The sequence below is a fragment of the Hibiscus syriacus genome, unplaced genomic scaffold, assembly GCF_006381635.1.
Source record: "Hibiscus syriacus cultivar Baekdansim isolate YM2019G1 unplaced genomic scaffold, ASM638163v2 tig00000218_pilon, whole genome shotgun sequence".
Lineage (NCBI taxonomy): Eukaryota > Viridiplantae > Streptophyta > Magnoliopsida > Malvales > Malvaceae > Hibiscus > Hibiscus syriacus.
In genome coordinates, this window is record NW_024061774.1 from 82,805 (window position 1) to 154,893 (window position 72,089).

The 72,089-nt window shown below is 33.5% G+C and overlaps 3 protein-coding genes across 12 annotated transcripts; 2 read left to right on the top strand and 1 right to left on the bottom strand.

The window, feature by feature from the left end:
- The first annotated feature begins 14,409 nt into the window (after positions 1 to 14,409).
- Positions 14,410 to 28,938, top strand: LOC120151598 (repetitive proline-rich cell wall protein 2-like). 10 transcript variants are annotated; one of them, XM_039164072.1, is made up of 3 exons: positions 14,410 to 15,280; positions 27,977 to 28,438; positions 28,505 to 28,938. In XM_039164072.1, exons 1-3 carry the CDS (start codon positions 14,417 to 14,419, stop codon positions 28,652 to 28,654), a joined length of 1,476 nt encoding a protein of 491 aa, XP_039020003.1. In that variant the 5' UTR covers positions 14,410 to 14,416; the 3' UTR covers positions 28,655 to 28,938. The 10 variants fall into 10 exon arrangements, 8 of the variants coding, with proteins under 8 accessions (XP_039020003.1, XP_039020191.1, XP_039020051.1 ...); XM_039164260.1 differs by having other exon boundaries at positions 27,977 to 28,198; positions 28,361 to 28,938; XM_039164120.1 differs by having other exon boundaries at positions 14,410 to 15,136; positions 15,203 to 15,280; positions 27,977 to 28,938.
- A 30,869-nt stretch (positions 28,939 to 59,807) lies between these two features.
- On the top strand, positions 59,808 to 60,322 carry LOC120148611 (ethylene-responsive transcription factor ERF098-like). Its single transcript, XM_039161710.1, has one exon. The coding sequence runs from the start codon at positions 59,870 to 59,872 to the stop codon at positions 60,320 to 60,322; it is 453 nt and encodes a 150-aa protein (XP_039017641.1). The 5' UTR covers positions 59,808 to 59,869.
- Positions 60,323 to 63,001: 2,679 nt separating this feature from the next.
- Positions 63,002 to 63,452, bottom strand: LOC120148714 (ethylene-responsive transcription factor ERF096-like). Its single transcript, XM_039161776.1, has one exon. The coding sequence runs from the start codon at positions 63,410 to 63,412 to the stop codon at positions 63,002 to 63,004; it is 411 nt and encodes a 136-aa protein (XP_039017707.1). The 5' UTR covers positions 63,413 to 63,452.
- Between the last annotated feature and the right edge of the window lie 8,637 nt (positions 63,453 to 72,089).

Genomic DNA, 72,089 nt, shown 5'->3' on the forward strand with positions numbered 1-72,089 from the left:
CAATTAGCACTAAACATATTTGAGAAAATAACCTCAGTGACCAAAAATGCCTTATAATATATGATTTTAACCAACTTTTTTTGGATTTACCAAAATGACCAACTAAATCGCAATGCGATCGATAATTCACAATGCGATCTCCGGTATCGCAAATCAGTTTCCAGATTCGCAACGCGATTTTGACTATCGCATTGCGATTTTCCAAATTTGCGTTGCGATTTTCCGACTATCGCAATGCGAATATGTAAATCGCAATGCGAATATGTAAATCGCAATACGATTATGACTATCGCAACGCGATTCTGACTATCGCAACGCGATTCTGACTGTCGCAACACTGAATTTCAAATTCGCAACAGGTTTTAGTTTCGCAACACAAATGTTTTGGGTATATAACTACGCAACAGAAACAACTCATAACCTAAATCCCTAAATCGCAACTCATTCCATCTCCATCTATCACTCTCTTCGACGATATCCAATGACATCCTTCCCCATCCGGCAACAGGTTTTAGTTTCGCAGCTCGTTTGTTTAGTAAATTAATTTACAATAATGAAATCATCTAATGTTGATCATGTTTGGATAGATTTGTGTTTTGGAGGGTCATGGGAGAATGTTCATGGTGTTTTACAATATATGCCTTTACCCATGAATCTTCAACTAAAACTGTCATTAAAAAAGTTAACTTATGAAACTCTAATGTTACGTGTTACAAATAAATTGAATTTAGAGCCCTTAAGTGGATTTAGGCTATCTTATTAGAGAAAATGTAAAGTTTATTTGTTAACCCACAATGAAGATGTTGAACGATTCATTGCTTACATTAGTGTTTCGCAAGATGATGTTACATTGTATGTTGTTGAACCTAGAAGTAGTGAAGTTGTGTCAGTAGCGGGTAGTAATCAACTAAGTTTTTCAACCCCAGTTTATGGTGCTCAAAATTTAATGGTTCCACCACAATTTCATCACCAAGAAAATTTTGTTTCACCACAATTCCAATACCAAACATAATCTCAAAACCCACAACCTTTCCCTAATCCAAATCCCAATCAACTTTCAAAACCAAATTTCAGTTTTCGTATTAACCAGTTAGACGATGATGAGCCAACAGAAAAAATTGTGAGTACTAGTCGGTATTCGAAATTTGATCTTGGTCAATACCCGGACTTTGATCTTGGTCAATACTCAGATTTTGATGATGTTTCAGAAGAAGAAACGGACCCTGCGTATAATGATTTTGATATTGGTCAATACCCAAATTTTGATGATGAAACAGCCGCTGCCGAGGAAGATGTTGTTGATGATAATGAGGAGGAAGTTACGACTGTGAATGAACATGTTGAACATCCATTCTGTAATTCATATAACTCTGAAGAAGAAAAAGAAGAAGAAGAAATCCTCGAAGAAAAGTCTCCGAAGAAAATGCCACGGGAGTATAACTGGAATATGCCAGAATTACTTCAGATACCGGAAGAAGAGTTGGTAAAAATAGCAGTTGATTGTTATACAAAAATTATTCGTATCAAGAAAGATGATTGTTTTGATACAAAGGAAGACTTGAAGATAGCTTTGTATACGAAATGTGTCAAAGATGACTATCAACTAAAAGTTAACAAATCAAGCAAAGATCGTTCGAAACAAGGTGTATGATTGACAAAAACTGTACGTGGCGTATGATTGCAAAGAGGATAGAAGATTGCGAAATGTTTCAAGTTAGGACTTTTATTGATAAACATACATGTTCAAGAACCCAAGTTTTTCCTCACCATAGACAGGCAAACAAAAAGGTGTTGGGTGGTTTTCTGGCTGAGTTAATGTTTTTGAATGGCAGGGTATATCGGGGACATGAAATTATGACTGACATGAATGCTCGGTTCAAGATTAGTATCTCATATTCTCAAGCTTGGAGAGCCAAATGTTATGCCTTGGAATTGTTGAGGGGGTCGCCAGAAGCATCGTTTGCCCAACTGTCGGCTTATTGTCACAATTTAAAGCTGAAAAATCCTGGGTCGGTAACTCATATCAAAACAGATAGAGATGGACGCTTTGAGTTGATGTTTATCGCCATTGGTGTTGCGGTTAGTAAATCAATAAAATTTTGTTGACTCATTTTTGTTAGTTACATGCATTTCACATTTAAATGATTATATTTCTTGTGTATATGATTTTGTAGATTCGTTCGTTTATTACTTGCATGCGCCCATTTATTATAGTTGACGGAGCACATTTAAAAGGTCGATACCTTGGAGTAAACTTATTAGCAGTAGCCATGGATGCTAACAATGGGATACTGCCAATAGCTTACGGGGTTAGCAAATCTGAAACCTCTGATTCATGGACATGGTTTACAAGACATCTTAGGGATTGCATAGGTCCTATTAGCAATCTGACAATCATATCTGATAGGGGCAAACTCAATTGACAATGCTATTAGAAGGTGTTTCCCAGATGCTTTTCATGGACTTTGTGGTGTTCATTTATATAGAAATCTAAAATCAAGGTCTGCTGGTATAAAAAATCACAAATGGACATACTGGAAGGCTGTAAAAGCTTATCGGGAAGTGGATTTTAATAAGCATATAAATTGTTTAAGACGTGTTTTACCTCAGTGTGCTCAAACACTAGAAGATGTCGGGTTTGAAAGATGGTCAAGAGTACATCAACTTGGAGCAAGATATGGTTTCATGACGTCTAATAGTGCAAAATCAATCAACGCTCTAAGTCGTCATTCCCAAAAATTACCCATTACTATGTTAATGGAGTTTTTTCAAGCCTCTATTCAACAATGGTACTACAAGAAAAGAAACCATGCAGGTATTATTTCTTTAAATTCGTAACTTATCATATATTTTACTAAGTATTATTTATTTAAATTTACAGGAACATTGGAACATCGTGTTACACCATGGACTGAAAAAAAGATAACGAAACGTGTTGTGAAGTCAACGTCATGGAGAGTTGAACCATGTTCAAACACTTTGTTTGAAGTACTGGATAATAACTTAAATGGGCTTGTCGATCTAAATGCAAAGACGTGTAGTTGTATGAAATAACAAACATCTAGTTATCCGTGTGGGCATGTTATAAAAGTTGTTCTTCATCTAAACCAAGATGATTCAAGCGCATACGCTATGGATTGCTACACTACAGAAGTATATCGACAGACTTATGCCGAGATTATCTACCCTATTCCACATCTTTCTGAGTGGGACATACCAGATGACTTACAAATAGTTTTGCCACCAGCCATGGACAGAAGGCTACCTGGCCGACCAAAAAGTCACGATATTATACCGTCTAAGGGTGAAGAGAAGAAGAGATCGACATGTAGTCGGTGCAAGGAAAGTGGTCATACAAGGTTGGCATGTGGATCACCAGTGCCATCACAATCATCTTTTCCTCTACCAAAATGTGGATCCTCATCAAAATCACAACCGGCTTCACCTTTTGGGACTATTAACTTAGGTGATTTTTAAATGCAAACGTTGTATTATGTGTAAACTTTTAACATTTTCAGTTAGGCATGTATAAGTAACTTAAGTTTGAACATTGCTATGATCTGTTCAGTTGTTATCACTTATTACACATTCATTTGAATATCGCAACGCGAATTTGACTATTATGTGTATTTTATGTGTAAACTTTTAACATTTTCAGTTAGGCATGTATTAGTAACTTGAGTTTGAACATTGCTATGATATGTTTAGTTGTTATCACTTATTACATATTTATTTGAATATCGCAACGCGAATTTGACTATCGCAACGTGAATTTGATTATCGCAACTCAAAAATCGCAACCCGAATTTAACTATCGCAACACGAATATGACTATCGCAACGCGAATTTGACTATCGCAACGCGAATTTGATTATCGCAACGGGTATTTGACTATCGCAACGAGAAAATCGCAACATGAATTTGACTATCGCAACGCGAATTTGATTATTGCAACGGGTATTTGACTATCGCAACGAGAAAATCGCAAAGCGTATTAGACTATCGCAATGCGAATTGACTTTCGCGTTGCTATTTTGGCTTTCGCATTGCGATTTTGAGTTTAGCGTTGCGAAAGTGTATCTCCAACAGGCCTTTTGCCTTCAATATGATGCAAATTGAAATCAACAAATCAACTTTTACATTTCAATCAATTAAACAAGCACAAATAAAAATTATTTACACATCAATATTAAACAAATCAACTTTTACAAATCAATTTTTATAAATCAATTAAACAAGCAAAAAATGATAATAATTCTTATTTTCCTCATCAATTAAACAAATCAGACTTTTAAGAATCAATTAAACAATAAAAAAAGTGTACCCCAGACAGTTGTTTATGCACCCATACATCAATTTCACGCAGCTCACTTCAGGATTAACCTACAGAAACCAAACATTTGCTCAAATAACACTTTCTACACATCTAAAACCAACAAACATCAAATTATTATTGAATTCTAGGTACTTAACAACACTTGCATTTGACTTACAAATTGTTTATAGACACTTTCATAACGCGGATGCAGGTAGGCAGCGTCTCGCATATATCGTTCTAGCCATAAAATGCCGAAACCACAAGCCTACTGCACCTTTATCTCTATCGGTGGGAGGTAGAAACTGTTTACTTCATGTCATCAAACGCTCCAAGAACATGTATACGAGAGGACCACAATCCCCTCTGGCTTCCGGCGTTTGTTGTGGCGCGGTCTCGTCTCTGATAACTGTAACATTGAACTTCTTTGGCTTCTTGTTTCCAGAATAAGTCCAATAATTAATCGCATCCAAGAATTTAGCCAAATGAGAGCTCCATCCCTTAATAATATCTCTCAAATCAGACAATGATATGTAATTTATCATGCTGACATATACTATTATCTTTAGGGATGGGAGATGAAGCTCGACGAGAAGCCAATGAGTACGTTCCAAAACAGGGATAAACACCTGCATCGAAATGTAATAATTCAAATTGCGCACTTATTTATGAACACCTTTAAAAATATTTAAACAAATAAATACTAACCTTATCGACCTCCCACCATGCAGGATAAAGCTTAGCTTGTCCATTAGCCAACACATATGATTCCTGTCGTTGATTCTTCAAGTGAACTACGTGAAAAGACGTCGGCATAATTGTATATCGCGTATTTTTTTTATTTTTCTTCAATTTCCTTACTATTAGAAGACGTGACACCCATGCATCAATATGCTGTTTTACAAAAAAAGACATATATTAGTGAATTACATATATTTAAAAAAAATTAATCAAAATGAAATATAAGAAGAAATATAAGACTTACCCCCCAATCGAAATAGCCATTGTCTTCAACCCCTAATAACACACCCCACCAAGACCGTTCAATCAACAAATGCATATCATCGTTGAGTTTGTATATGTCAGCGTAAAACCCTTGGCTCCGCTCATGTAGATAAAAATCAACTGCGGTCTTAGCCCAAAGGGTATTATCCAAAATTGTTTCCGGTAGTTGTTTCCTCTCCACTTCATCTGCAGGAATGGTACTGGCCGGTAACTTATACGAAAGCCAATAGTCATCCATCATGTCCGGCACGTGAGGGGGTTTCTCAATAATTCGATATATTACGCCGTGTGAATCGGGCTCTAGAATGTTGGGAGGGACCTCTTCAACGTTGACAGTGGCCTCTTGAGCGGTGGGAAGGGACTCTTGAGGGATGATAGGGGCCTCTTGAACGATAGGGGAGGCCTCTTGAACGATGATAGGTGAGTCGGGCTATTTCTTACGGATTCTTCGCACTATTGGGGTGAACGGAGACGTAATGGCACGTGCACGCCGTCTGATGTGTAAACTCTGTCTTACAAGAAAAACCCGACGTAGAGCATCCACCTTAGCAGGCCGCTAAAAATAAATTAATACATAAATCAGTAAATAAATAGATATGATATTAAACAGTGAAAACAAAGACAAATATATTTCAAACTTGCACGGTATTCACCCAAGTAATTATTCTATCATTTTTCACAAAATGCATCAGATAACATTCCAGAAGTAATCACTTATATAAACATTTAAAAGGACAACATATAGGTTTAGTGCAGGTTCAATGACAACATAAAGAGTAGTAGTTTATTCTTGAAACATAAATTTTCAACACTGTCAAGTTAGTATTTGTCTTTGTCTTTTGGTTGAAGTAATGCAATTCATTCAAGTTTCAATTTGCAGAAGAAGAATAGAATCTGAAACTTAAAATCGCAACACGAATGACTATCGCAACGCGAAAATGACTATCGCAATGAGAGAATCGCAATGATTTTCATTTCGCATTACGATTCTTTCGTTGCGATAGTCAAATTCGCGTTGCGATAGTCATTTTCGCGTTGCAAAAGTAAACTATTCTTCTTCTGTAAATTGAAACTTGAATGGATTGCATTACTTCAACCAAAAGACAACCAAAAATAAATACTAACTTCACAGGGTTAAAGAATAAACAGTTTAGCAGTATTGGCAGCAACTGAATAAATTTACTAAGCAATCAAAGTGAAATGGTTAATCTAAGTGAAATGGTTAATCTAAGTGAAATTACGAGTAAATTTATCATCAAGTTAAATATGAAAAATATTAAACTTACCTCGTTACGTAGAGTATGAACCTCATTCTATAACGATGCTACCATCTCACGTAGAGCGGCTACCTCACCACGTAAAGTAGACACCTCAACACGCCATGCACCATTGTCATCGCGTAAAGTACCGACCTCCTCACGCAAGGCATTGACCTCATCACGTAACTCCCCTAACTCATCCCGTGGAGGTGGAGAACAGGGAGATAAACGTCGTGGCATCTTTGCCGGTCGTCTATCATGAGGTGATGGTGGAGAAGAGGCTCGATGATGTGACAGAATAGGTGATGGCTCTCGTTGTGGAGGTGTATAGTCGGGTCGATCAGGTGATGGCTCTGGGTGAGGTGATGGCTCTCGAAGTGGAGGTTGCTCATCATACGTGCCATCAAAAAAACGCTTACTAGCTTGCCACCAATCAGTGGCAAGCTCAGCTTCCGTGGGTGTCAGCCTCTGTAATGGAGTGTTGGCCTCCTAACAATATAAAAGCTCAAACAAAGTTAAACGTGTACTAGTAATAACTTGTTTATAAACATATGGTAGTATTTGTGTTAACTTACATTATTTATTGTCGTATACGGTAGTAAATCTTCCCATTGCTGCAAGGTCTGTTTCCTCTTCCAGGAAATAGCCCTAGGAATATCATTAGAAGTTTTTAATGCATATGTCTGCATGGCGGGAAAGGCCTCAAATATCCAAATCTACAAACAATATAATAACAAACATTAGTAATTGTTAAATAATTAACTATAATTTTAGAAACATTATATAAAAATTCTTACCTTAATGGCCCAAATAAAACCTGACAAAGTGTATTTGGAACCATCGCCACGCAAACTTTTTCGATCATCAAAGGCAGACGAAAACTTATTCCATGTAGCTTTCCATAGATACGAACCCCACGGAAACAGGTTCCATGCATTTAGGTCCTCTACCAATTTAATTAGATCATTAGGAATAGGTTGTCTGGCCTCTCTGCCTAAAAAGCCGGCATGCAAAAGTATTAGAAGGCATACTCGGACAACATCGACGTCATCAATCCGAGTAAAACCATCTTTCTTATTCAATAATCTCGTCAAGTCTTCCACGTGTAAATTCGGCTTCTCCATTGACAGCTTAGGAAAAACCCAAGATAACCATGATAGGCGGGTAATATGTCTAGTGTATCGACCTACATCATCGTGTCCGAAGCGTAGACCGGTGATTAAGCAAAACTCCTTCCGCCCAAAACACGTATACGCCAGTGGAAAATCAAACCATATCTCTTCATCACGACGTTGTATAGTCTCTGGTATATCGCTAGTCATGGTTTGAAGAAACAGATGGGTCAACATAGCATCTCCACCCGGATGTTGTACTTTCAGCCATGGCCCGAAGCAAGTATCCTCAAATCTTTTTCTTTGTGCAGGTGAAAGCTTCGACGCAATTGTTTTGGCCAGGCTTACTTTATTTCTTAAGGTCAATTGAGCCGAATAAAAGTTCTACAAAAACAATAAACATACCAAGTTAGATATACCAAAAACTACACTGTGAAGATATATCAAGAACAATAAACATAAAGAGTAGTAGTTTATTCTTCAAACTTAAATTTGCAACACTGTGAATTTAGTATTTGTCTTTTTTTTTTGTTGAAGTAATGCAATTCATTCAAGTTTCAATTTGCAGAAGAAGAATAGTTTTTGAAACTTAAAATCGCAACACGAAAATGAAAATCGCAACACAAAAATGACTATCACAACGTGAATTTGACTATCGCAACGCGAATTTGACTATCTCAACGCGAATTTGACTAATGCAACGCGAGAATCGCAACGCGAAACTAAAATCGCATTGCGATTCTGTCGTTGCGATTTTCATTTCGCGTTGCGATTCTCGGTTTCAAATACTAAAATTGAAACTTGAATGGATTGCATTACTTCAACCAAAAGACAAAACAAAGACAAATACTAAATTCACAAGGTTTAAAGACTAAACAGTTTAGCATTATTGGCAGCAATCGAATGAATTTAATAAGCAATCTAAATGAAATGGTTAATCTATTATTGAAATTACCAGTAAACTTATCATCAATTTCAATATGAAAAACCTAATAATAATGCAAAAATTTCAAAATAAAAATAATTAAAAAAACTAACCATCGGTGGTTGATTTGGTTGATTTTCCATTTCTGACCGTGAATGATTGTGAGGGTGGCTCTAAGAGATGGAGATAGATGGATTTCGCCGGAGATGGGGACTGTTTTCGTCGGAGATGGGGACGGATGTCGCCTTAGAGAGTGAGAGATGGAGATGAGACTGAGTTGTGAGTTAGAGTTTTAGGTTATGAGTTGCGATTACAGGATATACTGTGGACGGTTCAGTGTTCCGATATATTAATATTCGTGTTTGGAATTTGAAAAAAAAAATACGCGTTGCGATAATAATGGCGCTTTGAAAATCGTATTGCGATAGTCAGCATCGCGTTGTGATAGTCATAATCGCATTGCGATTTACATATTCGCATTGCGATAGTCGGAAAATCGTAACGCGAATTTGGAAAATCGCAATGCGATAGTCAGAATCGTGTTGCGAATCTGGAAACTGATTTGCGATACCGAAGATTGCGTTACGAATTATTGATCGCATTGCGATTTAGTTGGTCATTTTGGCAAATCCAAAAAAAATTGATTAAAATTGTATATTATAAGGCATTTTTGGTTACTGAGATTATTTTCTCTTTTTAATTTGATAACACTTTTCTGTAGTCTTATTTATAATAATATTTTTTTTGTTTTTAATTTAAATGATGTCTACATGAAGTAACATTATATTCTTATTATAAATTAAAATATTTTTACTGAAATTTATTATCAACTTTATTATTTTATATTTACATAACTCATATGTTAAATTTATGTAATAATTTTTAACAATTTAATTTAATTATTTAATAATTATTTGTTCTTTTCTATTTTAAAAAAGTATATATCAAATATATTTTTATTATTTTTATTTATGAATTCAAGTTTTTATTTATATTAACCAAAGATAGCTTTCTAATTTTGAGAAAATGGAAAATGAAAACTATTTTATGAAAACAAAAACAAAAAAATATTTTTTAGAATCAAATGTACCCTGATTTTTTAAAAGTATTTTTATTATAAAATTATTGAAACATCTTATTTATTCTTCAATTAATTATACTTTCAAACGTATATTTTTAAATAAATATAACTTTTAAATGAGTAACAACAAATATTTAAATTAACGGTTTATAATTTTTTTTCACAATATTTTCAATAGCATTTAAAAAAAATACTTTTCAATAACCATGAAGAATTAAGTCTAAAAAAACTTTAAAATTTCTTGTTATGAATTGTGCTTGGATCCCTTTTAAATACATTAAAATTTACTACTATGTCTACACATATTTTTAAATCTTTATTAAAATAATAAAATTGATATATGGAAAATCAAGGGAATTTTAGAGAAAACTATACATTTAGTCATCCAAATTTTCATGTGATTTTGTTACCTAATTTTACGTTTTAATTTTATTTTGGTCATTAAAAAATTAATGGTGATACTAACATGTCACTATAAGGTAATTTCACATTATTATTAAAAAAAGTAAAAGAATATCACAACAACAATTCAATTAATTTTTTATATTGAATAATCAAAATAAAACTAAAATATAACGTTAGATATAATTTTTAAAAATAGTTAAATAATCAAAATATAACTGTACTAATAACTTAACAACTAACTATATAGTTTACCGTAAATTTTAACCACAGCATTGACCCTAAATTGTTATCACAAAAGCAAAAGGAAGGCTTCAATTGAAAGGAAAAGTTTTGGCTAGAGTTATGGAAATTTGAAATACTATATCCATTGGAGTATTATTATGATGAAGTTGAGATGCACCCATCAATCTCCATCTCAATGTTGTGTCTTCTCTCAACCACACCATTTTGTTGAGAGGCATGAGGGCACGTAACCCTGTGTTGCACCCATGCAATTGCAAGCTGGGCACCTAGCACGCAAAATTCACCACCCGTCTGTTTGCAACGCTAACAAATTACATTGAAATTGATTTTTAACCATAACATAAAACATGTTAAATGCTTGAGTAACGTCATATTTATTTTTCAACTAGTAATTGCAACAGTTTCTGTTGTACAGATCATCAAATGAAACATAGTACTACCAACCGACTTAATTGGTGCAGGTCCCCATACATCTAACTCAACTAGCTCAAACATATGATTGTAAACTGAAGTAGACCTAGAAAATGGTAAGCAACAACTATTTCCAAATTTACATGTAGCATATGTAGTATATACATTCTTATTAACATGTGTTTTTAGAATGTTATGCACGGTGTTTGATGCAAGATACCCCAGGCACAGCTGTCACAACCAGTAGTTGTTGACACCATTGATGTTTTGATTATCAAGAGATGATAACGATGTAGTGACATGATGTATTGAACTGTGATGAACAATAGAAGGTTCAATGAGTAAAACCCATCCACCATTTTACCTTCCAATTGAACATTCCCAGTGGTTTCATCATTCCCAAAACATTTAGTTGAATGAAACTCAAGATAAACATTATGTCATGAGTAAACCTAGACACAGAAAATAAATTAGACATATAAAATAAATTTTGAGTAATATGAGGAACACAAAGCACATGATCAAGATCCAAATTATGAGCAGCAGGAATAACTTTTCTTATATACGAGATATCAAGAGTAAAAGCTTCACCCAGAATCACCTTACCATTACTTGTATAATGTTGACCCTTTGGAGCAGTACTGTTCATAAGTCACATGATGTGTGGCTTCTGAGTAAGGAAACCAACGATTCAAGAGCAAGAGAACACCTTTTAGCAATAAAGGAATTGACATGGGCAGTATAATGAGTATTATCCCCAACAAAGACCTTTGTCCTCGTAGAAGAACTAACAAATGGATTATAACATGGGTCAGTAAACTTAGGAGTGAATTTACACACATTGGCTTCTATATCACTATTGTTTTTAGATCAAGACGCTCCCACCCCTTTGAAGTCCTGATCAAACCTATGCCAACACTTATCAACCAAGTGGCCTAATTTACCACAGAGCTGGCACTTATGACGAGGTCGACCTTTGTACTCACCGTTGCCCTGATTATTACCTTAATTGTTACCACTTTGATTTTCATCACCTCTAGCTTTATTGTTTCCATATCCTCATCCGCGGTCATGCCTTTTCATGTTGGTGCCGACAAGTAACCTAGTCGAATCCTTAACATGAGATTCTGCATCAATAAGAACAGACGTTATAGTGTCAAATGTATATGGTTCATGTCTCACAGTAATAACTGCGACAATGGTTTAAACTTAAACAACACTCTATTGACAAGAGTAACAATCTATTCTACCTCTGACACCAGAGTCCCACTTGTTGATAAAAGATCACAGATCTCCTTGATTTGAGTAACAAACTCACGAATCGATATATCTCTTTTTTAAGAGACCTTAACCTATAATGCAAACTCATTATTTTTGTAGTGGTAAGTTTAGAATACAGTTTAAGAATTGTGCTCCATATCTGAGCCGTAGTCTCTGCTCCAACCAACTGAGGCAAGATCGAAGGGCTGATGGTCAATAAAAACCATGATTCTAGGGAGTTATCTTGCTTCATGTATTGACTATATGCAAGATTAACCACCAGTTCATCACATTCATCAACAATCATTTGTGAAAGAACAAACACAGATCCATCTAAGAAATGCTCCAGTTCATAATCACGAACCATGAACAACACTTGCTGCTTCCCTAGAAGGAAATTAGAGTCATCAAGGCGAATCTTAACATATTTGTTACCAAACATTGATTCAGATTTTCTTGTAACTACCGAACCATTTGCACTGTCACTACCCACCATGATTGAGCCAAGAACCACAGAGATCGAAGCAAAGATAAAGAGAACGCATCATACGAACTTCCCACAGTCACCTGGACCATCAGCGAATGATACCATTTTGAAGAACCCAGATAGAAGCAAGTTGAAAAAAAAAACAGAAGGCAGATGAAGAATGAAAGGTAAAAGAGTAAGAGAGAAGGTAAAGAGAATACACTGCACAGAACGATCACACAAAGGATTAATAGCATAAAAAATCTCAATGACGCTAATCAATACAGTGAATAAATCCATTAAATTAGCTGTCCATTATTCTCATATGTAATGGAGTTATTTCCATATGTAATAGGAGTAAAAGGAGATAGGATAGTAGGTTGTCCCAACGTTGAGAGTAATTACTTTTGAATTATGAAATGACTTCCGTGGGATTTAATCTCACGACCCCAAGATTAAAAAATTTGTACTCTATTAACTGAGCTGGGTGATTAGAAGAATTTTATGGGCAACAAGATACATGATTTGACCCCTTACTCTTCTTCAATTTATATAGCCCATATATTCCTCTGAGTCAATACTACAAGTTTGACCCATCATGAAGCAATGGGCCAGAACCTTTAACAAGAAACTGTTATCAAAATAGAATGCACAACTTGCAATCCCTTGAACAGCTGAACCGAGTCAATTGCTCAACTTCTTAATAGCTACCGGAATCCATATGAATCATACTGGTTCATCGAACTATTGACCAGTGTTCAGGGCTCTTTTTTCTTCAGAATTAGTTCTACCAAATCTGCCATGAAAAGAAGACAGTATTTTCTTGAAGACAAGATTCATATGGATCAAATTCTATCCTTTCTCAATGGAACAAAGGATTAAATCTACGAAAAAAAACGCATAGTACAAGTAACTTCAGTACAATTTGAACTTCCCAATTGCAATCAAAGTTTTGAAATACTTTATGGTGCCATTAAAATACAGTAAATAGGATTAATTACTATTACAATGAAAAGGAAATAAATAATACCATTTCAAGTAATTGTTCACCAAACAGTTTAGCTACTCTTCAATACAAAGTAATTTTCTATCAATTCAACCATTGAATTACCTTGAATAGTGTCGAGTCTTCAGCTTTGGCTTTTATTCAAGGATAACGAGAAGCGTTGTGTGTCTGGAGCTCACTTCCGAAAACTAACAGCTATCTCTTAATTAAGATCTATATCCTTCAGATACAGGAGTATCGTAACCTCCAAAATAATTATAACATATAAACAAGACCTCTACAAACTCATATGATCTAACCTAAAAACATCAAAAATGGTTTAAACCCAAAACATCTTAAAATGAACCAAATCAAATGTGTGCATGTTGCCACAGGATTGCCAAAACTTCCACCAATAGGGAAGATGAATTTTAAAATAAGATTAGATTAATAATTGATACACTAATAATGTATAATTTTATATATTTTCAGTGAGATAAATAATGTTATAATATATATTATCATGAAATTTTAAAATTGTTTTCAAAATTTAAGTTTAATAATGTGTCATCATACTATTAAGTGATATATAAAATTTATACATCAACATAATGGCTGTAAATTTTAAACCCATTTACTTAAGTTTATTAAAAACCAGGGGCAAACGGAGTCTTGTAGAAAGAAGCAAATACAGCTGCTAAAATCACACTCGTATAATCTTTCTATAACGATGGAGAAGGCCATATGTCGATAGTCCAAATTTTTAACTAAGTGGGTGCCTAAATAGACCCTATAACGTTTATGAATGAATAAAAACTGACAATCAAGCATGTCCACTTGGAAAATTATTGAAACAAATGAAACTTCGACACAGACTAATAACGCTCGTTTTCCACTATAAAAAGACCAATCTTGCTAGTGCTGCAACATCGGAAGAGAGAGTTGAAAGATGGGTTTTACAAACTTGGTAGTATTGCTCCTGGGAGTGGTGGCTCTCACCGTTCCCTCCCTTGGTACGTACGAGTCACCCAATTATGGGAAACCACCGGCTCCGGTTCACAAACCGCCAGAGGTTAAGCCAACACCAATTTACAACCCACCAAAGAAGGAAAAGCCCGAGCCTAAGCCATACAAGCCTCCTGTCTATGAACCTCCAAAGAAACCTCCGGTGTATGAACCTAAGCCACCAGTTCATGAACCTCCGAAGAAACCTCCGGTCTATGAACCTAAGCCACCAGTTCATGAACCTCCGAAGAGACCTCCAATGTATGAACCTAAGCCACCAGTTCATGAACCTCCAAAGAAACCTCCAGTGTATGAACCTAAGCCACCAGTTCATGAACCTCCGAAGAAACCTCCAGTTTATGAACCTAAGCCGCCAGTTCATGAACCTCCAAAGAAACCTCCAGTGTATGAACCTAAGCCACCAGTTCATGAACCTCCGAAGAAACCTCCAGTCTATGAACCTAAGCCGCCAGTTCATGAATATCCGAAGAGACCTCCAGTGTATGAACCTAAGCCACCAGTTCATGAACCTCCAAAGAGACCTCCAATGTATGAACCTAAGCCACCAGTTCATGAACCTCCAAAGAAACCTCCGGTGTATGAACCTAAGCCACCAGTTCATGAACCTCCGAAGAAACCTCCAGTGTATGAACCTAAGCCACCAGTTCATGAACATCCGAAGAGACCTCTAGTATATGAACCTAAGCCACCAGTTCATGAACCTCTAAAGAAACCTCCAGTGTATGAACCTAAACCACCAGTTCATGAACCTCCAAAGAAACCTCCAGTCTATGAACCTAAGCCACCAGTTCATGAACCTCCAAAGAAACCTCCAGTGTATGAACCTAAACCACCAATTCATGAACCTCCTAAGAACTAAGCCACTATATTGATTGGTAGATAAGTATTCAACACCTAAATAAGAGCAATTTTCAGCTCATGTTCTATTTTCTTTTGAGCTATTGTTATGATGTAATATTTTCTTTGTAGTTCAGTCTTCTTGTTGTTCAATGCTGTACTTTTTTTGGTCATGCAGAATCAGCCTTTTCTTAGTTCCCATTACGTACGTGTAGTAGAAAGGTGGCAAATTATACAGAGGCCAAGATAGCTACAATAAATCGAGGCAACGATTAGACTGTTACAATGTCCAATCTTTGTACAACCCAACTTGTTTCATGCAATCATGAATATAAAATAAATCTATAAAGTGGTTTCATGATAACAATTAGATCGTTATAATGTCCAATCTTTGCGCAACCCAACTTATTTCATGCAATAATGAATATAAAATAAATCTTTCAAGTGGTTTCATGATAATAGAGAATATTATTTTTATTAGAAATTTTAAGTTCAATTAAATATGTATGCAGAATGTATACATTATCAATCATATAAAAAGAAAATTCTAAATAGATAATGCCATATAATCATTTAAAAAAAATGAACTACTAAGAAAAACTATGGGATTTTTTTGTGAAATTACAGAATTATACAAGCACCTATTAAAGTATTCTAAAAAGAAAATAGTCCATGATTTCTAGAACATGCTTGTAAAATTACAGAATTATACAAGCACCAATTAAAGGTATTCTAAAAAGAAAATAGTCCACGATTTCTAGAACATGAATAACGTTATTTATACAAAAAAAATATGATAATATTGATTATTGAAATGTGTTGCGTGCTTTAAAGAAAATGATAGCTTTCAAGTTTGATATTGAAGCAAAGGACCAATGAGAATTTAAGTTCAATTTCAAATACGCCTTCATTTGGAATGCGGCCATTTGTTTCTGAATATGGTGAAACTTAAGAGAGCATTCAATACTATAAACGCATGGTTCCTAGAATAATCTAAAACAAGCATTTAAAATTATTAATTAAAGTGATTTCGACGATTAAAGGAAATATTATTTTCTCTTGACATCATGAGTTCGAATAATTATATCTGTATAGTACATTCAATACCGATGATTATAATTTTTTTTGAACAGATAATTACTATATATATGGGGATGTGAATTAGAGCATGTGTAAGGATGTTACTCCTGCACGTATCCTTGTCAAGAATTTTCATTTTTATTCCCGTTTCGCGATTCACTGCAGATATAAAATCTAAAACCATTCACGTTCAACAATTAGCAAGATTAAAATAATTTCCGTCTCATCGTCCATATCAATCACGAGATCCACTTAATCTTTGTTGTATCTATTTCTCGATCCACATCATATAATATATTTATAAGAATAAGTTAAAAGGTATAACCTATTTCTAATGAAAAATATAAATATTTATCCTTGACAAAAATACTGCTTTCCCTTCTGCTAAAGGCAATCTTTATTGGGAAACCAAAAAGTTAGGAGATGATCCAAACAATAGCACTTACCGCGATAGAACCAGAATAAGCATCAAATATAGGACAAACCCCCCCCCCCCCACCCCAAATAGGGGTTTAAAAAATTGACCCGACCTGTAAAATTGACTGAAATCGACTCGAGTTAAAATTGTTTTTGACCTGCGCTGTGACGATCCAAAACCGACTTGAGTTGGAACTGATGTTTACCTGAACCCGAGTTGGACCTGGAAATTATGGATCTGAACCCGACCTGAGAACGATCTGAACCCGAATAGAACCGAAAATATGATACCCGAACCCGAACTGCATCCGACTGATATGACCTGGGTAAACAATGGTATTACTCGACCTGTTTTCAACCTGACCTTTATGCACATGACCTGTAATTGACTCAACTTGTAAATGATTTGACATGTTAAAGTGATCTGATATTATCCTGACTTATATGTAATAATTTACAATTAATATATTATGTTTTAAATTTATAATAAACTTATGATAATTAAATTTAGTTTTTATATTAATTACAATTCTTTATATTTTTATAATTCTTATTATAATTTGTATATTATAATCTGATTTTTATATTAATTCAATTCTTTATTCTTTATAATTCTTATATTATAAATTTTATTTATAATCACTAAATTAAATTTAAATATTGACTTATTGACATTATTTTATTAAATTATATAAATTGAGTTAAAATATTCATAAATATAATTTACTTTTAATGTGAAAATTGATTAATAATTTAAATATAACTTAATTTAAAATTTTAAAATAAAAAGATATTAGTTGAAATGATAAACTTATTAAAGATTTGAAACTTGGATAACATTACAAATACTAAAATAAAAAATTATAAATGAAGTTAATTTTATTACACTTGCAAACATTAAAACTACAACAAAATCAACTAAACAAAATAAATTTATGTTGGAATAAATGCTCTAAGATCTTATAGTTAAGGTTTTACAAGGTTAAAAGTAACTATACTACCAGAAATATCATCGTCAAGCATTTATACCTAAATGATGTCAACATTATTAATTATGGGTAAATTTCTAACTTTAAAAGCCAAAATGTCACCAACATAATTCCACATGAGTAACTATTTAGATAAGAATTTAAAAGGTTCAAAAATTGAATTAAATCAGACCAACAACAATAATTTACAAGCCATTAGTGAGTAATAGACATTTTAGTTCTAAAACTGTTTTTATACTTTTTTTTCCTGCGTATTTGATATCAGCCTTAATAGTCATATAAAACACACCACAACAATAAGAGCCTCGTTAAAAAACCACACTAAACCTAAGTGAAATAAAAAGAGTGCACGTACAGTTGGGTAAATCCACTCCTATAGATAAGCACTAAAAATAATCTTCCACTCATAATAACAGCCACACACCCATGGAGACCATAATTAAGCCGAAACGAAGGGCTAAAGCTGCAGAACGCATCCCAAACATATCCAAAAACAAAGCCTCCAAGTGAAGTAGAGGAATCAAGAAGTATTTAAACAGGGATCATCCCCAACATTGGCTAAAGAGACGCAAACCACAGAAGCTAAAGAGGACATCCCACAGAAGCTTGGACATCCCTGGCACCATCAATCTTACCGAGCTCCAGTCCACTCTAGTGCAAGCGACATACCCAAAGCAATTCACAAGCAACAGAAAGCACAAAACATATATGCTATTCAAACAAAGCATATAGCCAAACCAAAACTTCAGTAGAAAGCACAAAACATATACGCTATTCAAACATAAATAGAAAAATAATACACCTTTAACCAATAAGAACAACAAAGACATATAAACTGCAGTAAAATACCTGGCTTGAACCAGTAGGAACCCAGCTGCTTGAATTGTTAGGGTTATGAGGCAAGACTCCAGGGTTAAACCTCTGAGAATGAATACTAAGCTGCTTATAAAGGGCCATCTTATTCCTTGGAGGAGCTCTTGGCCCTCCTTTCTCTGTATCATTAACATGAAGCCTAGGGAACATAGGCCCCATGATCTTGTCATCATCTTTACGTCTCTTCATTACTATTTTTTGAATCAAAATTTAAACCCAAAAAATTCACAAAATTCATTTTTGCACAAAACTCACGCAGATATCACAAAACTAAAACCTGCCTCTAAAAATCAAGTTTCAACAAACCCATAAAGCAAACTGTAGGTTTAGACTGAAGAAAAAAAAGGCATATTTCCACAAAAATAAGGGCTTCGACACTTAAACCACACTCAAAATTAGTGTTCTATTATATATACCCTATCACTATTTGAATCCGAATTAATATTAATTTACCTGTTTCGAACATGATTCCAAAAATTAAAGGTAAACCAGACCCCAACCCGACAAGATTTATCATAATTCTATTTTTCACATAATCAGAGAAAAATGCTGCAGATCAGTCCATGGTGCAGGGGGAAACGAAGGAGCAAAAATGAAGCTACTAAGAACCAATATTTGTAACAAAATAAAAGAAAGCCATTCAAATTCTTCAAATATAAGAAAATTCATTCCAAGTTAATAACTTAAAATGTTTCAATATTCGTCAGATTCTTAATTAAACCTTTATAATCTCCAACCCTTTAATTCTAAGATGTTATAATTATTAACATAATCTATATCTTTCCGTAACAATCATTCCACAACAAAAAGTGAAAATTCTAATCTACATAAGCAGATCAAATAACCCAATTCAAAAGATCGATTAGTTATGTATAAAAAGACTGAATCAATAAAATAAAATAAAAAAGAGAAATAATACATGATAGAACATAATCAGATAACTGAAAATGGGGAAAATCAAAGTGGTAAGATTTTCTCTACCCAGAAACGGAGCTCGTCAAAGAAGAAACCATCGAAGACGTAAAGTGAAAGTTGAAGCAGAGAGGGCAAAGAGGGCTTGTAGAAATCCACTTAATTGAACCTAAAATAGCATAAAGTGTTAGGTAAATTTTAGGGAACATAAGAAGAGGAGAAACTTCTGTGGAATTTGGGGGAAGCGAAGTGGAATGAAACGGGAAGGAAAGTAGGTTTAAATACTTCATACAAAAAAGGCTTCAATGGCGAAAGCAGTAGGGCAGCTTTTTCTCCCCTTTTTGCACCATGCAAGACCTGAAATTCAAGTAATTTATAGTGTAAGGAACCACATAGATAAACAATAACAAAGATTACAACAAAATGAGATCTCCAATTTCAGATCGTATAAATACAGTTTAAGACAAGTTCAATGAAGCTTATTAGCAATTTAGCAGACCCCACGCCTCTTCTGAAAATAGTAATAACACCTAGCAGTAAACTGAAAGTGTGATAGTGAATAGAGTGATAGCATTAAACTAAAGTACAAAAGAAAACATGTATTTTACAATGTTTACCACTTTGTTGGTCGTCTATCATGAGGTGATGGTGGAGAAGAGGCTCGATGATGTGATAGAATAGGTGATGGCTCTCGTTGTGGAGGTGTATAGTCAGGTCGATCAGGTGATGGCTCTGGGTGAGGTGATGGCTCTCGAAGTGGAGGTTTCTCATCATGCGTGCCATCAAAAAACGCTTACTAGCTTGCCACCAATCAGTGGCAAGCTCAGCTTCCGTGGGTGTCAGCCTCTGTAATGGAGTGTTGGCCTCCTAACAATATAAAAACTCAAACAAAGTTAAACGTATACTAGTAATAACTTGTTTATAAACATATGGTAGTATTTGTGTTAACTTACATTATTTATTGTCGTATACGGTAGTAAATCTTCCCATTGCTGCAAGGTCCGTTTCCTCTTCCAGGAAATAGCCCTAGGAATATCATTAGAAGTTTTTAATGCATATGTTTGCATGGCGGGAAAGGCCTCAAATATCCAAATCTACAAACAATATAATAACAAACATTAGTAATTGTTAAATAATTAATTATAATTTTGGAAACATTATATAAAAATTCTTACCTTAAAGGCCCAAATAAAGCCTGACAAAGTGTATTTGGAACCATCGCCACGCAAACTTTTTCGATCATCAAAGGCAGACGACAACTTATTCCATGTAGCTTTCCATAGATACGAACCCCACGGAAACAGGTTCCATGCATTTAGGTCCTCTACCAATTTAATTAGATCATTAGGAATAGGTTGTCTGGCCTCTCTGCCTAAAAAGCCGGCATGAAAAAGTATTAGAAGGCATACTCGGACAACATCGACGTCATCCATCCGAGTAAAACATCTTTCTTATTCATAATCTCGTCAAGTCTTCCACGTGTAAATTCGGCTTCTCCATTGACAGCTCAGGAAAAACCCGGGATAACCATGATAGGCGGGTAATATGTCTAGTGTACCGACATACATCATCGTGTCCGAAGCGTAGACCGGTGATTAAGCAAAACTCCTCCCGCCCAAAACACGTATACGCTGGTGGAAAATCAAACCATATATCTTCATCACGACGTTGTATAGTCTCTGGTAGATCGTTAGTCATGGTTTGAAGAAACAGATGGGTCAACATAGCATCTCCACCCGGATGTTGTACTTTCAGCCATGGCTCGAAGCAAGTATCCTCAAATATTTTTCTTTGTGCAGGTGAAAGCTTCGACGCAATTATTTTGGCCAGGCTTACTTTATTTCTTAAGGTCAATTGAGCCGAATAAAAGTTCTACAAAAACAATAAACATACCAAGTTAGATATACCAAAAACTACACTGTAAAGATATACCACGAACAATAAACATAAAGAGTAGTAGTTTATTCTTCAAACTTAAATTTGCAACACTGTGAATTTAGTATTTGTCTTTGTTTTTTTTGTTGAAGTAATGCAATTTATTCAAGTTTCAATTTGCAGAAGAAGAATAGTTTCTGAAACTTAAAATCGCAACACGAAAATGAAAATCGCAACACGAAAATGACTATCGCAACGCGAATTTGACTATCGCAACGCGAATTTGACTATCGCAACACGAATTTGACTATTGCAACGCGAGAATCGCAACGCGAAACTAAAATCACATTACGATTCTGTTGTTGCGATTTTCATTTCGCGTTGCGATTCTCGGTTTCAAATACTAAAATTGAAACTTGAATTGATTGCATTACTTCAACCAAAAGACAAAACAAAGACAAATACTAAATTCACAAGGTTTAAAGACTAAACAATTTAGTAGTATTGGCAGCAATCGAATGAATTTAATAAGCAATCTAAATGAAATGGTTAATCTATTATTGAAATTACCAATAGACTTATCATCAATTCCAATATGAAAAACCTAATAATAAAGCAAAAATTTTAAATTAAAAATAATTAAAAAAACTAACCCTCGGTGGTTGATTTGGTTGATTTTTCATTTCTGACCGTGAATGATTGTGAGGGTGGCTCTGAGAGATGGAGATAAACGGATTTCGCCGGAGATGGGGACTGATTTCGTCGGAGATGGGGACGGATGTCGCCTTAGAGAGTGAGAGTTGGAGATGGGATTGAGTTGTGATTTAGGGTTTTAGGTTATGAGTTGCGATTACGGGATATACTGTGGAAGGTTCAGTGTTCTGATATATTAATATTCGTGTTTGGAATTTGAAAAAAAATATACGTTGTGATAATAATGGCGCTTTGAAAATCGCATTGCGATAGTCATAATCGCATTGCGATTTACATATTCGCATTGCGATAGTCGGAATCGCAATGCGATAGTCAGAATCGTGTTGCAAATATGGAAACTAATTTGCGATACCGGAGATCGCGTTGCGAATTATCGATCGCATTGCGATTTAGTTGGTCATTTGGGCAAATCCAAAAAAAGTTGGTTAAAATCGTATATTATAAGGCATTTTTGGTCACTGAGATTATTTTCTCTTTTTATTTTGATAACACTTTTATGTAGTCTTACTTATAATAATATTTTTTTTTATTTTTTGTTTTTAATTTAAATGATGTCCACATGCAGTAACATTATATTCTTATTATAAATTAAAATATTTTTACTGAAATTTATTATCAACTTTATTATTTTATATTTACATAACTCATATGTTAAATTTATGTAATAATTTTTAACAATTTAATTTAATTATTTAATAATTATTTGTTCTTTTCTATTTTAAACAAGTATATATCAAATATATTTTTATTATTTTTATTTATGAATTCAAGTTTTCATTTATATTAACCAAAGATAGCTTTCTAATTTTCAGAAAATGGAAAATGAAAACTATTTTATGAAAACAAAACAAAAAATATTTTTAGAATCAAATGTACCCTGATTTTTTAAAAGTATTTTTATTATAAAATTATTGAAACATCTTATTTATTCTTCAATTAATTATACTTTCAAACGTATATTTTTAAATAAATATAACTTTTAAATGAGTAACAACAAATATTTAAATTAACGGTTTATAATTTTTTCACAATATTTTCAATAGCATTTAAAAAAAATACTTTTCAATAACCATGAAGAATTAAGTCTAAAAAAACTTTAAAATTTCTTGTTATGAATTGTGCTTGGATCCCTTTTAAATACATTAAAATTTACTACTATGTCTACACATATTTTTAAATCTTTATTAAAATAATAAAATTGATATATGGAAAATCAAGGGAATTTTAGAGAAAACTATACATTTAGTCATCCAAATTTTCATGTGATTTTGTTACCTAATTTTACGTTTTAATTTTATTTTGGTCATTAAAAAAATAATGGTGATACTAACGTGTCACTATAAGGTAATTTCACATTATTATTAAAAAAAGTAAAAGAATATCACAACAACAATTCAGTTAATTTTTTATAGTGAATAATCAAAATAAAACTAAAATATAACGTTAGATATAATTTTTAAAAATTGTTAAATAATCAAAATATAACTGTACTAATAACTTAGCAACTAACTATATAGTTTACCGTAAATTTTAACGACAGCATTGACCCTAAATTGTTATCACAAAAGCAAAAGGAAGGCTTCAATTGAAAAGAAAAGTTTTGGCTAGAGTTATGGAAATTTGAAATACTATATCCATTGGAGTATTATTATGATGAAGTTGAGATGCACCCATCAATCTCCATCTCAATGTTGTGTCTTCTCTCAACCACACCATTTTGTTGAGAGGCATGAGGGCACGTAACCCTGTGTTGCACCCATGCAATTGCAAGCTGGGCACCTAGCACGCAAAATTCACCACCCGTCTGTTTGCAACGCTAACAAATTACATTGAAATTGATTTTTAACCATAACATAAAACATGTTAAATGCTTGAGTAACGTCATATTTATTTTTCAACTAGTAATTCCAACAGTTTCTGTTGTACAGATCATCAAATGAAACATAGTACTTCCAACCGAATTAATTGGTGCAGGTCCCCATACATCTAACTCAACTAGCTCAAACATATGATTGTAAACTGAAGTAGACCTAGAAAATGGTAAGCAACAACTATTTCCAAATTTACATGTACCATATATAGTATATACATTCTTATTAACATGTGTTTTTAGAATGTTATGCACAGTGTTTGATGCAAGATACCCCAGGCACAGCTGTCCAACCAGTAGTTTTGACACCATTGATGTTTTGATTATCAAGAGATGATAACGATGTAGTGACATGATGTATTGAACTGTGATGAACAATAGAAGGTTCAATGAGTAAAACCCATCCACCATTTTACCTTCCAATTGAACATTCCCAGTGGTTTCATCATTCCCAAAACATTTAGTTGAATGAAACTCAAGATAAACATTATGTCATGAGTAAACCTAGACACAGAAAAAAATTAGACATATAAATAAATTTTGAGTAATATGAGGAACACAAAGCACATGATCAAGATCCAAATTATGAGCAGCAGGAAAACTTTTCTTATATACGAGATATCAAGAGTAAAAGCTTCACCCAGAATCACCTTACCATTACTTGTATAATGTTGACCCTTTGGAGCAGTACTGTTCATAAGTCACATGATGTGTGGCTTCTGAGTAAGGAAACCAACGATTCAAGAGCAAGAGAACACCTTTTAGCAATAAAGGAATTGACATGGGCAGTATAATGAGTATTATCCCCAACAAAGACCTTTGTCCTCGTAGAAGAACTAACAAATGGATTATAACATGGGTCAGTAAACTTAGGAGTGAATTTACACGCATTGGCTTCTATATCACTATTGTTTTTAGATCAAGACGCTCCCACCCCTTTGAAGTCCTGATCAAACGTATGCCAACACTTATCAACCAAGTGGCCTAATTTACCACAGAGCTGGCACTTATGACGAGGTCGACCTTTGTACTCACCGTTGCCCTGATTATTACCTTAATTGTTACCACTTTGATTTTCATCACCTCTAGCTTTATTGTTTCCATATCCTCATCCGCGGTCATGCCTTTTCATGTTGGTGCTGACAAGTAACCTAGTCGAATCCTTGACATGAGATTCTGCATCAATAAGAACAGACGTTATAGTGTCAAATGTATATGGTTCATGTCTCACAGTAATAACTGCGACAATGGTTTAAACTTAAACAACACTCTATTGACAAGAGTAACAATCTATTCTACCTCTGACACCAGAGTCCCACTTGTTGATAAAAGATCACAGATCTCCTTGATTTGAGTAACAAACTCACGAATCGATATATCTCTTTTTTAAGAGACCTTAACCTATAATGCAAACTCATTATTTTTGTAGTGGTAAGTTTAGAATACAGTTTAAGAATTGTGCTCCATATCTGAGCCGTAGTCTCTGCTCCAACCAACTGAGGCAAGATCGAAGGGCTGATGGTCAATAAAAACCATGATTCTAGGGAGTTATCTTGCTTCATGTATTGACTATATGCAAGATTAACCACCAGTTCATCACATTCATCAACAATCATTTGTGAAAGAACAAACACAGATCCATCTAAGAAATGCTCCAGTTCATAATCACGAACCATGAACAACACTTGCTGCTTCCCTAGAAGGAAATTAGAGTCATCAAGGCGAATCTTAACATATTTGTTACCAAACATTGATTCAGATTTTCTTGTAACTACCGAACCATTTGCAATGTCACTACCCACCATGATTGAGCCAAGAACCACAGAGATCGAAGCAAAGATAAAGAGAACGCATCATACGAACTTCCCACAGTCACCTGGACCATCAGCGAATGATACCATTTTGAAGAACCCAGATAGAAGCAAGTTGAAAAAAAAACAGAAGGCAGATGAAGAATGAAAGGTAAAAGAGTAAGAGAGAAGGTAAAGAGAATACACTGCACAGAACGATCACACAAAGGATTAATAGCATAAAAAATCTCAATGACGCTAATCAATACAGTGAATAAATCCATTAAATTAGCTGTCCATTATTCTCATATGTAATGGAGTTATTTCCATATGTAATAGGAGTAAAAGGAGATAGGATAGTAGGTTGTCCCAACGTTGAGAGTAATTACTTTTGAATTATGAAATGACTTCCGTGGGACTTAATCTCACGACCCCAAGATTAAAAAACTTGTACTCTATTAACTGAGCTGGGTGATTAGAAGAATTTTATGGGCAACAAGATACATGATTTGACCCCTTACTCTTCTTCAATTTATATAGCCCATATTCCTCTGAGTCAATACTACAAGTTTGACCCATCATGAAGCAATGGGCCGGAACCTTTAACAAGAAACTGTTATCAAAATAGAATGCACAACTTGCAATCCCTTGAACAGCTGAACCGAGTCAATTGCTCAACTTCTTAATAGCTACCGGAATCCATATGAATCATACTGGTTCATCGAACTATTGACCAGTGTTCAGGGCTCTTTTTTCTTCAGAATTAGTTCTACCAAATCTGCCATGAAAAGAAGACAGTATTTTCTTGAAGACAAGATTCATATGGATCAAATTCTATCCTTTCTCAATGGAACAAAGGATTAAATCTACGAAAAAAAACGCATAGTACAAGTAACTTCAGTACAATTTGAACTTCCCAATTGCAATCAAAGTTTTGAAATACTTTATGGTGCCATTAAAATACAGTAAATAGGATTAATTACTATTACAATGAAAAGGAAATAAATAATATCATTTCAAGTAATTGTTCACCAAACAGTTTAGCTACTCTTCAATACAAAGTAATTTTCTATCAATTCAACCATTGAATTACCTTGAATAGTATCGAGTCTTCAGCTTTGGCTTTTATTCAAGGATAACGAGAAGTGTCGTGTGTCTGGAGCTCACTTCCGAAAACTAACAGCTATCTCTTAATTAAGATCTATATCCTTCAGATACAGGAGTATCGTAACCTCCAAAATAATTATAACATATAAACAAGACCTCTACAAACTCATATGATCTAACCTAAAAACATCAAAAATGGTTTAAACCCAAAACATCTTAAAATGAACCAAATCAAATGTGTGCATGTTGCCACAGGATTGCCAAAACTTCCACCAATAGGGAAGATGAATTTTAAAATAAGATTAGATTAATAATTGATACACTAATAATGTATAATTTTATATATTTTCAGTGAGATAAATAATGTTATAATATATATTATCATGAAATTTTAAAATTGTTTTCAAAATTTAAGTTTAATAATGTGTCATCATACTATTAAGTGATATATAAAATTTATACATCAACATAATGGCTGTAAATTTTAAACCCATTTACTTAAGTTTATTAAAAACCAGGGGCAAACGGAGTCTTGTAGAAAGAAGCAAATACAGCTGCTAAAATCACACTCGTATAATCTTTCTATAACGATGGAGAAGGCCATATGTCGATAGTCCAAATTTTTAACTAAGTGGGTGCCTAAATAGACCCTATAACGTTTATGAATGAATAAAAACTGACAATCAAGCATGTCCACTTGGAAAATTATTGAAACAAATGAAACTTCGACACAGACTAATAACGCTCGTTTTCCACTATAAAAAGACCAATCTTGCTAGTGCTGCAACATCGGAAGAGAGAGTTGAAAGATGGGTTTTACAAACTTGGTAGTATTGCTCCTGGGAGTGGTGGCTCTCACCGTTCCCTCCCTTGGTACGTACGAGTCACCCAATTATGGGAAACCACCGGCTCCGGTTCACAAACCGCCAGAGGTTAAGCCAACACCAATTTACAACCCACCAAAGAAGGAAAAGCCCGAGCCTAAGCCATACAAGCCTCCTGTCTATGAACCTCCAAAGAAACCTCCGGTGTATGAACCTAAGCCACCAGTTCATGAACCTCCGAAGAAACCTCCGGTCTATGAACCTAAGCCACCAGTTCATGAACCTCCGAAGAGACCTCCAATGTATGAACCTAAGCCACCAGTTCATGAACCTCCGAAGAAACCTCCAGTCTATGAACCTAAGCCGCCAGTTCATGAACCTCCAAAGAAACCTCCAGTGTATGAACCTAAGCCACCAGTTCATGAACCTCCGAAGAAACCTCCAGTCTATGAACCTAAGCCGCCAGTTCATGAATATCCGAAGAGACCTCCAGTGTATGAACCTAAGCCACCAGTTCATGAACCTCCAAAGAGACCTCCAATGTATGAACCTAAGCCACCAGTTCATGAACCTCCAAAGAAACCTCCGGTGTATGAACCTAAGCCACCAGTTCATGAACCTCCGAAGAAACCTCCAGTGTATGAACCTAAGCCACCAGTTCATGAACATCCGAAGAGACCTCTAGTATATGAACCTAAGCCACCAGTTCATGAACCTCTAAAGAAACCTCCAGTGTATGAACCTAAACCACCAGTTCATGAACCTCCAAAGAAACCTCCAGTCTATGAACCTAAGCCACCAGTTCATGAACCTCCAAAGAAACCTCCAGTGTATGAACCTAAACCACCAATTCATGAACCTCCTAAGAACTAAGCCACTATATTGATTGGTAGATAAGTATTCAACACCTAAATAAGAGCAATTTTCAGCTCATGTTCTATTTTCTTTTGAGCTATTGTTATGATGTAATATTTTCTTTGTAGTTCAGTCTTCTTGTTGTTCAATGAGTATCTGTACTTTTTTTGGTCATGCAGAATCAGCCTTTTCTTAGTTCCCATTACGTACGTGTAGTAGAAAGGTGGCAAATTATACAGAGGCCAAGATAGCTACAATAAATCGAGGCAACGATTAGACTGTTACAATGTCCAATCTTTGTACAACCCAACTTGTTTCATGCAATCATGAATATAAAATTAATCTATAAAGTGGTTTCATGATAACAATTAGATCGTTATAATGTCCAATCTTTGCGCAACCCAACTTATTTCATGCAATAATGAATATAAAATAAATCTTTCAAGTGGTTTCATGATAATAGAGAATATTATTTTTATTAGAAATTTTAAGTTCAATTAAATATGTATGCAGAATGTATACATTATCAATCATATAAAAAGAAAATTCTAAATAGATAATGCCATATAATCATTTAAAAAAAATGAACTACTAAGAAAAACGATGGGAATTTTTTGTAAAATTACAGAATTATACAAGCACCTATTAACGTATTCTAAAAAGAAAATAGTCCATGATTTCTAGAACATGCTTGTAAAATTACAGAATTATACAAGCACCAATTAAAGGTATTCTAAAAAGAAAATAGTCCACGATTTCTAGAACATGAATAACGTTATTTATACAAAAAAAATATGATAATATTGATTATTGAAATGTGTTGCGTGCTTTAAAGAAAATGATAGCTTTCAAGTTTGATATTGAAGCAAAGGACCAATGAGAATTTAAGTTCAATTTCAAATACGCCTTCATTTGGAATGCGGCCATTTGTTTCTGAATATGGTGAAACTTAAGAGAGCATTCAATACTATAAACGCATGGTTCCTAGAATAATCTAAAACAAGCATTTAAAATTATTAATTAAAGTGATTTCGACGATTAAAGGAAATATTATTTTCTCTTGACATCATGAGTTCGAATAATTATATCTGCATAGTACATTCAATACCGATGATTATAATTTTTTTTGAACAGATAATTACTATATATATGGGGATGTGAATTAGAGCATGTGTAAGGATGTTACTCCTGCACGTATCCTTGTCAAGAATTTTCATTTTTATTCCCGTTTCGCGATTCACTGCAGATATAAAATCTAAAACCATTCACGTTCAACAATTAGCAAGATTAAAATCATTTCCGTCTCATCGTCCATATCAATCACGAGATCCACTTAATCTTTGTTGTATCTATTTCTCGATCCACATCATATAATATATTTATAAGAATAAGTTAAAAGGTATAACCTATTTCTAATGAAAAATATAAAATATTTATCCTTGACAAAAATACTGCTTTCCCTTCTGCTAAAGGCAATCTTTATTGGGAAACCAAAAAGTTAGGAAGATGATCCAAACAATAGCACTTACCGCGATAGAACCATGAATAAGCATCAAATATAGGACAAACCCCCCCCCCCCCCCGACCCCACCCCAAATAGGGTGTAAAAAATTGACCCGACCTGTAAAATTGACTGAAATCGACTCGAGTTAAAATTGTTTTTGACCTGCGCTGTGACGATCCGAAACCGACTTGAGTTGGAACTGATGTTTACCTGAACCCGAGTTGGACCTGGAAATTATGGATCTGAACCCGACCTGCATCCGACCTGAGAACGACCTGAACCCGAATAGAACCGAAAATATGATACCCGAACCCGAACTGCATCCGACTGATATGAACCCGAACCCGAGATTGACCTGGTAAATAACTGGTATTACCCGACCTGTTTTCAACCTGACCTGTTATGCACATGACCTGTAATTGACTCAACTTGTAAATGATTTGATATGTTAAAGTGATCTGATATTATCCTGACTTATATGTAATAATTTACAATTAATATAATTATGTTATTTTAAATTTATAATAAACTTATGATAAATAAATTTAGTTTTTATATTAATTACAATTCTTTATATTTTTTATAATTCTTATATTATAATTTGTATATTATAAATATGATTTTTATATTAATTCAAATTCTTTATATTCTTTATAATTCTTATATTATAAATTTTATTTATAATCACTAAATTAAATTTAAATATTGACTTATTGAACATTATTTTATTAAATTATATAAATTGAGTTAAAATATTCATAAATATAATTTACTTTTAATGTGAAAATTGATTAATAATTTAAATATAACTTAATTTAAAATTTTAAAATAAAAAGATATTAGTTGAAATGATAAACTTATTAAAGATTTGAAACTTGGATAACATTACAAATACTAAAATAAAAAATTATAAATGAAGTTAATTTTATTACACTTGCAAACATTAAAACTACAATAAAATCAACTAAACAAAATAAATTTATGTTGGAATAAATGCTCTAAGATCTTATAGTTAAGGTTTTACAAGGTTAAAAGTAACTATACTACCAGAAATATCATCGTCAAACATTTATACCTAAATGATGTCAACATTATTAATTATGGGTAAATTTCTAACTTTAAAAGCCAAAATGTCACCAACATAATTCCACATGAGTAACTATTTAGATAAGAATTTAAAAGGTTCAAAAATTGAATTAAATCAGACCAACAACAATAATTTACAAGCCATTAGTAAGTAATAGACATTTTAGTTCTAAAACTGTTTTTATACTTTTTTTTCCTGCGTATTTGATATCAGCCTTAATAGTCATATAAAACACACCACAACAATAAGAGCCTCGTTAAAAAACCACACTAAACCTAAGTGAAATAAAAAGAGTGCACGTACAGTTGGTAAATCCACTCCTATAGATAAGCACTAAAAATAATCTTCCACTCATAATAACAGCCACACACCCATGGAGACCATAATTAAGCCGAAACGAAGGGCTAAAGCTGCAGAACGCATCCCAAAACATATCCAAAAACAAAGCCTCCAAGTGAAGTAGAGGAATCAAGAAGTATTTAAACAGGGATCATCCCCAACATTGGCTAAAGAGACGCAAACCACAGAAGCTTGGACATCCCTGGCACCATCAATCTTACCGAGCTCCAGTCCACTCTAGTGCAAGCGACATAACCAAAGCAATTCACAAGCAAACAGAAAGCACAAAACATATATGCTATTCAAACAAAGCATATAGCCAAACCAAAACTTCAGTAGAAAGCACAAAACATATACGCTATTCAAACATAAATAGAAAAATAATACACCTTTAACCAAATAAGAACAACAAAGACATATAAACTGCAGTAAAATACCTGGCTTGAACCAGTAGGAACCCAGCTGCTTGAATTGTTAGGGTTATGAGGCAAGACTCCAGGGTTAAACCTCTGAGAATGAATACTAAGCTGCTTATAAAGGGCCATCTTATTCCTTGGAGGAGCTCTTGGCCCTCCTTTCTTTGTATCATTAACATGAAGCCTAGGGAACATAGGCCCCATGATCTTGTCATCATCTTTACGTCTCTTCATTACTATTTTTTTGAATCAAAATTTAAACCCAAAAAATTCACAAAATTCACTTTTGCACAAAACTCACGCAGATATCACAAAACTAAAACCTGCCTCTAAAAAATCAAGTTTCAACAAACCCATAAAGCAAAACTGTAGGTTTAGACTGAAGAAAAAAAGGCATATTTCCACAAAAATAAGGGCTTCGACACTTAAACCACACTCAAAATTAGTGTTCTATTATATATACTCTATCACTATTTGAATCCGAATTAATATTAATTTACCTGTTTCGAACATGATTCCAAAAATTAAAGGTAAACCAGACCCCAACCCGACAAGATTTATCATAATTCTATTTTTCACATAATCAGAGAAAAATGCTGCAGATCAGTCCATGGTGCAGGGGGAAACGAAGGAGCAAAAATGAAGCTACTAAGAACCAATATTTGTAACAAAATAAAAGAAAGCCATTCAAATTCTTCAAATATAAGAAAATTCATTCCAAGTTAATAACTTAAAATGTTTCAATATTCGTCAGATTCTTAATTAAACCTTTATAATCTCCAACCCTTTAATTCTAAGATGTTATAATTATTAACATAATATATATCTTTCCGTAACAATCATTCCACAACAAAAAGTGAAAATTCTAATCTACATAAGCAGATCAAATAACCCAATTCAAAAGATCGATTAGTTATGTATAAAAAGACTGAATCAATAAAATAAAATAAAAAAGAGAAATAATACATGATAGAACATAATCAGATAACTGAAAATGGGGAAAATCAAAGTGGTAAGATTTTCTCTACCCAGAAACGGAGCTCGTCAAAGAAGAAACCAGCGAAGACGTAAAGTGAAAGTTGAAGCAGAGAGGCAAAGAGGGCTTGTAGAAATCCACTTAATTGAACCTAAAATAGCATAAAGTGTTAGGTAAATTTTAGGGAACATAAGAAGAGGAGAAAATTCTGTGGAATTTGGGGGAAGCGAAGTGGAATGAAACGGGAAGGAAAGTAGGTTTAAATATTTTCATACAAAAAAGGCTTCAATGGCGAAAGCAGTAGAGCAGCTTTTTCTCCCCTTTTTGCACCATGCAAGACCTGAAATTCAAGTAATTTATAGTGTAAGGAACCACATAGATAAACAATAACAAAGATTACAACAAAATGAGATCTCCAATTTCAGATCGTATAAATACAGTTTAAGACAAGTTCAATGAAGCTTATTAGCAATTTAGCAGACCCCACGCCTCTTCTGAAAATAGTAATAACACCTAGCAGTAAACTGAAAGTGTGATAGTGAATAGAGTGATAGCATTAAACTAAAGTACAAAAGAAAACATGTATTTTACAATGTTTACCACTTTGAACTCCATCAGTCCGTCGAAAGGTTGATAAGCGGCAATCCTGCTAATGCTCATCTCTTTCCCGTTTCTCAATATGGCTTGCTCCGCATTGTCTGCTAGCCAGCGCTTAACCAAATCCAAAGACAACTGAAAAATAGATATATTAAAAAAGAACCATAAAGCATTTTAAAAATTAAAAGAAGGAAAAAAAGAGCGAGGGAGAAAACCCGCTTGTTTTTGGCGCCACAGTTGTAGCCTTGTGGCTTAAGCGAGGGAGAAAATCCGCGTGTTTTTTAATTTTATTTGATATTGTAATGTTGTCCCTTAGTTTTAAATTTATTCAATTTAGTTTAAATTTAATGATTTAATATATTAATTTAAGCTTCATATTTCAACTTTTTTCAATTTAATCCAAATTTAATGTTATAATTTATTAATTTAAGCTTCATATTTAAAATTTGTTTAATTTGATCCTTATATATTTTTCAATTCTTTCAATTAATATATATGTTTATATTAATAAATTAATATATAGTTTATATATACTATATAGTTTATATATACTAATGAACTATATAATATATAGTTTGTATCTACCATATACTATATAGGTTATACATACTAATGAACTATATAATATATAGTTTATATATACTAATGAACTATATAATATATAGGTTATATATACTAATGAACTATATAGTATATAGTTTATATATACTAATGAACTATATATAATGTATAGTTTATATATACCATATAGTCTATATATATTATATAGTTTATATATACTAATAAATTATATAATGTATAGTTTAGGGTTTAGAATTTTTATATATAGTTCATATGTAAATTATACTATATATATAGTATAGTTTATATATATATAAATATATATATATAGGTATATGTATACTATATAGTATATAGTATAACTATTATATATATATATATATATATATATATATATAGGTCATATGTAAACTATATAGTTTATATATAGTTCATATGTAAACTATAGTTCATATGTAAATATAGTTTATGTAAACTATAGTTAGTATATAAACTATATAGTTTATATGTAAACTATATTTCATATATAAATATAAACCTTAGTATATATATATATATTGTAACACCCCAACCCGTACCCGACCCAAATGCGAGTCCGAGGTGTCACATTGACTTTTTAAACTTTGACTCTTTTGAAAAACAGAGAAATTTAAAACTTTGTTTAAAGCAAAATACGTTAATTTACATAAAAATGACCACAAAATACAAACTCCATCAGAGTACTCGTAATTAACGACTTATTACATGCCAACACTCTATACACACCAAAATACATACTTTATCGATTACTTCTGATCTTCTAGTAATAATATTGTCCTGGCCACTTCTATGCTTGCTCTTTTCGTTTCTTGGTACCTACGTGTAAATCACTTACACGCTAAGTCTTAGACTTAGTGAGGCAATAAATAAACATTTAACAACCAATTCATGAGTATGCATTCTTATCATTTGATCATGACATTTCAACATGCATGTATCTATTACACGATAACATATATAAGTATGTCATGCACATGTAAAACTTACCTTCGTGTGCCACTTTCACTTTAATTTATCTTTCAATTATATTGCCCATGTATATTATTGAGAATAGAGGTATGCGAGTACACTGAGGTTGTGCACACATATGCTGTCACCACAGCTCGTATAAATGTCCCGAAGGACCTATCATCCCGAAGGATGTCATCTGTGTCCCGAAGGACCTGTCATCCTGAAGGATGTAATCTGTGTCCCGTAGGACCTATCATATGTCTTATAGGACATATGTAACCCTCGACTTTTGGCATGCCAACTATACCTATAACTCTCGTATCATATACTATGGGCATTTATTATGAATATGTTTCTCATCACTTGTTCTTTCTCTTCTATCACATACCACATGTATGTGTAACCATGTATTTCATATCATATCACATGTATCACGTATTACATATTCATATGTCATTTCATATCATATCACATGTATCACGTATTACATATTCATATGTCATTTCATATCATATCACATGTATCAAGTATTGCATATTCATATATCATTTCATATAGTCACATAGCTTATCTCATTTCACATTGGTCATGTCTCATAACATATATCACATATGCATATTATGTAACATATATAATAACCTATACTCATTTCATGTATTCATGCACATATAAGAATCACCAATCAAATAACATTTTTGGAGTCACTTCTTACCATAGTAACTCCATCACTGACTCATCGCAAGCCAATGTTCGTTCAATAATATAAGTACAATTAAAATTGCACTCACCTTAGCCTTATTTGATTTGAATCAATTCTAATCCTTTGATTATTCCAGAACTTGTTTAGGCTCAATATCTACATAAATATAACATTTCAAAACAATTATCAGAAGCCTAAACCTTAACCTTGATGTTAACAACTTAAACCGGTTTAATGAATCAAATTCTATTTTTTTCATTTAGGGGGGAATCGATACCCCCCAGGGGGGGATCTGTTCCCCCTGCACATACTGGAATTTTCGTCCAAGAGGGGGAATCGATTCCCTTCATAGGGTATCGGTTCCCTCTACCCAGAAATTGTATTTTAACCCCGAAAATCATCAATTCTTCACTTAATTCTTCTATTTTAAACCCCTATCATGTCATTAAACTCAACTACCATTACTTAAACCAACTTATATCCATGAAAATCATCTATAACTTAAAAATCCTATCCTTCATATGTAATTCAAGAATCATACTCAAATTTTAATATGTTCTAAATACAATTCTAACACTTCATATTCCTTAATTAGCATGATGACAAGTCAAATTTAACTTCAAATTCAACTTATCAACTCTTTTCCATGATTTCATATAAAAACTCATTTTCTTAAATCTCTTATAACTTCTTCATCTTTTGATTATAAGACAACTGAAGCTTTCCTTAAGCTTATTTATCATCTAATGATCCAAACCTAACCTTTAATTTAACAAATAATCAACAAATCAGAAAACTCTTACCTTATGCTCTGCACGTTGGAGAAGAAGAAGGTAAAAAGAAGAAGAGTTTTCTAAATACTCTCCCCCAACGTTTATCTCTTCATAAAGAGATAAAAAAATATCTTTCATGATAAATGACCATTTTGCCCCTTAATTCCTTTGATAATTACTAATAACTTTCAGAAAATATTTCTAAACAAATCATTGAACTATTCAATCATCTTACTTTAATCACCAAATTCTGAAACTTTACAATTTAATCACTAACCCGTATTTTGGGATGTTACATATATATTTATATATAGTTCATATGTAAACTATAGTTCGTATATATAGTATATAAATATAAATATAAACCCTAAACCATATATACTATATATATAACTATATAATTTATATAATATATATAATGTATACATAAATGTGTATAATTTAATACTTTTTTGTATAAATTTTAACATCACAATTTAAAATTATTTCGATTTAATCCCTCATCAATGTGTGTTGTTTAATTTATTTAATTTTTTATTTGTAATTTCATATTTATTCAATTTAGTCCTCCAAATTTTATTTGTATATGAAATTGATCCATACTTATTACTTAATTATATTTTTTAATTGGCCAATAACTTTTTAAATGAGTATAATTTAGTATTTTTTGTATTAATTTCAACCTCACAATTTAAAATTATTTCGTTTTGATCCCTCATCAACGAATGTTGTTTAATTTATTTAAATTTTTATTTGTAATTTTATATTTGTTCAATTTAATTCTTAAATTTGTATTTTTCATAAATTTGAACCATGATTATTTATATTCTTAGTAATTTACTCTAAATCATATACAATTACAAATTACAATTCAACATTCGCGAAAGACGAAAATAATTAATCCAAAAATAAAAATTAACCCGATTTGAACTCAATCCGTATCTGATAGAGATCCGACCTGAATTTTACCTGCCAATGATGTGACCTGATCTGAACGAGATCCGCATGAAGTCCATCCGAACCTGAATTAACCTGCTTTTTAACTGCTTCGGACCTGAATTGTTTTGACCTGAACTGGTAACGATCCGAACTGAAAATGACCTGACCTGAACCCGATTTGGATCTGGTGTCAAATCAACCTGAAAATAACCTGAACTGATTTGACCTGACCTAAACCCGATCTAGATCTGATGTTAAATTTACCTGACTTGACATGTATCTGATTTTACCCGACCTGCCAGGATCCGACTGAAACCTGAACGTTTACCCGATTTTACAACCCTACCCCCAAACAAAGAAACAACCACATCCAACTAAATAACTCATGTTTCACCAAAAACAGAAGCACAGTATAATCTTTTGTTCTCAACTATATATTTTCTTTCCTTACTACCTCCATACAAATTAATCGTACGGATGAACTTTTTATTCTTGCTTTTGTATTGGTATGAGTATGATTCAGTACTAATGTATTTTGAGGTTCCATTTTAACTTTAATCATATTTTTAAATATTTTTAAATATTTAAAGTGTATTTTTAAGTTAGTAATAAATATTATACACATGTAAATGGGTTAGAATCCACTTCAACTTACAAATAAAATGAATTCTACAATATTTTATCTTTTTACAATTGATATTTGAACAATACAATTGTTGGATTGCAACAAAATAAAGGATCAAAATAGAGAAAAATATTATAAATTAATGTAAAAATCATATAAATGGAAACTGAAAAACTTTTAATTTTGTATCAATTGTATATAATGTTCATTTCCCAAACTGATATGGTAAGCTTTCATTGTGTGGGCATTACTTACAAGCTTAACATTTCAATAAACTACATCAACCATATCAGCTACAATCAAAGTTGTGAAACTAGACTCGGTTTTCCATGTCCTTTATTTACGGAATTTAATTATTCATATCCATTGACTTTAGTCTTGCCTTACTTTCCACATTCATCAAGAACCAAACTAGGTAATGACTTTTTTAAATTTTAAAAATGATTAATTTATAAAATTATAGAAGATAAAAATAGTTTCTTAATAAAAAATATAAAGATAATATTTAGGAAAAAGAGTACATGACACCTCTATACTTGTCCAAAGAACAAATGTGCTATGACATTTTTTGCACTCAATATGACTCTCGAACTTATAAAAAAACCCAACGTGGCCCTTTGACCAACAATTTATGTCGTTAACTGTTTAATGTTGGGTAGTGACACTCTGATCGCCCTCATTGAACTTCCTTTCAATACCCCTCGAATGGAAAGGACGACTTACACCTCTTAAATTCACTGACATTCTTGAAGCCTACGCTCTCCGCTATTTCTAAATCTAACTTGCTCGTTATTCCGGTGGTCGATACATCCCCTGTAATGATCCTCGTTCTTCACTATCCGCATATATGCTCAAATGAAGGACGTATACCGCTTAGAATGGTTACCTCTGTTGTAAACCCGCTTCCACAAGTGTTTCTAGGTATGTTTAGGCATTTAGGCCCCTCATTGACTCATTCTTACTATTTCGGATCATTCTTAGCTCTTACGGGCCTTAACCGGGTCAAAACTGACCATCCAAAGGGAGTAGTATCGATACTCTACTTGTAGTATTGATACCCTAGGGTCAAGTATTGATACCCTTATGAGTAGCAATACCAAAAATATATTCTGTTGGAAAAAAGGGGGGCCTCGGTATCGATATTGTCCCCCTGAGTATCAATATTGCAGGGATAATATCAATACTCTCCCTGGCAGTATCGATACTCCTAGCTTAAATCCCTAATTGTTGCCCCAATTCATCCAGTATCGATACTATTCATCTCAATATCGATACTTGAACCCTTAAATGGTTATTTTAGGCTTGGAAAATTGTCCAAAATCATCATAAAGATCATAATTTGGTTCCTAACCATGTGCTAAAGCTTTAGGGAGTTAACTAAGGTCTTAAAGTAGTATAAAAATGTCTTCTAAGCCTCTAAAACGTGATTTGATATTGAGATCAAATATAAACCCTAAAATGCTTAAATACTCAAATCTTATCCAAAAATCAAATAAGCCCTTAAACTTTTGAAAAAAAATCAATTTGGCCCTTGAATTTGAAAATATAAACCAAATTAGCCCATCAGCCACATCATCTGCCTCGTCACCAGCCATTGTGGATCGCTACATCAGCACCGTGAAGTAGTACATCAGCATTATAATAGTCAATGACGGAAACCGTTGATCAAAGGGTTACATTGAGTTCTTTTTATAAGTTCGAAGGCCACATTGAATGCAAAAAAGTTGTCTAGGGCCACATTGATTTTTTTTTGGAGAAGTATAGGGGTCTCATGTACCTTTTTCCTAATATTTAAAATATATGACAATTTAATTTTTAAAGAAACGGGACAGTCCATCCCTAAACCAAATCACTTATCTTTCAATCTATTTTAGCCACCTCTGTAACTACCGAAATATTATTGTATTAATAAGTTTTTTATTTAAATTTATTTATAAAACATAAAACATAAAATATTAATATAAAAGGATTTTGGATAAACTACGTATTCTTTCATCCAACTACTTTGCGGTTCCGTTTTGATAACTTAATTAATTTTAAATCATATCTAATATTAGATTTTGGTCACCCATCGTTAAAAAAATTTGTTATCACGTCAATTATTTTTTCCAATGATGACGTAGTATTTACTTATGTTGACACGTCAATATAGATTAGGAACCAAAATACAACATTAGATACAAATAAAAAAAAACATAGTTAAAAATCAAAATTAATTGGATAACTATATACGTAATTTACCTAAAAAATTAATATTTTTTCCTTTAATCTTTATTGGGAAACCGAAAAGTTAGGAAGATATACCAGTTCAAACACTAGCAATGGTGTGTTGCAGATAATACAATAGGACCTTAAATAAACATCCAATAAAGGACCCCCAAGAAAGTAGCATCACATCCACCCAAATAGACTCATATTTCATAAAAGAACATCAACAGAAGAACAATAGAAGCTTCTGTTGTCAACTGTTATTCGAGGCTTCGCCAACTATAGGAATTTCGTCCAAACTCTACTTTTTCCGTGTTTATGCTTCGTTTGTTCTGTAGCATTGATTTGAATTTGACTTCTTAGGGTTGTTTAATTTTCAGCATTCCTATAATTAGCTAGTCTTTTTTCCTAATACATTTGGTTAAATAACTCTTTTTTTTTGGGGGGGGGGTATGCTGTGGAAAATGTTAATAAGGAATAATTCATTACATTTCTCTGTAAGTTATCATGCACTCATTTCCTTCGTCCTTAAATGCAATTGGTTATCTTAATTACAGCAGGTTTATGTTAAACCTACTCTTTTATTATCTTAATTACAGTAGGACTTAACGGTTAAGTGACCTAATAGAGTGAAATTTGAAAGTTTAGTGATGGAATTTGTTTTTTTTTTTTAAATTAACTAAAACAGAAATAAAGATAAAATTAAGTCACCAAAATATAGTTTACCCAGAATGCATTGCAGCAATAGATATATATATATATATATATATATGCCCGATGCTTATACTGAGACCCGAGTTAAATAAGTTATTATCTTAATTACAGTAAATCCCAACTCCCAACTCCCAACTCCCAAGTGGAGAGCGAGTTTGTCCCACTCCGTCAATCCAAGATATAACATGAAAAATGAAGTCGAACTTTCCTAGAGTTTTCAAACCAAACATTTTCAAACACAATTAATCGTCTCTCAAATGAAAAAAAAATGGACTATCCATCTAGCTTAGCAAGCTCCGCAATCACTTCCCGCTAATAACTTTCAATTTGAAATCCCAACTTCTTACTAAGTGCCCGCAGACGCTCTGCTTCCTTAAGAAATAACTTTTTGCGATTCTTAAGATCCAAATCAGAAAGAGAAATATTTTCCACCTCACAAGAATCAACTTGATCCCTAGAAATTTTTTTCTTTAAAGCTGTCCTTTTTCTTCCTTTCGGCTGCTGATAAAAATTTGTTCTGAATATCTAACATAGATCTATATTTCTTTTTAGGAATCGAACGAAATATTTTCCTTCCGACAATAATCGAATCATTCTTAACAGATCCAACTTTCACCTGTGCCTTATTAAACCCATATTACTAACATCCTCTAAAGCTTGACTGTTGCAAAGACTTGCTACCAACTCACCTTCCACTTGATCAGCAACCAACCCAATCAAATTAAATTGATTATTAGCCTCCTCTGCGCCATCCATGCTCGACAAATTCTGCCTCGAACTTTCCCCATGCTCAGCTACAGCTTCTACACCCTCACCCCCATAATAGCATCTACAATAAGGGCCCTACATACTTCAGCCTTTTCACCCATACAACTAACACCAACAAAACCACTTGCCTTCATAACAGAGTTAATGCAATCTGCATCCGTTTCACTTATACGCAAGTTTCCCAGCAAACTCTCCTCGGGCGCTCTGCAAATTGAGTTTCTCGAGCCGACTTTTTCATCAACCACAGCCATGGACCAGCAAGCGGCTTCTCTCTAAGATGATTCAGTTCCATCAACGGTGGAGAAACGTCTTCGTCTGCACATTTCAAGGATTTAACTCTATTAGGAGATGACACCGTGACTAAAGCATCATGAACAAACGGAGAATCTACTTCAATACCCTCCACCTGCTGTGGCTCCTCCCAGACTGAAATTGGATTGTAACAAGGTTCGAACTCAGACACTCTGACTGTGAACAGCCACTCCCCCACTTTTAGCTCAACATTTTCTTCCACTTGGGCTTGGTGATTAGTAATAATCTGCAATAACGCTCTGTCAAACGAACCAGGATTTAATGTACTCTCCTCAATAGAAATAAGCTCTCCCCACTTCTCTGCAATGCTTTGGAATGTCATTTGCCTCCAAGCGAACGGAGGTCAGGAATCCCTTTACAAGAGAGCCATGCACGACGGCTACGACATTGGTAATTTTCAGACCAGACTTCCACCTTCTCGAAACAAGTTTCAAGAGTAGAATTCTGGTGTTTGAAAACATTATCTCTGCTCGAATTGTCTTAAAAAATTAGTAATATCGCTAATCCACTTAATCTCATTATTCTCAGGTCTGAAATAACTTCCTTTTGCAGCCAAACTGCCAGCTCCTTCCTCTTCATGAATTTACTACACCAACCGACTAGGCAGCCTTTAAGCAACTGGAGCTTGGCCTCGTCAGTGGTTCCTATAGTGGGAAATTCCAAACCCACCATCTCGCCCTTGAGCACGGTTGGATGCGCATTATCAGATTTTTTTCTCCAAAAAGCATCCCGACGTTGAAACCTTGCCATGAAGACCCGGATTTTATTGCCTTGAATACTAACGCCGTCAAGAAAGTCGATCCAATCTTTGATCCCTCTTGTCAAGAAATCTGTGAGTTTGTTAGCCTTGATCAAACGTGACCATATAGAGAGGGCTATAGGACACTGTCGAAACAGGTGATCAATGGACTCCTCTGATACACCACAGCACCCACACCTGTTTTCATTGCACATGTGCCTTCTCACTCATTCAGCATTAGTTAATAGACTTTCACGGACCGACAACCAGAGAAAACTCTTAACCCTTTGCAAACCTCGATAATTAGCAATCGTCTTCCATACCCCGTGTGGATTCTCCACTGAACGCTCCATGCGAGTCTCGTAAGCTGTTCTTACTGTGAATCTACGGCCAGCCCGCCATTTCCATCACGGAAAATCAGCTTTCGCCGAATATGTTGGAGGCAGCATAGCATGAAGCCAAAGCAGAACCATATTAGGCAGCACGTGATTTAGTTCCTCTCAATCCCATTGGCCATTCTCACTGACCATAGACGCTACCCTCACTTGAGGACAAGAGGGACCCAACGATCAGCCACGTAATTCCTCAGGGGTCCTAAATCTCCGAGCCATGTGTCATTCCAGAAATCTGTCCGATGGCCATCCCCGACATTCCAAACCAAGCTCTACATCACCTCCTTCCACACCATTGAAACACCCTTCCAAACGTGGGAACAGTTGCTTCGATTTAGTGAGGTTGGAATATCACCAATCTACCTATATTTCGCTCGCAAAATCTGAGCCCAAAGTTGCTCTTTATTGTGAATGAGATTATAAGCGATTTTCATCAGAAACGTGGCATTCTGGTGCTCTAATTTCTTAAAGCCAAAACCACCTTCATCCACTCGTTTACAAACATCATTCCACTTCACTAAGTTGATGCCTCTCTTTGTATTCGTGTGTCCCCAAATAAAGGAGCGGATTAGCTTCTCAATCTCCTCGCAAGTTTCCTTAGGAAGTGGCATAGATTGCATCGTATAATAAGGGATCGTCCACAAAACCGCTTTGCAAGTGTGATCCGACCCGCGAGCAACAAAGATTTTGTCTTCTACCCAGTAAGTTTATCACGAACTCTCGAAACCGCGTATTCATATGAGGCCTTTATCACCCGAGAATGGAGTTGGGGTACGCAAAGATACTTCCCCAAGTCATGAACTTCATGGAATCCAAATCTCGAACTAATAGTCTGTCGAACAGAAGCATTCACATACTGACCTTGTGCCTCAAACATCGGTAAAATTCCTCCAAAATGTTTCTAATAACTTGGCATTGATCAACAGATGCCTCTACAAATAATACCAAATCATCCACAAATAATAAGTGGGACAAAGTCGGTCCATTACGACTCAATTGCCCATGTCTCCACTCTCCTCTATCTACGCTTCTACTAATTGCTTGAGCGAGCCTCTCCATACACAACACAAACAGATACAGAGAAAGAGGATCGTCTTGACAGACTCCTCTAGAAGGCTTGAAGGCTTGAGTAATTTCCCTATTCCATATTACTTGTGACGATACTGAAGATACACAACGCATAATGAGGTGTCGGAGGTCACTAGGGATCTGGAGGTCCTGGAGAGTATCATCAATGAAAGACCATTCAAGGCGATCATAAGCCTCTTCGAGATCTATTTTGATCATCATCAATCCGACTTTGCCCTTTTTGACTCGTATAGAGTGCATCACCTCCTGTGCAATTATAATATTGTTCGTTATTGATCTGCCCGAAACGAAACTCGTTTGATTCCCTAAGACCCATTGAACAAGCAACAACTTCACACAGTTCACTATAACTTTTGTAATAAGCTTATAGAGCACCGAACAAAGGATGATAGGTCGGAACTGACTAAGGGATTCAGGGGCTTTAACCTTGGGGTTCAGCACCAGCAGAGTTCTATTTAGAGCTTCATCAAAATCACCCCCGCAAAAATATTCTTCACCAGTCTACATACACTCGGCCCAAGCCCCATATCAGAATTCCACTCATGCGTCAAGAACTCTTTGAACTGTGGGTGATCATGCCAGGAGGCAATAAAATGGAACGGTCTGCTCTGTCCCTACCCTTACAATGCTCATTACTCTCCTGGAAAGCTAACGGGCAATGATCAGATCCAATTCTGTCCAGATGAAACACAAAAGAAGCCGAAAATATATTAGCCAACATGTGTTCATGAGACATCTATCAAGCCGTTTATAGAGGCTACCCCATCTCCAAGTGAAATCCAAACCCCTATAATCAGCTTCCAAAAGGCCCATATCGAAAATGAACTCACAAAAAAGCTTATTGATGCCAGAGCCAAGTCTCATGATGCCTTTTCGTTTTCCGATTTCACAATAGAATTGAAATCCCCGCCAAGGATCTAAGCATTGGAACCGAGATTAAGCTCAGAGAGACACCCCAAAGGTGTTTTCTCATAGTGACTTGGGGACTCGCATACACAGCTGTAAGGAAACACCACCTAATATCATCCTCTGAATTGTACCGGCAATGAATAAACTGGTTAGAGATACTCAGGATCTCTAAATTCACCTCATCATTCCATAAGAGCCAAATACCACCACTAAAACCCTTGGCCTCCACTCGAAAAGAATTTGAGAACCCCAGTCTACGCACCACTTTATCCGTAATGTGGTTGCTTATTCGAGTTTCAAATAACGCATCAACTTTAGGTCGAACATATTGACAATACTCCTTGAAAAGCCGTTTAAAGCTAAGGCTACCCGTCCCCTGACAATTCCAAAATATAAGATCAACCATAAAAAAGAACAAAAAAGGTAGAGCCTTACCGGGGGTAAATTCGGATCAGCATTCTCGCTACTAATCACCGTCCCTTCTTCATCCCGAACTTCTGGTTCTATTTGGCTTGTAAAATATAAGGTAGAACCTCTTGGTTGGTGATCAATTTATTAGAAATTTCATTTTGGTTGGTGGTTAACTTATTGAAAAATTTATTTTTGGTATGTGACCAACTTTGCACATGAGAATTTCATCTTTTTTCATAAAATATTAGGTTATTTATAAGTTTAGTCCTTAAAACTCAACTATAAATAGACCTAAGTATTTCATTAGAAATCATCTCAAAAACAAGTTCTCTCTTCCTCTTGTTTTCTTCATTCTCTCACTTTGGGAATTCTAAAGAATTACATTTGCTGTAATATTTGTTGACAGTGAAGTTATTATCCGGTGTGGTTCCCGAGGAGTAGACGATATTCTTGTCGAACCTCGTAAATTTGGTGTGTTCTCTCCTTTATTATTTTTATTCGGTTTTTCCATTGTGTTTCAATATTCAATAGTTTGACGGGTTTATCCGTTGTGCAACCTTTGGTGGTTTTGATCTTGACATTTTAGGTCAATTTTGAAACTACGTTCGTGTATGAAATAACCTAGTTTCCCCAACAATTGGCATCAGAACTTCGGTTGAGGTTATCCTGGTGGTCCTGTTGCTGAAAAGATATAGTTCATGTTATTGAATATTGTTCGTTAGAATTAAAATGCCAAAATACAGATCAGTTGAGACATCAAGCTCTTTATCTGGACCGATGAGGAGGATGATGTCAAATGCAAATTTCTCGGTGGAGTTGTTCGATGGATCCAATCATTTTGGCATGTGGCAAGGCGAGGTGTTAGACGTTTTATTCCAACAAAGTCTAGACATCGCCATTGAGGAAGAAAAGCCCGAATATATGGAGGAGAAATAATGAGGAACAATCAATCATTTGGCGTGCAGCACAATTTGATCTTATCTTTCCAGGGAGCAGAAGTATGGCTACAAGAACGAGACTTCTGCAAGTAAGATGTGGAAAACATTGGAGGAAAAATTCCTAAAGAAAAACTCTCAGGAATCGTCTTCACATGAAGAAAAGATTGTTCAGATTTGATTATCAACCAGGCACCAGTATGAATGAACACATCACTACGTTCAATGAGCTAGTGGCAGACTTATTGGACATGGATGAAACCTTCAAAGATGAAGATTTGGCTTTGATGTTTTTTTCATCTCTTCCAAATGAATTTGAGCACCTTGAGACAACGTTACTTCATGGTAAGGATAATGTTACCCTTAAAGATGAAACTATTGCTTTGTATAGTTATGAGCTCAGAAAGAAAACCAAGAAGGAGGGCAAGTACAAATAAGCGGAGGCCATGGTGGCAATTGGTCGCTAAAAAAGTCAAAAGCCAAAGTGGAGAGGGAGATCAAAGTCAAAGTCCAGACTGGGAAAAGATGAATGCGTCTTTTGTCATGAGAAAGGTCATTGGAAGAAAGATTGTCCGAAGCTGAAGAAGAAAGGAAAAGTTGCTCCAGATGCATGTGCTGCAGAGCATGATGCAAATGACTCTAACATATCATTGGTTGCTTCATCAACAACATTTCATTCAGATGAGTGGATATTAGATTCAGTTGTACCTATCATATGTCCCTTAATCGGGAGTGGTTCTTCGATTTAGTAGAACTAAATACATGAGTTGTTTATATGGGCAATGACAATGCCTATAAAACTGTTGGGATATGTTCAATTAGATTGAAGAATCAAGATGGATCAACCAGAGTTCTAACTGATCTCCGGTACGTGCCCAATTTGAAGAAAAATCTCATCTCTTTGGGAGCCTTCAAATCCAAAGGCTCAATAGTCACTATGAAAGATGGAGTTTTAAAAGTCACATATGGCTCACTTGTGATGATGAAGGACATCTGGAAAAATAATTTTTATTACAACCAAGATAGTACAATCATTGTTTGAACTTGATTAACATTATGAAAGTTTGAGCACCTTCAAGTATATGGCGTTTATGAGCGCAATTTGAGGCACACCATAAAATTTGGGGAGTTGAAGAAGTTGAGTAAGCTTGGTAATTTCAAGCCAAGGTGGAGATTTGTTATATTTGACTTGTAAATTGTCAAATTTGGCAAGTTGGAAAATTCATCTTGGTTGGTGGCCAACTTATTGGAAATTTCATATTGGTTGGTGGCCAACTTATTAGAAAATTCATCTTTGATAGGTGGCTAATTTTGCACATTGGAATTTCATCTTTGGTCCCTAAAATATTAAGTTATTTATAAGTTTAGTCCTTAAAACTCAACTATAAATAGGCTAAGTATTTCATTAGAAATCATCCCAAAAACAAGTTCTCTCTTTCTCTTGTTTATCATCCGGTGTGGTACCCGAAGAGTAGACGATATTCTCGTCGAATCTCGTAAATTTGGTGTGTTCTCTCATTTATTGTTTTTTATTCGGTTTTTCCATTGTGTTTCAATATTCAATAGTTTGACGGGTTTATCCGCTGTGCAACCTTTGGTGATTTTGATCTTGACATTTTAGGTCAATTTTAAAACTATGTTCGTGTGGGAAATAACTTGGTTTCCCCCAACACCTCTATTACTGGGTGCGTTCGGATGCCCTTTGCTATTGTCTTTCACACTATTCGACGTTTCGTCCAACACATTTAGAGGAACCCCTGGTAATGAAATCATCGGCTGGCTTCCAATACCTGCCTTATCCTGGGCCACCTGGATACAATATGAGATAGTTGTGTTTTTTGGCAATTGGATCTCTTTGTTTCTTCTAATTTAAAGGGCCTTTAAAGTATCAAACACGCTCTTTTGCTTCCCTTTTCCTGATACATTTACACCTGAATTATTCCTTTTGTTCTCTTCTGATATCATCACAACCGAATGATTCCCCTTTGCATTAACTTTACATTACGACACCATTGTTGGCTCCTGCCTCTCCAAAATACTCATCACATTTATCTGTTGGATCGCCTACCTCCTTTTCGAAACCAGTCGCTTCTTCATGGGATCAGCTGATTTTATTGTGCTAGAACTCATGGCCAGTCCCTGATCAACTAACTTTCCTACAACACTATTGTTCACCATTCCTTGTCTAAGGGCCATGATCCCATCATTTACTTCACTTAGAAGAGTTAATTGAGACCCCTTTGATACATCATTATTGGTTTGCTCATTCGAGCTCCCACTATTTCTTGATCGGCAACATCTCTTTTCTACAACCATCCACGGACCAAAGACAGAAGCTTATTCCTCAACCACCTGCGGGATATTGTCATTGGCTGGCTTTTTTTCAACTTGGCTCTCCACATTAGATACCGAATTCCACAATTATCTTTCCAATGGCCATAAATCCCGCACTTAAATCATATTTATTGGAGCCCTTCTGTAACACCCCAACCCGTACCCGACCCGGATACGAGTCTGAGGTGTCACATTGACTTTTCAAACTTTGACTCTTGATAAAATTCAAAGAATTTTTAAAACATTTCATTAAAGTAAAAGAGGTTTAGTTACATAAATTGACCACAATAACCAAAATCAATCAGAGCATATTTAATTCAACCAATTAGTACATGCCAACTATACTCAAAATAACCAAAAACATTTAAATCCTCTATTTTCTGATCTAAAATTTTGTAAGGGAGGTGCTGACCTGTCTTACTCTTCTTCTCTTCTCTTCTTGCTTCTGTACCCTACGTGTGAAACAATCACACGCTAAGTCGAAGACTTAGTGAGGCATAGAAAAACTTATAATGCACTTTATAATATATATCAATACATGCATGTTCTGTTCTATCATGTTATACCAAATTACATGCTTTCTTCGTATCATATAAAATCATATCAGATTAATTACAGTAAATACATACATACACATAACTCATCATTAACAGTTTATCATGTAATCACCTACTTTTATGCTTAACCTTTTCAATCAAACACTATACACACACAACATCATATCATTTCTATAACATTTATCATACCACTAACATATATTTGTTTATATCTCTTGATTAGCCCATGTACATATGTGAGAACTATAGATATGTGAGTTTATGGAGGTTGTGCACTAATGCTGTCACCACAGCTCATATAAATGTACCGAAGTGCCACATAGAATTGCACCGTAGTGCCGCGTAGAATTGCACCGTAGTGCCATATAATAATGTCCATAAGGACCACATATCATTCCTTAAGAATCATATACATATACTAGGGATCAAGTATGTGTCTCACCAGACTTCACACATGTTCCAAAGAATACATATATGTCCCGAAGAACCACATATCATTCCTTAAGAATCATATACATATGCCAATGATCAAGTATGTGTCTCACCAGACTTCACACATGTTCCAAAGAATACATATATGTCCCGAAGGACCACATAGACCCTCGACTCTTGGCATGCCAACTATACCCCTAGCTCTCATGACACATAACATGGGCATTGTCATTTATATCATTTCATATTCACACATGCATATTAATTATCTTTTATCACATGTCTGATCTCTTATAATCATGTAATCACATAGCTCATGTCATTTCTTGTAAAATCACATATATCATGTAATATATATAACTTATACACTTTCTCATATGTTCACATGGTTCACATCACATGAATCATATCTTTTCATATAGTTTATGCTTTATTCTCTTATATTCCCATACATGTAATACATATCAAGCATGGTTACACAACTCTTTTCGATATAACTTGCATGTACCTATATTCTTTTTCATATACTCACATAGTCATATAGTATAATATTTCATATAACCTCATGAAACAACTCACATGGATACATACTCAAATACTCATAGTTACATATCACTTAAATTATTCATATTTACCTAATCCATGGTCATATAGCTTTTATCACCAAGTCACTTATCTAATATCTTATTCTCATATGTTCATATTTATCATATAACACATAAGTTTTATTGCATATTTATATCTCATTCCTACATCACTAATTCATAATATAATTTACATCATATCATCTACCTTATTCTGTATTTCTTAGTATACACTTACATTACCTAACCTACATTATACTTATAAACCTGAATATATTACTTCTATTATTTCTTTTATGTACAATTTAATCTATTTACTTAACTCAATTCCGTACAACTCCTATAATCATTTCATATCACTCCATAGCTTCTATTATACAACTAATGTATCATAATTTTATTTAAGCATATGAATCTTTCTCCTCTATCTTATCTTATATGCTCATAGTATCACTGAAGTTCAAGTCTCCTGGTTAATATATATTATTTATGTAACTTTTGCTTACTTAGTTCATATCATTTCTCATAAACTCACTTTTACCATGTTCTCATGTTATTACTTAAATTATCTCATAACATGTATTCACGTAGTAATATTTCATTTATATATCAAAGATCTTATCACATAACTTATCTTTTATATTCATATAATTTATTATCATATCATATGGTTTATATCATCATAACATATCACACATTCACATCAACCATATAATACATATATACAATACATGTCAACACGTATGAATCATACACATATATACTTCTATTTATGAATTCATGCATTTTACTATGGAAATAGACTTGTCGCAAGTCTTATTTCCATTTAACATCATATAATACTAATATGCACTCACCTGGCCTCACTAGTCCATTCCAATCTCTTATCTTCCCTTTTTATCGATCTTACTTGTCAATGATTCTGGAACTCGTTTAGGCTTTGAATCTACATAATTATACATTTTAAGATAATTATTAGATACCCACACCTTGTAATTTGATACTAGCAACTTAAACGAACTTATTAAACCAATATTTACAATTTTCCTTTAGGGGGAATCGGTTCCCTACTAAGGGGGTATCGATTCCCTCATGACATTTTGGAAATTTTTGTTCGTTTGAAGGGGTATCGGTTCCCCTTGAATGAGTACCGATTCCCCTTGCCCAGAAATCATATTTTTAGCTCGAAAATCACTTCATTTTCAGCTCAACACTTCATATATCATCCCCTTTTTCATTCTTAACTCTAGTACACATACTTAAACCAATCTATATTCATTTATTTCATCTTAAACCTCAAAATCCTATCTTCCATATGTAATTCAAGAATCATACCAAATTTTCTATATGTTCTAAATCCAATTCTATCACTCCAAATGTCTTAATTTAACCATTGACAAGTCAAATTTAACTTCCAATTTAAGAAATGAACTTTATTCTAAGATTTCATTTGTAAACTCTAAATCTTTAATCTCTCCTAACTCCACCATCCTTTGCTTTTAAGATGATTTAAGCTTTCCTTAAGCTTAGTTATCATCTAATAATTAAAACCCAACCTTAAAATCAACAATTCAATTATAAACAAAGAAACTTACCTTTGGCTCTTGGCTTCCACGTGAAGAAGAAGAAGAAAGGAGAAGAGAACTCTGGAGAATTCTCTCCATTTCCACGTGCATTTATAATCCCATTTTTAATTCATTTCTTGGTCAATTGACCCTTTTTCCCTTTATTTCCTTTAATAATTACTAAATAACCTTCATCATATATATCCAATAATCATTGAACTATTTCATTCTTATACTTTAGTCACCAAATTCTGAAACTTTACAATTTGGTCACTAACCCGGTATTACGGATGTTACACCTTCATACTCTAGTTTCTGCCATAATCCATAGATCTTAAGACACGGAATAAGCAGTTTGTTTAAGTTCACCATTACTGCCAACCTCGCAAAACGCCCCCGTTCTCCTGAATACGTATTGTAATCGATTTTAATCACTTCTCCAATGGCATCCACAATATGTCAGAACAACACCTTAGAATAACATCGATAAGGAATACCTAGTAGACGAACCCAAACAATGACGTTAGATGGGTGATCCTCATTCGTAGGAAAGGTTCGGCTCCAAGGTTACACCTTTAAATAACTACCATATGATCCGTTGGTGAGCACATGCATATAGTCATCTTCATTCTCAAATTTAATCAAGTAGTATTCATTGTCTAGATCCACAATCTGGAAACGTCCCTGAGCTTTCCATAACGCAGTAACTCTATTGACCAAAGTCTTATAGCCGATCGAACGCCCAAGCAACCAAACGATAACCGAACGTCTTATGCTTTGATCAATTTTTTCATGTACTTTCTCAGTAAATTATATCGAATGATAAGGTCCACTAGTGTCAATCACACATTCATCCGCCAAAACCACCACATCATCCATGGCATGTAGTGACACCATCTCAGGTTTCCAATATCCTGCACCCGTTACATCGATTGCATACGACTGCTTTTCCATGCCGAGGCTAGTTTGTACATCCGTACCATCCCCCTCCACCATCATCTCAACATTAGCATTATCATCTGAAACCATCTGAGTATCCATATCGACTGAGCCATATGCCATACATTTCCTCCTTATCTCCTTTATTTTTCACCTTTTTCATATCTTGTTGTTCCTCCTTCAACGAGGGGGATCTCGATCTCTCTAATGCCGAAAAAGCCCTCAACTCTAATCCAGCAAAACCACCTGCATCTCTCCTTTCTAACGGTAATGATTTCGGTAGAAAACCCTCTGATGACTGACAGTTAACGGTGGGATACGAGTGTGAACTAGGTTTCACCATATTAGGGTTTCTTAATTTTTTTCTTTTACTGACGCGTGTATTAAAAAAGAAGAGATCATAGACATATGAAGTGACAATACAAGTGCAATCGTTATAAGTGTCAACTTCGTGTTTTGAACAACTTCAACTATAGAGAAAAAAGGAAATATGATGAATGTTAAATTGTTAAAACAACTATAGGTAACTCACTTAAACGGGCATAGATGCAGACTTTTATATTAGGGGTGAACTTAAACTTAAGGATGACGAACTAAAATTCTAATGAGGCGAAAATAGATTTTTCATAGAAAATAAATAAAAAATCTAAAATATATATAAAAAAAATTAAATTTTCAGGAGAATACTGCCCGACCTGAGTCCACCCATACACTTAAGTGCTACCTAAGTTTGAGCTTGTTAGCAGAGTTGTTAGGTCATTATAACACAAATTGTATAGTGGGCTATATACTGCTTGCTGATGCAGAAAAATATAAGATGTTATACTGGGCTTGGAATGGGCTAGTCAATATTTATTTACCTAATAATATAAAATGTTATAATTATTCAATATATTAAAATTTTAAAAAATAAAAAGTGTTTAAAATAACATTTATTGTTTATTATTTTTAAGAGATGTTAGTCGAGAGTGTGAGAAAACTTAAATATTAATTCTTATTAAGGTGTTAACAAATACTTAAACAATCGAATTAATTCATATTTTATATTATTTTTATTTGCTAAATATATATTTCTAACATAATTTTTGTAGGTATAGTACACAAATAGTTTCTCGAGGTGTTGATTTGTTGAGTCTTCTTATTGTTAAAAACTATAAAAGTCCCTCAATTATAGGTATTATTTTGTTGAATCTCTCAACTATTTAAAGTTACAAAATATATACATATTCTAAACTCGTCTTTTTTCGTTAAGAAAATTGACAAACATCTGAGCTAGACTTTAATATTTTGACTGAGATATGATAAAATCATATTTTAATTATATCTAATGACAATGCCGTTATTTTCAAGCATTGGCTCAACAACATAATATTTCAAGTATTAGCTCGACGACATAATGTAAACAGAGAGTTAATCCACAAAATACACCTAAAAAATGATTATATGATTAAATTTTATTATATCTTAATCAACAAGTAAGCATTCAACTCATATAATTGTAAATTTTTTAATCAAAAATGATGTGTTTGAGATATATGAATAGTCGAATGATCGTGATGTAACTTTAATAATCAATGGACTCAACCAAAATAACGTCCTATAATCAAGGGATCATTTTATAATTTTATAATTTTTAATAGTTGAAGACTCAATAAAATAACAACCTATAATGCCGAGACCATTTGTGTATTTTACCTGATTTTGTATTATAGGTCTTTTATTGTCGGTTATTCAATCTAAATTTTTGAAGCAAAATTTTTAACATTAATAGTCCAAACTTTTTATAATTTTAGGCTTAAATGCCCCGTTTGACTCTGAACTATATTATTTGTATCGAGTTGTCCTCTAAAATATTTTTTGAGATATTTTTCCCTTTCAATCATAAATTGTTACCCTATTTAACCCAAATCATTTATACCGTTAAAAAAATTCACTGATCAATTAAAACACGCCACATAACCCCTTAATATTTTTTTTATCTGAATAAATAAAAATCTATTAAATAAAATAAAACTTATAGTATACCAAAAATGTCCTTCCCCTTCCCTCCCCCTCCCCCTCCCCCTCCCCCTCCCCCTCCCCCCACCTCCACCGTAACCCCACAACACCTCCATTTTTGCTTTCTTTCATTTTGCTTCATCTCTCTCCAGCAAATCACCGAGAAACAGAGCACCAAACCCTCCCTTTCCCTAACAGATATTTCCATTCCTCTATTTTACGATGTTTTTTTCTTTGATAAGCTCAAAAGCTTCGTGCTTTGAAAAACCTTTTATCGGATGTTTCGAATAAAATAAATATGCCATTGTTTTTCTTTGGTGGTGAAAAGAAAAGGTTTTCTTTTACTATTGTTGCTTTTGGGTTTTCACTTTGTTTTATTTGCAGATGCCTGAGAAAGGAGGGAGCTTTGTTCCAGTTCATCAATGACGGTTTGGGTTGTTAACAACTTTGGTTCTCGTCGGCATGGTGGTGGTTTGGAGCATAGATGGCTGCACCATCAAGGATTTCATCAAGTCATGGCAGTTTAAACAAGATCACATCACATTGAAAGTGAAGTCCTTTGTTAATATCAATCAAACTCACCAAAACCCGTCACATTTCCTTCGGAATTTCCCCTTAAACCTCACTTTAAACACTACTGATCTCCCCCTTTTTAATGTTAATTCAACGAAATCCGATGATTTTTCGGTTCTGAACTGGGTTTCGGCTTAGCTTGAGACCAACTTCACTGCAAATCTGTTGAGCAGATGGTTGGCTAAAGGAGGAGAGCCTTGTAAGGACTCTGAAACCGTGGGGATCAAGATCCTTGGTTTGGATCAAGAAAAAATGGTGGAATTATCCGCTGGTGAAATCCATGATTTTGTGTTTGAATTTGTTGATGAGTCCGGGAATGCTCGTTGTTTAGGTGGGGATTACGTCGAATTTGATCTTTCGGGTGATTCGTGGAAATAAAAAATGGAGGTTGTTGGGGGAAGGACATTTTTTTTTGTATACTATAAATTTTATTTTATTTAATATATTTTTATTTATTCAAATAAAAAATAAATATTAAAAGGTGATATGACGTGTTTTAATTGGTCAGTGAAATTTTTTTAACGGTATTAGAGATAAATAAAGTAATAATTTTTAGTTGATTGGACAAAATATCTTAAAAAATATTTTAAGAGAAAATTCGATATAAGTGATATAGTTTAAGAGATATGAGATATTTAATCCATAATTTTATTTTGATCCAATACCAATACATTGGTCATATATCAAATATTTCTCGCTTATTAGTCGTAACATACCCTACTTGATTTGATATGGCTGAGACTATATTCTAATTATTGCTTTTTGAAGATTATATATTTTAATTGTTAATTGAAAGAAAAAGGGAACAATTTTGAAGATAGAGAATTATAGAAATATCTAAAGGGAATTACTTAGGGATGAGCATGGGTCAGGTTGGGTCGGGTTTTTGGTCCACCCGACCCGACCCGAGAAGAAGAGGACCTCCACCTGTGACCCGACCCGACCCGAGAAAATTAGTTTTTCATCTGACCTGACCCGATAGATAGTTTAAAAAATCTGACTCGACCCGACCCGAAATAAAAAAAAATTATTTTTATTCAATAAAAACAGTGACTAAATTGAAGAAAAAAAATATATAGAGGGGTATTATTGTAATTATTATTAAATATATAAGATAAAATTATATATTTTTCTCGGGTCGGGTCGGGTCAGATTTTTTTTCATCCTAAATCCGAACCCGACCCGACCCGAACACCACATAAAAAAACCTTACCCGAACCCAAAAGTTTTTTTTAAAAAATCTAACCCGATCGAGTTGAATCGAGTCGAAACCCGTTGAGTTCGGGTTAGATGCCGATCCCTAGAATTACTATACAGCCAAAACATAATGCTAGGGGGACTAATTATTGCTACATGTGGCCACCTTTTATGACGAGAATAGTGTAGAGACTAGAGAGGCAATTTTGCTTTTTCAGTGAGACCCAACGCTTCGGTCGTGGTAGTCGGGAAGAAATCAATGGTGTTTCCATTCTTATGTTTTTTATATAATATATCAATATTCAATTTATTAATCGGTTAATCTAAATCGGTAACAATAAAAGTGAGGATGACTCTTTCAGTCTAATTTAATTCATTCATAAACATCAAGATTCAAACACTTAACATTACTAAAAAAATTTAATATCTCGTATCAGTAGTTAATTGTTGCTTCTATCCTTATTAATTCAACATGAACATGATACTTATCAAAATGGTTAATTGAACCTGTTGAGGCTAACAAATTAAAAGGAAATTTGATCTTTAAAGCTTACACTGCATTCGGTAAATTAAAACAAAAAAAGTTGTCATCAATTGAATTATAAAGTAACATATATTGATATGAATCATAATTATCAAATTAACGTTTGTCAAAGAAAGTACCAAATTTGATCTCTTATTATGGAAGGAATACACATTTCTTTTCAATCTCATAAGAGTTTGAGCTTGTGATGTTTTTTGTAAAATATTTAACAACGGTTATAAAATTTCAATTTAAATCTAATTTATTAACAAAATTATGCACTTATTCAATTTATTTTTTTTCAAAAAAAGTAATATGAAATTGGACTTGTATTCTTAGAAAAAGAGTCATTTTTGACACATGAAAAGGAAATTCTTAAATGCTCCAAAAAGAGTTAAACCCCGTGTTAGTTTCATGATTTGGATACAAAATATATTGAAATTCAAAAACTCAAACCTAATCAAGTTAAATTAAGGTAAAGTATACAATGGTCCTCTTACTATAGGGAAGCAACTTTATCAACTTCATTGATTATTAAAAGTTACAAAATGGTCCTCTGACTATAGGGAAGCAACTTTATCAAGTTCTTCAATTATTAAAAGTTACCAAATGATCTCCCGATTATTCATAATGTTCCAAAATAAAATTTAATCCTAGAATCCCAAATCACTAACATATCTTAGTCATCATGTTGACGTCCAACTTAAACAACCGCCAATTTTTTAACAGAAATTAATGAGTTCGGAACATAATGAATAGTAGGGTGACCATTTTATAACTTTTAATAGTCAAGAGACTTAAATAAAGCAACATTCTATAGTCAAATGACCATTTTTTTAACTTTTAATAGTTAAAGGACTTAATAAAATAGTACTCTATAGTCAAGGGACAATTTGTATACTTTACCATTTAAATTAAATGTCAATATAATTTATTTTATTCATAAAAAATTAAAATCTTAAACTCATTTGGCTTGAACTTAAAATCGATCAGAAAAGATATAAACCCAAAATACTCATAATTTGAAATGATCTGAACACATAACGATTCGATAAGAACAATTCAAACTCTAAATTCAAATAACTTGAACTCTAAATCACCCAAACTCAGTAAAAAAATTAAAATTTATTCAACCCTAAACTAATCAAACCAGTCTTTATTTGACAGGTCTAATCCAAAGAGAGGTTAATATTTGATTTCAAAAATACTTGTAAATCGAAATAGACGTCAATTAGGGATCAACTTATGTAGTACAAGTACTATTTGGTCCCTCGTTTTGGATTACTGCTTTAAAATGTCCACATTAACACTGTCGGGTTGCCAGCAGCCTGTGTCTGATGCTAATATAAATTCCAAATCCATAGTGTATCAAAATTGTTATACAAAGCCGACCCATCAAATAACCTAAGTGGTTAAAGAGAGTGTTATTATCTTTTCAGATCCTTAGTTCAAACAATTTCATTTACAGAGTGAATATAAATTGTAAATAACTAAAAAAAATATTCTAATCAGATATTACTTTATAATTAAAAGAAGTTATTATACGAAGCACTTTCTCATGCAAGAGGTTGTTAGGTTTCTGTTCGATCTGAGTTATGGCCTTTAGTTATTATCATTTTAATCGTTCTATGTTTTCATAAAAAGATTACAAGGAAAAAATAATTATTCAAAATTAATAACAATTAAAATTAAAATAATGTTTTTTTATCGCTCCATGTACTTAAGTATAATATATTCTTGATGAAAGTGTTATAGTGCATGAGATCTATCATCAATTCTTATTTGATATGGCGTATCGAGAATTGTCTTACAAATCTATCTTCAAAGTCATAAAAGTTGCTCAAACAACAGGGAACGTCAAGTTGGTAGGGATATATATTCCATTCCTGCCAAAATGTTTAAGAATCCAAATCACATTTTAAAAATGCTTCTAATTTTAGTAAACAAATAAATAATTGAGGATTGGTATAGGAAGACATAATGGAAGAATAAATCTTGATATTTATAATATACAAATTTTTTTAAAAAAAATAACAAAATTAAAATTGACATAATATTATCAAAAACTATTGAGTGGCGTGAGCAGTAAATGAAATGTTGTTTAGAGCCTAATGGATTCGGGTTAAAGAGTATATATGTACGCTATAATATGTTAAAAAAATTCTGAATAAATACTACATTATGATCGCATACTATTAAAACAAATTAATCTAACTTCGAATACAATTTGAACTTTTGTAATCAGCCAGTACTGGTAAGAAGCTTCGTGGTCAAACCATATTCTTCAGGTTTACATGTGTGAGATCCGGCTTGGCTGCATAAAAAATTCACCATTTATTTATATTAAAATATGTCTTACAGCATATTTGTCATACCTTGTTTCATTTATGGAATCACGGATGAGATCATTTTCTCTACTATAAATAACTTTACCAATTAATGGAACTTACACATTAGAAGCCGTGCTTGTAAACCTACTATCATATTTGAAACCTAAAATCAACTAAAAGTCCATTTTTAGGGTTAACGTGAATTAGGGAAAGTGCCATGGACGATCCAAATAAAAGCAAGAAAGAGGAAGCAAAAGAAGTAAAATATAGAGGAGTGAGGAGAAGGCCATGGGGAAAATATGCATCTGAGATTCGAGACCCTTCAAAGCAAGGTGCACGGTTATGGCTGGGGACATTCGATACAGCGGAGGAAGCTGCTCGAGCTTACGATCGAGCCGCGTTCAATATGCGAGGTCATATGGCTATTTTGAACTTCCCCCATGAGTACTATCCTCTACTCGTGGCGGGGTCATCATCTCTAAATCCATATCCGTATCCTCCTCCTCCTCCATCGTCTGTTGGTATCAATAAGAGCTTTGACAAAGGAAGTTCGTCGTCCGGTGGACAGCAAAAGCCCGTTTTCGAGTTTGAGTATTTGGACGACAGGGTGTTGGAGGAGCTACTTGAAGCTGAAGAGGAGAAGATTAAGAAGAAGAAATGGAAAGATTGAAAGCTCTTAATAAGGTTCTCTACACTTTGGTTTTGCTTTGAGTTCTCTTTCATTTCCCCCCAGTTTCAAGTAAACTACTAAGCTTACGAATTTCTGCCCCATGATTATGGTAAATTAATATATGTTCAATCACTTTTTCATAAATGTTTTTATCCCACTTTTGTCAGTTCTTGAAAGAGGCTAGTAGTTGCAGATCTATTATACTAAGCAGCTATGGATTTATTGAAGTTAGAGCAAATGCAGTTGCTATTACAATACACTATATGGTCTCGAGCTATTTTGGCTTCACACTCTCTTCATTTTTTTCTGCAAAAAAATTGAGAAAGTGATTTTGGATTCCTACATCAATTTCCCTTCTTAATTGCTTGTTAACTGTTATTGCATGAAATTTGCAGAGGGGTATGAGATCATGGTCAACTCATTAAGCCACAGCAATTAAAGCTATAGAATTGCAAGGTTTATGAAAGAGGTGTCTAAATTTGAGGTTTCAAAGAGATTGCTAATTTTAAGAAATTTAAGATCCTTTCTTGACTACACTTTTATTCTTGCTTTTGCTGAAATTTGAAGTTTTACATTAGTTGTGGGAGCAATGTCTATGGTATTAATTTTAGGTTAAACTATACCATTAATCATTAAATTTTAGGGTTTGTTTTTATTTTAATCACTAAACTATATTTTGTCATTAGATTTTCTGAATTGATTTTTAGTCATTGGGATGATAAATCATTAACAATCGAATGATGTGATATCTTAGTATTAATGTGACTATTTTTTTTTTCTCAATCCCATTATTTTCTTATTAGCGCTTAAGGTTTCTTCTGTTTTCTGTTCAAAGATAATTCTCTACCATTTGACATTGAACGTTCACACCCATGACATTTCTAGTGCTCAAACCCGCGACCTCAAGGAATAACAATTTTTTTACCATTTAATCACTTAATCAATTTAGTTTCCCCCAAAATGTTCTTAAAACTCACAAAATTAATCTAAAAATTTATTATTTTTTTTAGTTTAGGATTTTTTTAAATTTGAGGGATTGGAATGTTCATTCGAAAATCCAAACTATGAGAAGTATTATTCTAAAAAAGCAAACAACACACCCCAAAATAGTCCTATCAAACGATCAATGGATGAGATTAAAGCATTAAGGGTCAAATAGTTAGATGATTTTTCATGGATTCTGGATGATTTACTGAGAAGATAATGTCATCGTGATATTAATGACTTAACAACAACAAAAAACGAAAAAAATAGAAATTTAGAAGCAAAATTAGTTTTTTTTTATATAGTTTAATGATCAAAACGCGTTAGTATCTAAAATTATGAGACTAATGGTGTAGTTTATTCTTATTTTATATTTGTTAAAAATATTAACTTTTAAGACATTCATATTTTATATTGCATTCGATATGCTTGGATATGGCTATATATGAAGCTTAATTCTTTAAATATATGAATTTATATCAGCTACGCTTATTCTTGATAAAAGATTTATGCTAAAGTAAATGGTGGTATACATATGTAAGGAACTATTCATTTTATCTCCAAATAATATACTTCTCGGATTGCATTGTCTATTTGTCTCAAGAGCAGCTGATCTCTGAAATGGAAAGACTTGTATTGTCTTTTTAGAATCTTATTGTGGACAGATTACAAAATAAACTGTCGAAATATAATCTTGTTAAGCGCTTTAATTTGATAAAAGTTGCTTTTCCCATATAATCCTAGTTGAAGGATCTTTATTCTCAGTCTTGGACACAGTGAAATGCTCATAGACTTTACCAATAAAATGCCCCCAAAAGATTAAGTGTTCACCTTTGGCTTGCAACAAAAAACAAATCTAAAGAGATCTGACACAAAGAATACAAATGGTGATGGTTACACGTGATGGTGTCTTGGTTTAGAAAAGACTTTGCGTAGAAAGGGTTATTCATTTTTGATTCTCGAAAGCAAGAGGTCTAATTAAGACCAAGCTAAAGCCTCATGAGTAAGGAGTCAACAAACGATTCCAACACAAAGTTTTACCTATTAGATAAGGCTGTAAGCATAAATCGAGCAATCGGATACCACAACGTGAAAACTACTGAGCTGACAAAGGCCTAATCCCCATATCCGAAAGGGACATCACAATTGAAAAATGCAATCCCTACTTTCATGTATGGATTCTCGATCTACTTTGTATCGATCTTTTATTCTATTTTCAGAGGGTAACTGTCCTAACTGTTCTCTCGGTCCATTCATTAGTGGATTCATTTGGTACGGGACTTTGAAAATGAAATATTTGCTGAACTTAGTGGAATGAATTGATTAATAGACGTGTTGGAGATAGGTATAATGCCATTTCCTGCATTGGAAGAAGTGTTTAACGTGTTACAAAGGGAAGAAAGCAAACAACAATGCGTACCTTTATTCGTGAATTTCATACAGCAGTAATATCAAAATCCATCTTTTTGAGTTGCTGTAAAAGAGTTTATTAATGATTTCAACATAATTTATGGTATTAAATGATATGTTTATAAGAACAAACTAATAGTAATAGTAAAGCAATGATTCTTCGTATATTATCAGCGTTTCTCCCATAAAAACACTGCAAAGTGGTTCTATATAGTGGCGTTTAAAAGAGCCACATTTGTAAATTACATAGCATTATTTCAATAAGTGATTGATGTGTTTACCCTTTCACATTTTCTTGCTGTTTGTCTCTTCATTTTCGAGAAGTTCTTCAAGCAATTTATCATCAAAATACTCAATTTCGAAAACCTGTTTGTCTCTTCCCATCGACGACGACGAAGAAGAATAAGAAGAACCAACGTGGGAAGAAGCATAATAAGCATAAGTAGAACCCCCATTACCCATGGGATACTCCTCCGGGAAGTTGAGAATTGCTAAGTGGCCTCTCATGGCATACGCCGCTCTATCATAAGCTCGAGCAGCCTCCTCGGCCGTGTTAAAAGTGCCCAACCAAACACGAGCACCGTGCCTGTTCGAGTCACGAATCTCCGCCGCAAATTTCCCCCAAGGCCGCCGTCGTACTCCTCGGTATCGAGTTGTCTCTCCTCCGCGCTCCTTGCCATTACAACTACCCTCCATGGCCAAAACTAAAGCACGTTAACATGTACTGAAAACCCTCCTTTTTTGCATGGGAGAGATGAGTGGAAAACTGGAAATATAGCATTTTATACGGATAAAAAGGAAGGAAAGAGAAGAAAGTACCCATTTTGGGTTTGGGTTCTTAAAATTAAACACATGGCTGAGAATTGTTGGCAGTTGCTGAACAATAACTTTGTTTGACACTTAGTTTTCCGTCCAATGTATCTGGATGGTCAAGGCGATGGCTATGGTGTTTTTACCATCTTTTCCTTTTCAAAAGTTTCACTTTTCCGTAACTTTTATTCTTATTTTATAGTTTATAATAGGGTAAATTACACTTTCAATACCTAAATTATTATTTATATTCTATTTTGATAATTAAACTTTATTTTTTAAATCATATCTAATATTTAATTCAAGTTTTATTTTGCTGTCCGTAATTAATAACTTAACAGTGATATTGACGTGTCATTTCAGGTGATGTCATATCATTATTAAAAAAAATAAAAAAATGTCACTAATTATATTAATTTTTTAATGACGGGTAATAAATTAAAACATAAATTAAATATCAGATAAAATTTTAAAAAAGTTGAATACTAAAATAGAATAAAATAATAGTTTAGATATTAATAATGTACTTTACCCTTTACAATATATGTTAGGGTCATAGGGATGAGTTGAATAACATAAATGAAATATTTGTTGGCTTTATGTCATTTCATTACACGTGTGATGGTTTTTATCGAGTTTAAGTAGTTAAACCTATATTGGCTTTCAAAACTTTATTTATTAATTTTAGTTTTTAAAACTTATTTATTTTTTTATTTAAATGTACATTTGACCCCCTCTATTTGTAATCTAAAAATAAAGCGAATTCTTATTTTTCAATTATGAATCAATTGAGTCTCTATTGTTAAAATTACAATTAATTGAGTCCCTTGAACTCCATTCACTATTCATCACACTTATGGTTGTTAAGTTGATGATAAAAATATATCTAAAGTCCTAGTTCTTTTAAAGAAAAATCAGTATGGCCATTAAATTATTTTTGCACCCAATATGACCCTCTAATTCAGAAAACGAACTTAATGTAGCCTTTAACTATTGTTTTCCATCGTTGATCGTTATGATGTTGACATAGTAGTTCACAATGCTAATGTGACAGTCCACAACGGTTTATGACATGGTGGATAGGTTAGATTGGATCTTTTGTTATATTTGAGGGCCAAATTGAATTTTTAAAGTCCAGAAGCTTATTTAATTTTAAAAAATAAAAATTATTTCAAATTTAAAATATACAAATATTTAAAAAAAACTAAATATAAAATAATAAAAATAAAAATTAAATTACCAAAAAATTAATATATATATATATATATATTAAAAACAAAATTAAAAAATATAATAAGTTCTAAAATGATAAATTATTAAAAAACATAAAATATTAAAAAAAGTATATATTATACATAATATATACTTGTAACATATAAGCACAAAAATAAATCAATCATATTCATATAGTTAAATTAATAAGAGTAATATACTTTTATTTTCATATATATGTCAATTATCACTAAAGATTTCATATACTTTTATGCTATACATGCACACAAACTAAATATTATTTCATTATCATACAATCATATTTTCATTTTTATTTAATTAAGATATGATCAATTTTGTTTTTATTTATTAAAGATATGGCCACCACGGGTTAACTGCCGCTAATAGTTAACATATTAAGTGACATGATATTTTAGTATAATCACACATTCGATCCATGTTATTTACACATTCTCTCAATTTAGTCATACTTTTAATAAATTTAATCCTCCAATTGAATGATGTCACATGTCACTGGTGTCATGTGTCGTGCCACATATCATCATTTGGTTGGATGACTAACTTTATTTTAATTTATTTTAATTTAATATATTTATTTTCCAATAATTTGCTTTGCTTTGTTAAATTAAGATAAAATACAATAAATTAAAATAAAGTTAGTCTTCCAACCGAATGGTGACACGTGACACGACACATGGTACCAATGATAGTGGCATTATTCGATTGGAGGATTAAATTTATTTTAATTTATTAAAAGTACGACTACATTAAGAGAATATATAAATAATAGGGACCAAATATGTGATTATACTAATATATTTAAAGGCAATTAATTCATAGTGACCACATCTTAATTAAATAAGAACGAAGGTGATCATATCTTATATATTTTGAAATCAGTGATCAAAAGTGAATAAAACACAAACATACATATTTTTAATAATTTATAATTTATTATTTTATCGCTTATTATTTTTTTTCAATTTTTAATAGTGTGTATATATATATATTGGTAACAAATGAATAACTATAAAACTATCTAGTAACCAGCATTGAGGTAGTCTTCATCCAACACAGTCCTCACCTAAAACATATAATATTCAATTAAATAACATTAAACCTAAAAAACATAACATTAAACGTTGAAACTAAATATAAAAAAATATGATATTCAACTAAACATAATATAAAAAAACAAACATAATATAAAAACATAAAAACTAAAAAAAATGACTGTCCCTTTTTTCCATATGTATGGGGTAAGGGGGAGGGTAAGATAGTAGGCTACCCTCAACACCAAGTTGAGAGCAGCTTTCGTAAGAGACCTCTGAATTATGAAATTCTCTCCGTGGGACTCGATCCCACGACCTCAAGGATTAGAACCTTGTGCTCTACCAACTGAGTTAGATGGTCATTTCTTAATATGTTAACTAGATAACATTAAACATTAATATAAAAACATAACATTAAAACATAATATTCAATTAAAAACATAATATTAAACATAAAAACTAAATATACAAAAATATAATATATAGTTAAAAACATGCCTATGTTAATATAAAAACTAGTGATGTCTTCTTCCTGAAAGTGTTCCACAATACGTGGTTGTTTATTTTTGAACAAGATTTCTTTGTATAGATTGCTCTTCCTCTTCAGTCTCATCATCTTCATTGAAATTAGCTTTATCTTGTTGGATCGGAGTCGATGTCGAAGAAGGACCTCCATGGAATAACAAATGTTGAGGTGTATGATGAACAACCCCACCACTTGATGAGAACTGCAAAAATTATGAAAAGAACGTCATCGGTGACTGGGCTGCATACGATGGTGGTGGTGGTGATAGAGGAGAATCATCTGCCAGATACGGTGGCACATTTTTTAAAACACACGTGGTTTGAATAGAAATGAGAATATATTGTTTGGGTACATAACTCACTTCTATGAAACTTAAAAAGTTATAGATTTGAGGAAATTAAGAAAATAATTTCACATGAAAGATACTTTCATAGTTTTATATTCAAAGAAAATGACATATTTGAACACTAAAACGATTAAGATATTTTTGAAATTGTGAACACCATTTAATTGAAATACTTATTGCATTAGAAATTGTATTATTTTGTCAACAGTCTTTTTCAGAGTTCTTAGTTTAATAATAAGGAGAACGCCATGAAAATTTTAAGAACTAAGTTTGTCAAAGTATGATTTATGCCTTAAATACATATTTTTGATCACCTAGACAAGTTATAGTAGGATGACATAATATGTGAGACTCTTAGAAAGCATGAAATGATTAATAATGCACAAAATGGTTAAGTGACTTGCATTTAAGTTAACTTTATATGCAATATTTGACTTTGGATGCTAAATATTTGTATGTTATGTTAAATGATGTTAAGAAGCACATTACATATGTATTACGACATGTTCTAAGTGGTTTAAGGGTGTTCAAGCATGTTCGTAGACCCTAGGAGAAATTGCATGACCTATTGGATGCATGTTCATGTACATTAATATGAATTGTATGCATTTTTCATAAAAAAAGATCCATCATTTGCTCAAAAGTATCGATCCCTTAAAGCAAATGATCGATCTCTTCCCCAAATGATCGATCCCAAACTTACTATTTTGTAAATGATCAATCCCCTGTGAAAAAAGATCGATCCCTTTGTTGTTTGCTCGATGAAAATTGGTAAAATTGCATTAATTAAGGGTCTAAAGAGTTCAATAAGTCCTTGGATGGTCCCTAAACCTTAAAATGTATTTAATTTGGTCTAGAAACATGATTTTGCAATTAAAGCTCGGTTTCAGCTCGGATTTCGTTTAAAGTTGTTCTATGACTATATAATGATAATAATTTTATATTGAAATCTTAAATTTCATATTTTTTGTTTATTTTCATATTTTGAATTGCTTTCATTTTAGTTCCTAATTTGGGCATATGCAATTGGGTCCCTATTTGACATCCGATTAACCTGAAAATTTGCATGCCACTAATTAGTGATTAATAATGAATATTGGTAACTTTAAAAATGAGAAGTTGACTTGTACAAGCATGTGGTGCAAAATGTCCAAATTACCCATACATTGTGAATGATGTTTATCTTACGATATTATATCATGTAAATATTGTGATTGATATTCTTGTTGGTTATTGTCATGTATTTCACGATACTTGATTTAAATTTAAATTATTTCTGTATAATATACATGTTTAGGGTTTTTGTTATGTCAAACATGGTTGGAATCTAATGTACACTCAGGTACCCAGGTTAACCTTAGTAATCAGGTATAGGGTGTTACATGGTCTAAGGACCCGCAGCTAAAGAAACCTCCAGTCGCTCAATAACACTCTTTGGGGTGCCTCTCTGATCTATCGGTGCTAGATTCGGAAGCCAACGATAAGGGTTTCCTGCGATAATCATATATACCTCCACAGTCCAATCTCTAAGTTTCCCCTCTAGACGACCATGATGGCGGTCTCCTTGAACTCTAGAGGGCCTAGACCTACTTGGCTGGTAGTTGAGATGGCCTAGTAGTCTCTGGAGCTTTCTGGCTATGACCTACTAAGTCGCTCACCACCTAAACTTTCTTGAGCAAAATTCTCTCAACTGACTTTGCCTGACGAGTCATGTAACATCCTCAATATCGGGTTAGTGATTAAATTGTAAAAATTCAGAATTTGATGACTAATACAGAATAATTGAATAGTATTGTAATTTGGTATAGGGTTAAATTGCAAAGAAGAAAGAATAGAATGATAGAATGGTCTTTTGAAAGGAAAAATAATTAAAGAAGGGATTTATATATTAGCTCCACGTGGAAGAGAAGAAAGAAAAACAAGGTTCAAGAGTTCTCTTCTTCTCTTCTTTTCTCCTAAACGTGAAGAGGACAAAACAAAGGTGAGATTTTTCATGAGTTAATTGTTTGCTGAAATTTAAGTTTTGTTTTGATCCTTAGATGCTAATTAAGCTTAAGGAAAACTTAATTTGCTTTAAAACAACAAGATGAAGGGTGTTGGAAGAATTAAAGACAAGGATTTCTTGAATGGAATTTTGAAATAGAGTTCATATTTGAAATCGAAGATTGAATTTGACTTGTCATCGACTTAATTAAGACATATAAAGTGTTAAAATTAGATTTAGAACATGTTGGAAATTGAGGGAGATTCTTAAAATCTATGTGGAGGATTGAATTTTTAAGTTTAAGAAGCATTGAATGGGTATTAATTAGTTTAAGTAGGTATATGCAAGTTAAGGATATAAAAATAGGGAAAATATGAAGTGTTGAGAAGATTATGAAGAGATTTTCGTGTTAAAATAACATTTCTGGGCTATGTGCATCGATGCACATTCAATGTGTATCGATGCATCAAGGGTAAAAACCCAAAAATTGTTCAATGTGCATCGATTCACATGAAGTGTATCGATGCACTTCTTTAAAATAAAAACATCGAATGTCATTAGTGTATCGATGCACAAGTAGTGCATCGATGCACCCCCTTAAAATACAAACATCGAATGGGATTTATGTACCGATGCATAGATTGTGCATCGATGCACCCGTCAAGGGATGCATCGATATATGGTGTAGTGCATCGATGCATACCTTCATTAAAAGATGAAAATAACTTTCTTTTTAGCCTAAGGAGTGATATTTTAGAATATATTAATTAGTATACTGATAAGTATCAATATATTACTATGTAGATATAGAACGTAATTTCGTTCCGGAACAAACAAAGGATTAGGATCAAGTCAAAATAAGCAAGGCCAAGGTGAGTGCATATCGTATATGAAATGGAATTGAGACAAGACTTGCGATAAGTCTATCTCTTATCATTGAATTTATGATTTTATATTCATGCACATGCATACATATATATGTGTTAACGTTATAGTGATTTCATGCATTTTTCATTCATGATTAACATGGTATTATATGAATGAATGTCATTATCAGAGAATTCTTCCAGATATGTGAAATAATGAAAATGATCATATAAAGTGACTTATGTGTTTACATGGACAGTGATGAAAGAGATATGAAATGAGAAATGTATTTATAATTAAGCCCATGTTATTTAATATGAGAGCTTTAGGTATAATTGGCATGCCAAGAGTCGAGGGATTATCAGTGGTCCTTCGGGACATAGTGGTTCTTCGGAACAATCAATGGTCATTTGGGACAAATATTCAGTGATCTTTGAGGGAATTATACGAGCTATGGTGACAGCATAGTGCACAACCTCTATGTACTCACATACCTTTGTTCTCCATAATGTACATGGGCAATTCAAAGATAAGTTAAAGTGGAATTAGCATAAGAATATATGATTTATATGTGCATGTTATCATCATATATGTTATAGTGAAATAGATGTATACAAATAAAGATGTCATGATCAGATGGTAAGAATGCATGTTCATGAATGCATTATTATATATATATATATATATATATATATATATATATATATATTATGCCTCACTAAGTCTATGACTTAGCGTGTAAGTGATTTACACGTAGGCACCAAGAATCAAGAGGAGCAGTAATAGAGGCGGCAAGGAAAACATCACTACTAAAAGATCAGATCAGAAGTAATTGACAAAGTAGGTATTTTGGTTGTGTATAGAGTGTTGACATGTAATAAGTGGTTAATTACGAATGCTCTGATCGATTTTGTATTTTGTGGTCTCTTTTATGTGAATTAATGTATTTGGTTTTAATGAAAGTTTAAAATTTCCATGTTTTTCTTAAGTGTCAAAGTTTGAAAAGTCAATGTGACACCTCGGACTCATATTCGGGTCGGATATGGGTTAAGAGTGTTACATTTAATGATATCAGAGCTACAGTTTAGTCAATTCTCGACATAAACCAAAATCTAGAGTATCCTATAAAGTATACATGCCAACAAAATAGTGAAAACTTCTGATCTGATATAATAGTATGTTGTTTTACTGATAGAATGATATGGGTATGTTTTTATAGATGTCCGGACATGGTAGCTCTAGAAGTGAAGCAGGAGATGATAAGCCCACTGAAAGCAGTAATTCACCTGCCCTAGGTAGGCAGAGTGAAGATCATACACCCTCTGGAGTGTCTGTAAGTGATCAAGATGTGTTCTTCAGAACACTGGACGCGATATTGGCACATTTTCAACCTTCTGTTACTTCAACTCCAAGAATGAATATTGTAAAGGAGTTAAAGGGTTTAGGAGAACCAGAGTTTAGAAGTGAAGCCGAAGAAGGTCCTGTTGCTGCGGACCTTTAACTTAATGATGTAAAAATCATACTTGAGGGACTTCATTGTTCCGATCTAGAGAAGCTGGATGGAATAGTCTCATTGCTCCGAGGGCAAGCAAGGATTTGGTGGACCAACGTTACATTGAGAATGCCTGGTAATCAAGTAACTTGGTCTTTATTCTTAGAAGAGTTCAAGCATAAATATATCGGAGATCAGTTTATCCAACAGATAAAGAAAGAGTTCATGAATTTGAAGCAATGAAATTGTAAAGTGTATGAGTACGAATGTGAATTCAACAAGTTGAGCCGTTTCGCTACGGAGTTAATTCCTACAGTGAAGGATGTTTGCGATTGGTTTATTGAGGGATTACATCCTTGTCTGAAAGAGATGCTTATTGTGTTGAATTTATCTTCGTTTCAAGAAGTGGTGAACCGTGCTAAAGCTCTGGAAAGAGCTCAAAATGAGAGGTTCGGGGATTCTTGAGTTCAGACTTCGAAAAGATCGGGCGCATCATCGAGTGTTGCACCATCAAAAAGGGGCAGAGATGTGAGTTCTCGACCCCAAGCGAGATCAGAGTCAATTTAATCTTCTGTAAGGGGATCAAATCAGATGAGGGGTCGACAAACACAATCAGTGGGATCTGGAGCTGGGAGATCTAACCTGAGCCAAGTCAGACAATGTCCATATTGTGAAAGGAACCATTCGGGGATATGTAGAATGATTTTTGGAGCCTGTTTTAAATATGTGGACACCATACATTTTGTTCGGGATTGTCCCATGTTAGCGGGTGAATCTGCTCAGCTAGAGAGGTATGCCTCGGCTATACAGAGAGGAAGGGGTAGAGGAAGAGGAAGAAGTCAGTCAGAATCCTCGACTTCACAAGAGATACGCTCCACAGCTCGGGTGTATAATCTCAAGACTAGCGAGGATTGAGATGACCCAGAAATAATAGCAGGTATCTTTCAGTTGTATGACAAGAATATGTTTGTATTGATTGATTCAGGGTCTACTAGCAGTGAGGTAATAATGACTAATCCGTTAGGACACAGTGCTCAAGTCAATATGGTGTGTCGAGGGTGTC

Excerpts from the sequence above, each read along its gene's own strand:
- LOC120151598 (XM_039164014.1), top strand. The coding sequence starts at position 14,417 with ATGGGTTTTACAAACTTGGTAGTATTGCTCCTGGGAGTGGTGGCTCTC. Across the intron at positions 15,281-27,976 it reads TCTATGAACCTAAGCCACCA|AAACCTCCGGTGTATGAACC; the intron begins GTTCATGAACCT and ends GAACCTCCAAAG.
- LOC120148611 (XM_039161710.1), top strand. The coding sequence starts at position 59,870 with ATGGACGATCCAAATAAAAGCAAGAAAGAGGAAGCAAAAGAAGTAAAA.
- LOC120148714 (XM_039161776.1), bottom strand. The coding sequence starts at position 63,412 with ATGGAGGGTAGTTGTAATGGCAAGGAGCGCGGAGGAGAGACAACTCGA.